The sequence below is a fragment of the Numida meleagris genome, chromosome 2 (assembly GCF_002078875.1).
Source record: "Numida meleagris isolate 19003 breed g44 Domestic line chromosome 2, NumMel1.0, whole genome shotgun sequence".
Lineage (NCBI taxonomy): Eukaryota > Metazoa > Chordata > Aves > Galliformes > Numididae > Numida > Numida meleagris.
In genome coordinates this window covers 140852439-140924527 of record NC_034410.1, presented here as the reverse complement: position 1 = coordinate 140924527, position 72089 = coordinate 140852439, and positions in this window count along the sequence as shown.

Sequence of the window (72089 nt, the reverse complement as noted above, 5' to 3'; positions counted from 1 at the left end):
GCCACTTTCAGACAGATAATGTGCAATTCTAATTCAAAAAGTGTTTGAACATAATGTTTCTGTCTTGCTGCCTGATCCTTCAAATTATGTTTCTTTGCAGAGTTAAATCTTATATTATAGACCATTGGCTCTTACAAAAAAAAAAAAAAAGTATTTCTTTGGCTGTTTAAGAACTTTTTTACTCATAACTTAGTTTTTTTTTCTGCATTGCTGTATCATTGAATAGTCCAACAGAGAGAAAATTAATACAATTCTTCTTCACAGATGAGGATGGTGTTCAGAATTTGTCAAGTCTAGAATATGATATGAAGGCAGAAAAATATTAGTGTGACACTGGAAAAAAAATATTACTGTGACAGTGGAAAAAAATCCATGAATATTTGGACACATTCTGGATGCCCGTTGGAATGAAACAAAGATCTCTGTCTGAGGAAGACTGGAGTGCAAGTTCTCCTGTTCTTCAGTGTACTTCCTCCAGTTCCATAAAAGGAGAACACAGTTATATTAAAATAATGAAAGTTCTTCTAGGTTAAAACCATACTGAGGATTCCAGTGTATCAGAACACTGGGAAATATTTATGGAAAGAAGGATCTTCTCAGAGCATGGCATCCACCGGAGGAACAGGTCCTCTGGGATAAGGGCTGACAGGACTGAGCTTAGAGGATAAAATCAATTTAAATGAAGAAGCTTTGAAGTAAGAAATCAATGAAAGAGTTTGTGAAGTTCATGCAATCTTCATACTTCATAGCGAGGCAAAACGCACATGACTGGTATGTGACTCTCTTATGTCTGTGAACAAGATCCACTGTGCCGGCATATTTATTACTTATTGCTTATGCTCAGAAGACCATTAAAATATCACCAAATTTATACATCCCTTACTTTCTCCATGGGTGATGCTTATCATTTTGATATGATTGGGGTGGACAGTTTCAGTCATCTGACATAGAATGGGCAACAGGTTTAAATATTTCCATGCAGTCCAGCAAGAACCTACCTAACCAAACTGCTGGGCATTCAACTTCATTCTATGAAACCAGTGAAACTGTCTAAGTTGATTTGGAATTGTTATGGAGAATTGTTTTTTAAATATCTACACTGATGCTGAGTTGCAGAGTTTTCTGCAATATTACTGAAGAGAAAAGTCCCCACATCAGCTGGGGGACCTTCTCCTTCTCAGTTATAGATTGGTGAAGAGACTTTACTAATAACACTACTATGAACATACGTCTTTGTAAGATATCCAGCATTAATTCTTCACTGCTTAATTGCAGAACCAGAAGTTATTTCAGATATATAGTAAGGACCTTCCAGAAAAGCTGGTAGCAGGAAAAACTGTCATGAGCTGAGCAATCATTTCCTGAGGCTGCTGTACAATAAGAATATGTGACTTCAGGTGAAATACTTCTATTAGAGTGAGGGTACTAGTAATACATTGTCCAAGCCACTGATGAAACCTTATCTGAAATGCTGTGCAACATTCAGATCAAAAAGGGTGAACTCAAACAGGAAGAAATGCAGAGAGCACTGCATTTCATCAAGGAAATGGGAAAACCAGCCAAAACCAGGAGAGTAATGAACCTGAGTGTTTTTAGAAATGAAGGCTGAGAGGAGATCTGATTGTTGCCCATAAATGGATCAGGAGGTAAGCACCAGGGAAGGAGATGAGTTATTTAAGCTAGAAGTCAATGCTGCTACTATAACAACTACTACCAAATGGGCCATGAACACTTGGAGACAGAAAAAATAATTCTAACAGTCACAGTGAATTTCTGGGACAAATTTCCTAAAGATTTAAAAGGGCAAAAACATTCTGCATTTTTGAGATATTGTTTATCCATTTTGTGCAAAAATGTTAGTTAATTGGGTCTTCCCTCACTAGGGGTGAGAAAGAGGGAGCAAGGAAATACATACACTGGAATCCAATTGCCAGTACTTTGACAATGCTCAGTCCAGAAGCAAAATGGAATTGTCATTCTTACAGCAGAAAAGATTGCAGTAGGAGAAATTTGTGTTGAACAGGTAACCCACTGACCTCAGTTGCCCATCAGAGCTGGGTAAAAAGCTTGAGAGACACTCTGTGAGACAGAGAATCTTAACAGCCCGATTAATAGTCCAGGTCAATTGTATTTGGTACCCAAATTTAGATGCCTTCATTGCCCCTGGCTCACAAAGGCAAATGCTATGCTGTTTTAGAAATCTCTCTCTCCTTCTCTTTAATGCATTTAATTTCCATCCTTGAAGTCATTAGTCATCCTGAAAATCATAGCTAGGACGCTGTGTTAGGGAATTTGAAGATAACTCTTTCTAAGAGAGAACTTCACTCTCATTCTGAATGACACTGAGAAGAGTACTGAGACACTTATTCTTGCCTGCACAACTTACTATTCCAGAAATACCCCACAAAAAAGACGTAATTCCTACTTTGGGACTCTTTTTTTACACAGGAGTCCTGTGCAGCCTACTGTGGGGGAACTGCTTTAGCAAGTGGTTGGACTTGGTGATCTCCAGAGTTCCTTCCAGCTCCTACAATTCTGTGATTCTGCATAAAGAAAGGCAGGAAGGTAGAGCAGATGAAAAAGAAGCAGAAAACAAGGAATAGAAGTGCAGGAATTAAGCAACCTCCAAAATGTGGATCTTCTAATAAGTGTGGTAATTTAGCTAGAGATACTGAAGTTGGTCCAGCGTATGGCAGAATAGAAAATGCAACAAAGTCATTGGTACGAGGTGACAGGATGAGAAATTCCAAGAATACAGGAAAGACTCATGTCTTTAGTGCCAGTTTCTTCTGGAAAACGTAAGGAGATGGCTGTTTGTTTAATCTTGGGATACAGAAAAGAGAAAGCTCGTACATTTCAAGATCAAGGAGAAAAAAAGATTGAATATTAAAATAACACTATAACAAGTGTTTCCTAGCTCATTTTAATTGGAATTTCTAGACAAGCATTTTTTTGTTTTTCAATTTCTTATCTGAACAGAGAAAAGCAGTTGCTGAAGGTTAATAAATAAAATCAGACACTGTGTTTTCAGGCTTCAGCCCCGCCTTTCTGCTAATTACAGGCACATTTCAAGCTTTTCATCCCAGCTTATTTGTTTTTCAGCATATATCATCTCCACAATTCATTTCCATGAATCTGATTATTTCCATTTTCTGCTTCACACAATGAATCACATCTTTGTTTCAAGAGCTCCTTATCTCCTGATGCCCTTTGGGATCAAAAGCATGAAATTTGATACATTAGCTGTTCTATCCCATTACATTAATTAGGAATGAAGATCATGTTTTCAGAAATTACTTGAACCTTATTAAGCATTTATTGAAATCACTGCATTTTAAATATACACATTTGTAGAACTCCTTTAACAAAAAATAAACAGGAGAAAGAGAAATAATCTAGAAATCAAACTATCATGTCTGCAATAGACATAATTACTTTAAAACTATTGTTTCCAATCATCTCTGTCTCAAAGGCAAAAATGCCCAAGGTAAATAGCAGTGTACTCCCCTCTTTAAGTTGAAGATAGAATTTCCTACAGTTAGAAGGCAGGGTATGTTATTGGTCTGATTAAGAGTTATGTCAAATCCAGTGCAAGTGCTGACAACCGCTATGCTGAGGAGACAGTTTTGATTTTTTTTTCTTGCAGATATTTTTATCAGAATTTGATTACTGTGATAACTCTGTGGATGGACAATGGGGCAGTTCTCCTTTACATGTTTACATGTTTTGGTTACCAGTTCTTTCAATTTCAAAATATCACACCTCTAATAAATGTAGGAATTTGAAAGAGGCTTCTGGCACAAAATTAATATCCTCTCTCTCTGCCTCTTCTGCCTGTGCTGATGCAAAGGTACCCAGATGCTCACACAGATGTCATTTTATTGTGCTGGAGTGCAGCTGGATGTCCAGGGGACTAATCTAGATCCATATGTGCAGCAGAGAGAAAGCACTACTGTACAGAAGTTTGGCAGAGAACAGGATGGAGAGGAGTGGAGAAGAACTGGGTGAGGAAATTGCCATCCACCATTTCTCCCTCTTCTCTTGGATAGTGGATCCAGCAGCTTCAGGGCAGTACCAGAGCAGAGAAAGCTCTGGGATATTCCCATTTTTTTCCTGCTCCATCTATATAGCCCAGATGTTGGAGTCTGGATCTCATGACAAGCCTATGATCCAGTGAAGTACTTTTAGCAGGTGGTCCACAACTATGCAGCCATCTAAACATATATTTGAATAGAGTTGAAATTAATGAGTTTTGCTAAGGAGAAATAGCTTACGGATGAGTTTTAGTTCAAACGCAGGAATGCAGGCTTTGCTATATCTGAGTCTTAGAATATTCTTTGTTTGGGATTGTGGAATAACATATATAGCAATGAAGGATCACACATATACCTTCAGTTTTGCCTGCTTTGAAAATGATTCTGTGCTCCTGGCATTATTTCTAAAGAGGGAAAATAATACCCCCTTTTGCCAAGGGATTTCTGAAAGCGTATAACAATTACTCACCCTCCCTACAGACTCAGAACAGAAATTCATCCAAAAGTCCTCCCTAAGCTGCTTTGTTCTATGGCTTCTGGAGAGGCTTGCTCTTTCTTTAAATACCTCAGAGAGTCAAAACCTAGGAGCCAAAACAGCCGCAATGAAGTTAAAAAATGTAGTGAGTGCAAACACAGGCCAACCCACTCAGTCAGCTTGGACAAGTTTTGGCAGAGCAGCTGAACTCTTGAGTGCTCAACAGCACAGAATGCCAAAAACTGTGCTCCCTACCTCTGACTTCAAATCGTTTTCTTTACAGCTTCATCTATATTGTCCTTTTGTTTTCATTCTGTCCTTTGATATTTTTTTCTTCCTAGATAGCAATGATAGGCATATTTATGCAGATTGCTTAATAGGCAAATGTATTCCTGCATGTGCTCTAATGTGCTTCCTGTCATGTTGCTCATTATTCTTTCAGGCTTTAATAATGTTCTCAGCTTGATATAGTTAAGAATAATGAAGCATTTATTTCTATTCAAGAAGCTAATTAAAAGACTCAGCTTTATTTCTCTTAGGTGGGTTGATAGCTTAATTATGGTTGTAGAACTCTTAAAAAAAAAGCATTTCTATGTTTGGTGGCCCTGTATAACTACACTGTGTCTCAGTTTCCATTTTCTCCATGACATTGGGTGTTACAGTTCCATGAAAAAGAACAATGCAATGCAGTTTGAAATAGCTACGCTTCTGCTAGTGAGTGGCAAAATTATGATGAGCAATCACTATGTGAGGCTAAAGTGAATGCTATTTGGAACTGGAACAGACATTGTATGTCTGAAAGAAGAATGAGACCTGGCTATTGTCTCCACTTGCCACCTCTGTGATAGGTGGTGCATGAGTGATACATGGCTTTGTGATCATTTCAGGCTTAATCCTTCAAAGTGGTGAAGTCTATGGAAAATCCAAGATATTCAGTGCTTCATGGGGTTTTGTCTTTGTTGTTTTGTACACTAGGAGTGATTTGAAGTCATATTGTGATGCTTTCCCATGAGTTTGCTGGAATTATGTTTGGCATGCATTGTCTTCTTGTTATAAATGTATGTATATATTTGTGAAAGAGCATAAATGTGAAATAAATAATGAAGATATAAAAAAACTCTCTCAGTCAGACCATCTCAAGCCTCGTGGAAACAGAAATTCCTGTGAGTCCTCCACTCCATAAATCCCTGGTTCTGCAGACTTTCAGAGTCCACAAGGAAAGAAGAATTGCCCCTACAGCCTAACTCAGCAAGCAGAGGCAAAACTGCCTGGGGTACTCCAGCTGGGAGATAGGGGCAGTGGAACAAGTTTAAAACCTTGGGTTCTCTGAGTTCTGTGGGTGCTGTGGGAATGACCATCCTGAGAAGCTCCGGAAGGAATGTTCTGCCCATGGAGCTGCTCTGGATGGATCTGTCTTGACCTCTGCCCTGACTTCTGCCACAGATTCACCCCAGCCAAGTGGTTTATCTAAGAAAGAATGGGGAGAGAAGAGGTGGATATCCTGCTGTGTTCAGCAGTTTTAGGTCACATAGGTTCGAGTCTTCAGAGGCTCATATAAGGAACATCACATGTGCATCCGTCTAATGGAAGGAGACTTAAAACAATAAGGAAGGAAAAATCATATCTTTCCTATGCTCAACATCGACATTTTCTGATTTTTTTAGAGGAAAGTTAATCTTGTTTGTGATTTGATTGTAGTGCCAGACTTGTCAATCATGGGTAGCAGGAAATTATCCTGTGATAGCAACCTTTCTAGCCAGGTTCTCCCTTACCTACTTCCTTCACTCACAAACTGTAGAAAACACAATCATTTTTCCCTTCTGCCAAGCAGAGTAAATGCTTCTTCTGACCATATCGACTACCCACTGCTTATTAAGTCTGGTAATAAGGGCTAGTTCCTTTTGTCCATTTTAGATTATAGGCTTCATTTCAGATGTAGTTTTCTTTTCTTCTATTTTTTTTTCTTTTTACTTCTTTTCCAGTAATTAGACAGCAACTTTGAAAGCTTGTAACAAAAAGGCTAAGAAAAGATTTAAAGGCATAACTACAGTAACACTATGACAATAACAGGTTGGCTTTTTTCCTCAAAAGTTGGTTTATCAGATGTAGGAGCCTGTGATAATTTTCAGACAAACAGGAAATCACAGAAGAGAGAAGGCTGAAAATTTGTATAAGAAGCAAATATTTCACTAATGGAGATGGAAGAGTTTTTCACACCCTTGAGATGAAATGAGGCTCTGTAATAGAAGTCTGATGAGGGAAAGAAATTCAGTGCACAATGAACACAGGTCTCAGAAAAAGAGTGGACTGGGAGGAGTGGTATTACAGACAGAGTATTTGTTATTTTTTGAACGATGTGTATGTTCCTATGCTTGCTTTATTTAGCAAATGACAATGATATTGTGAGAACACCAGTGACTGGCATGGAAACAAAGAACTCAGGCTTTCAGGTCCCAGCACAGTGATCTAAATTATCTAAAGACAGAGAGCTCAAGTAGACATACCACCTAATTAAATAAACCTAAACTGGCAGATATCAGTCATTATTTGTACTACAGATGAACCGTTTGTCTCCATTTGGATGAAATCTCAAGTTACTTCATGGAAGAAAATATTAAGTAAACAGAGGTACATTCATTCACTCTAGCAAAATCCACAGCTCAATTCCACTGGCATTTCCATAGCAACCTACTTCTAATATAGAAACTCTGCGAGTATGGGTGTCCAGCATTACATAGATTAAATATTTTTCTCCATTTCTGCCAGCCATCAAATACAAAACAACACTGCTAAAACTGAAAAATTTGCACAGGCTAGGGTTGGATGACCAAAATCTGAACAACAGTCAAAAGGCTATTTAGAAGAACTAGTAGAACTTCCTGCAAGATGCATGAGGACTGAACTTGTGAGAGATCCCAAGGTTTAGACTGTGATGTTTAATTAATGGAGCAGTATCTTTTAATTTCATATAGGTCACTCTGAAACTAATACCGCTGTTTCCATGGTAACTACAACACATACAAGGAGCACAATAACACTATTTGATAGAGCAAATTCTCAGCTACAGAAAAACTATTTTTCAACAAAGTCACCACCATTAGATATGAATTTTCTCCAGAAATGAACAAGAGCATGCATGCTGCGCTTCAAAAAATCTGCAGGGTGACCTACAGTTGATGTTGCTGTCACCGCTGCTGAAATGCACCACCTACCACCTCACTGTGCTCACATTCACTGTTCTCCTTCAATGTTCAGAAAGTGTCAGTGAATATCAAAGGGTGCAAACTTCTTCGCATGGAGGAGTTCAGTTCCACACCTTTCTTTCATATGCACTTTCATGTCAAGCACCATTTTGTCGGACTGTCTCTCTGCTGCCACCTGTAACACAGAAACAAAATGTAACAAAATATTGGCAGAATGGTTCGACCTCTGCTTCATACCATCAATGCCCTTCTCTGTCACTGTGGGCAAGCATAATGAAGATCATAATAAAATGGGAGGCATTCGTTTCAGTGCAGCCCTCTTATCTTTGGAATCAATGTAATTAAGAATTGTGAAAATGTATGCAGGAACTGAAGACATGGAGAGTCTTTGAAGAAAGCTGAAAATCCCAACTAAAACTTCTGTCAGAACAGCTATTTGTAACAGATGTGAGGTAAATCAATACTTCCTGTAAGCACTCAACTCAGGAGGAACAAAAATGCAGTTCCATGATTGTATTCTCTCATCTTTCAGACTTCAAAGAAGTACAAACACTTCAGGGAACACTTTCTAGGATTCACATTCTTGTACATACCAAGATCTTTCTGTTGTAAAGACACTGTTGTTTTGCTATGATAGTGACCCATTCCCTGAAAAGCCTCCTTGGGAAACACAGAACCATTTTCTCCTGCTTAATGTAGTGTTAAAGTGATGGGGTTTGCATTGTCAGTGAAAGAAGGTTTACACTGAGGAAAATGGGAAGACTGCATAGGTGAAGCTGCTGAATGGTGTTAATAACACTGCATGCTGGGATGGGCATGCTCTAAGGACATGGAGATCTCCAACTGACATTGTGCTTGCACAGTGCTTGCCTAGCAATAGGCAATTCTCAGGATGCCAGGGTCTTTCTCTGATAGCCCATGTCTTTTGCCGGTGGAAACTTCTCCCCCCTGCCTTCTATATCCTTGAGAAACTTCTCCCCTCTCCCACATCTTGAGGATGTTGTTGTATATCTGCACATAGCACTTTGGTCACAGAGAGATGCCTGATTGTCAGCATTACCCAGTGCCACATGATGGATTTGTTATCAAAGGAGAAAACTAAACAAGATTCTGCCTATTGATGACACATCAGAGGACTTCAAAGAGATTTGGTGAGTGGGAGGTAAAATTTGAAGCTCTTCCTGAAGCCCAGTGACTGTCCAGTCCAGAAAGGAATATCACCCACAGGAGTCCTCCTAAATTTAGCACTGTGTTTTGGTATATGTTATTCAACTTCCATGTCAATTTTAATTATCTTGCGCAGTGGTTGTTTGAACTCCACAGTGAGTGCTCTGAGAACTAAGGTATTTTAATCGCTAAACTATTATTTATTAAAGTAAGTAACTTAGAAGAAATTTACCACCGTGTCTTCCAAATGGGAGAAGTCATTCAGGCAGTAATTGATATCTTAATTGGAGCAAAAGGAAATATTAAAGAAAAGGGGGGTAGAAGTGAGAGGACGTGATTTAATTACTTTCAGGATGATATGATTCCACAGTGCCCAGTTACTGCAGACACAGCAAGGTACAGAATTAAGGAGAAAATAAACAGAAGTCTGGGATTGCGCTGTGGGCCGGAATAGACAAAGTACTTAGAGAAGAGGAAGGAACAGATGTTCTTCATGACAGAGATGGACTCAAAGACAAAAGTGACCATGAGCTCTGCAGGTCATGCCATCCTTGGGAAGGAAGAGAAACTAAGGAGGACTCCACATGATAGCTGAAGTTAAGAATTGTGTTTTCCTTTCACTTTTAGGTCTATTTCACATAAAGTGAATACATACTTAAAAGAAATACATAAGCTGTCTTTTCCAGTGTTACCCACCTTTGGTAGTCAGAACTTCTTGTATGTTTAGACCACAAGGCACAGACCCTCTCATCTTCATGCTAGCCAGGCTGTAGATCTTTTGGAGCAGGAGGGTCATGTCAATCCTGATACTGAATGGAGATAGCCCATCTTTAGTGGCACATTGAGGCAGGTCCTCCAACCACGTTCACCACTTTGGCTTACCTATCTCACACAACATGTGTTATCACAGCAGTACTCTACAAAAAGACCATGTTTAACACTACCACTCAGCCCCTGCTTTGCACATACTGAACGCAGTTTCATTGTGATGCTAATATGGGTAGAGACTGAGCTATGGAAATTGCATCAAAAATGTGTGTGTGGGAAGAACAGTAAACATAAGAGTATACACCACCAAGAAAGCACGAGGGATTTTACTGGAGAGAGAGGAGGCTTTTCAAGCTGCTAGACACTTCTTCAAAAGAATAATTCTTTAGGAATTATAAGCGCTTGAACCTGTAGCTCTCACTTCCTCCAGGAGTTTCTTTTAGTCACTAAGTATTCTTTACAAATGGAGAATGTATATTCTCTACATAAAATTGTAACAGTTGACATAATTCAAGTGTATATTATTTCACTGTGGAAGTATAGGCAGTATTTTGTGTTTTGTTTGCCTTTAGTTTAGGTGCTAGTTTTTCAGTGGAGGCAGTTCACAACCCAGAAGAGATTAAGAGAAAACTTATTTTTAAAACACAGGAGTTTATATATCCTCCTAGGCCATAACTTTCTTCTTTTATGGGAAGATATGATTCAAAACTGCTAAGATCTTCTGGTGCCTGCAATGAGCATCCCCATGAGTCCCCACTGTATGTTCTCAGCATTGGAAACATTCTTTGTTCCTGCATGTCACCATTTCCATGTGTCAGCAAGGTGACTTTATAAGCAGGTAACAGTACAGGCAGATAGGTAATGAATAAATCCATTCTATGAAAATGCGTTAAATTGGTGCTTGTCCTTCTTGTCTTTAACCTTTTTGTTTTGGTAAACTCCTCTTTGGGGCGAACATGAGCTTTGGCCATCTGCTTCTGCATATTCAGAATAACTCTGAACCGGAGCGGAACTAATATAATCCAAACTATGTTTTCTGGGTTTTTTTTGTTTGTTTAATTTCATATTTCTAGTGTCCTTTGCTAAACCTTCAAAAAGCTGGCAGTACCTTGATTCAAATACTGTTGAAATCCTTATTTTTCCTATCCTTTTTTTCTGGCTCTACATCCTCCTAAAATTTCAGGCAACCACAATTCCTCTTAATCCTCAAACTCCTTATCTCCTCTTACACAATACGGAGCATGAAACTATCCTCACCCAAGACCTCACACTGATTTCCAGATACTGGACTGAAATGTCCCTATTTTGCTTTAATACTTAACCTGATGGTTTCACTGTACACCTTTGCATATCCACGGCTATCATACACAACAACCTCCCTACTCTGGCTTTTTCTATTTTTTATTTTATTTTACTTTTAATCCACAAGAGTAGTTGTTGGGCAGATCATTTCCTCTACGGAAAATTTTAGTAATTTAATTTTGTTTCCTCCCTTAATTATGTTCCCAGAAATCAGAATTAAAGGAAAATGTAAGACAGGGAAAAAGAAAGAAAGAAGCAGTGAAATAATAACTTAATCAATATTTTTTACTGCTAGGGAGATCTAAAGCAAATGGATATTATAACTCACTGGTTTTCTTAAATTTTGAAAAATAGGTTTTCATCATTGTGAAAAAACTAAAATGGTTACAGAGATAAATACAGCACAACGGCACTGCATGCTGATCTCCTCATAACAAATCTATAGACTTCATAAACTTCCCAAAGGACTGTCTCTTGAATCAGCTGTAAGATCATTATCTCTCTTTTTTTTTTGCAAATTGATCCATAGTTAAAAATGCTTTTTAAAAAATTATTACATCTGATTATCTTGCTTCTATTTACTAATTACCAATTGTCAAAATAAATGAGCATCAGAAATGAGGCAGCTTTGTTGTTTTTTTTTATATATTTTCATTTGTATACTCATTGATTTGAGAAAGTAAGTAAAGGACAATAATTTGAAAAATCACTGACAGTTTAGTGCTCTTAATTTGCTTACGTTATTCTGGTCCTCTGAGTGCTAGCAAAAAGTCTGCACCATGGCAGTTCTTTTTTAGGTACCTCACTGGGGTCAGAGATCATTTCCATTGCATTGAAGCAATTTGAGACTTAGTAAATCTTCAGCTAAATACTCCTATTTTCATAAATTTTTAGAATGCAATCCCATTACGTGACTCCTTAATTTGCATGACATTGGTTCTAACAGGATCTTGTCCTGGTTGACACTAAAAATTGCAGTTCATATTTAATTCTTATTCTTTGAATTCTTTGACTTATCTACATTTCATAGTTGCTGTCCAGAGCATAACAAAGGGCCATACTTTGAAGCTCTGATTACACACAGAAGTTGCAGACAAGTCTGAAGAAATAATTTGATAATTCTTCTCGATTTGTTCCTCCAGTAATTCATAGGACAGATGCTTTAGAGCTCCAGGAAAGCTCCATCTGAACTGGAATGAGCAGCTATAACTTATATGCAACATTAATGCCAATTAAGATGACAATAAGACAGTAGTTATTTTCTAAATATAATTGACAATAACAATCATAACAATATATACATAACAACATACTTGCAACAAACATTGCAAGTAGTACATAAACAGAGTTAAAAGAGTGTAAGTAGAACTCATCATTTAGTTGAGTGAAATAAGAACTATTTTGAAGCTGATCACAAAAAACTAAAAGTGTGACTGATACACCCAACCTCTGCCTCACTGACAGTCTGCAGTATCAGCTACATGTTAGTTTAAGACGAAAATGCTACTTAGTGGTACCTCTGGGAAAAGAGAACTAAACATCTCTCAGTCTAAATTTCTAAAAAATATGTTTGTTTTTTTTTTTTTGTCAATTTCTTTTGTCACAAGAAGATCCAAATTCTCAAAAAGCTAGATGCTTTGATGTTCAGTGCCTCTGCCTCACCTGGGCATTGCACACGGGCCACATGATGGAAAGTGAGCAGCATGGTTTTATCAAAGTCAGTGTGTTAAACTGGACTGTTGAGCAGCAATCACACTGCTGGAGGAAAGCTTTGGGGGCCAAAGGAAAGTGTGAAGGATAAGAAGCCAAAAACAAGGCCAGGAAAATCAACAACTTTGCAAAGCCTTTGAGATTGCCCTTGGATTCATGATATACCAATTCAGGATGAGTTTCTAGAAGCACTGCCATATGGATGAGGCATAAAATAAAACTAAAAAAACCAAACAATATAAAATAAAGGATCAACATTTCTGGCTAATGTGCTGAGGGACTTCTCTGAAATTCTAGCCCACACTCACATAGTGTGACATTGTTCCTGTATAGTGATCCAAACTATGTACAGATGTGGATCTGCGATCTCTTGCTGTTATCTTGCAAAGATAACAGTTTTCTTGTTCATGTCTGTGTCAAAACTCCCTGTTGCTGTCCTTCAGAGACAGGTATGTTAAGTCATACCTGGAAGAGTTTGTTTCAAGTGCCATCTCTGAGCATCCTATTGCAGCCCCACAGAAACTATCACTCGACTCCTGCAGACCAGTCCATGAGGAGAATTAGTGGCTGTTCTCTTTTCAGAAGATGAAGATAATTTGGGCTATGCTGCTTGTTAGATGCTTTGATTCTAGACAATCACTTTGTAGCTTTCTGGTTCCTATATCAGAAGCAATGTTGGACACCTAGAGGTCCCATAATGAGGCTAAACCACTAGTCCCTCTGAGAGACAGCAGCATCTCACTCATTGGAAGTCCACCATTACCTCTTTTTGTCTGATGGTTCTCCACTGTGTTTCCTGGGTCAGCTGTAATTGTCCTTATTTCTCTTTCACAGAAACACCCTCATCTTCTGTCAGGCAAGTCAATGGACCACTTGAGGAGCTACCCAATGGAACCAGCACAGTCCCATTATAAAGGGCCCCATGATGGCTTCAACCATCGTAACCAACCCTCAAGTGAAAATAGGTTACCTGCAACAGATTAACTGGAAAGTATGGTAAATGGGCAACACAAAGCAAAAGAATGACCCAAAATATGACTCCAAATGGAATAGAATTATTAACTGAGCAGCAGGCAGAAAACACTGTTGGGATGTGAGATGCTCCTTATCTAGCATGATGACTCAGTCTGGATTATGAGTTGTGCTGTTTGTTGAATCCAAAGAGGAACTGCACAACAGATTGTGCTGCTGATGCCATTGTTTAAGGGATTTTTAAAATATGTTTTGCTTTTGGGGAATAAAAATGAAGTGGCAAACAACATTTATTGTTGGTAGTTACCAGAGTTATTCCTGGAAGCAGAAAGTGTTATGAAGTTATAAGTTGGGTAACAAAAATGGGTACATTTTTAATGCAAAGTTATTTCATTTTATGTAGTGCTAGATTTGCAAATGGGAATAGGGGAGCATTGTAATCAGAAGCTTTAGAACACATTTAATTGGGAAATGTGGAAATTATGTATTGTTTTAGTAAACTTTCTCAAGAATAAAAAATATTATTATTGCCAACTTTTTCCAAATGCAGAAAAAATTCAAAGAATAAATAAAAGTAATGGTAACACCATAAAGATCAAGATATCTGCTTTGGAATGCAACTTTCTTGCTTTTTTAATATACTTACATGGACATACTTGGTAAAGACACGAACAAAACTGTTTGTGTGGAATTATAAGCAAAAAACACAATCTGTAAAATAGATACAAGTTTTCTGTAGTTAAGGGGTTCATTCCATTCCTTCTGAGGGCTAAGCACTAAGTCTACTGTTGACTTTGCTAGAAGTAGTATCAGTCACTGTGAAAGAAAAAGAATTACAGGCCAAAAATTGTTGTTTTTGTATTAAATAATTAAGGGCTGGTGACCCAGTGAAGAAGAGTAAACTAGCAAACTGGAGCAGGCAAAAGATAGAAAAAAAGTGAGTGGAAACTTCATTGAGGAGCTTGAATTTAAAAGTGTGATGAAAAATTCAAAATTCTTCCTACCTCCCTTCCTTTTTGCCTTCCTTCTTTTTTGCCTTCCTTTCTCTATCCTCGTTGGGCTCTGTTCTTCCATTGTTTTGGAGCCTGAATAGAAGTCTGTCGTCAGTTCAGGAGTTTCTCTTCTCCACCCAGGTATTGTTCTTGCATGCTAAGCAAACCTGAAACTTTCTAATAGTTAAGTACTTTTTAAATTCAAAATATGTGCAGTTCTGAGCTGAATCACTGCTTCTTTCTGATGAAAGTCATTGGTCTGTTACATGTGGGACACTGATCAATCAGTGCTATCTGTCTTTGCTGTTTTTTATCTTAGCAAAAACTTACATCTGTAGGGCTTGTCTCAACAGAGATTATCAGAGAATTTTTAACTAAGATATACCTCAGTGGTCTTGCCCACATTTCTTTTCTATTTTTTTGTAGAGGTCCTTGATGAGTCTTCCGCATTGCCCCAGTGCCGAGCTTTGGCTTTGCATTTCCTTAGCCTTTAGAACTTGCTCTATCAAGATCTTATCTCTACTGAGGGCTATGTTGACATCCAGGGGGCTCCTGACATACAGGAGAAATGGGCTGGCAGAAACATCATGAAGTTTTGAAGCCCTAGATCTGGTTGCCCAGAGAAGTGGTGGATGCCCCGTCCCTGGTGACACTCAAGGTTAGGTTGGCTGGAGCTCTGAGCAAGCAGATCTAGCTGTATGTGTCCTTGTTCATTGCAGAGGAGTTGGACCAGATGACCTTTGAAGGTTCCTTCCAACTCAAACTATTCTATGATTCTATGAAGCTCAAAAAGAAGTGCGAAATCCCACACCTGAGAGACTGTTGCACTGCTGTGGTAGACAGTCAACTGCGATGTAATAGCCACAGTGGTACAGGTAATTTTGCAGGTGCAAATCTACAGTACTGCTCTTTCCAACAGACGTAATCTTAATCAGTCTGAGCTCTGACTCAACTGCTTCTCCAGAAAATGCAAATGTAAATTTAAATTTGTACTGGAGTTTGTACTTCAGAGTCCAGCTCTAGATTACCTAGGTGAGCAGTGATAAAAAGAAGACTGCTGCAGGCTGGAATTAAGTACAGGATGTCTCTGATATTGTTCTGAAAATAATACAACAATTGAGCAACCAACTCAATGCTGAACCAAGTACACAAGTAGAATATTGTAGTCTAAATTATAATCTCAATAACACCAGTGGACTAATCCCTGGGAAGCAGCAATGTAAATGTGGACCACATGTCGTTGTATGTGGGGGGAGATCTCATGAACTTTTTACAGCCACAGACGTTATCTTATCAGCACGAGAGAAGGCTTAAAAATATAACATGAGCATTTTCTGACTCTCTAGATAACCTGAATGTTGGTGATAATCACAAAGAAATCCAAGCCTGGAGTTTGATCCCGTCTGCAGAAAATACTGCAGTGTTTTACAAAATTGAAATAAATGAACAGAACAGAATCAATACCTGGAGGCACAAGAGCTACTTCAGATTTAGTAGCATTGATTACAGCATGGCTGTTTAATATCACACACAGGGGGATCATAACTGTTTTCAGGAAGAATAAAATGTTCTATGCAATATCCGAGAAACAAGACAGAAAGCAAAAACATTTGTTTTAATGATAGGACTTTTTCTTTTATTAGTCAGATTTTTTTACAGCGAAAGCATGTAAAAGTACTGAGGATTAGAATGAGGGTCTAATACATAAAGCTTATTTCTCAGTATGGCATACAAGTTGCAGTAGTAACCACTGTCATTAGGCTGGCGGTCTTAAGTTTAAAATAAAGACAGAGTTATAAACTCTGACATCTGCTCATGAGTTTTGCTAACTTACATATTTGCATTCATTCCAAATACATATGGAATTAAAAACAAAACTGTACTACGTAGGTTGCTCCAAAAGTAATGCATCCTATTTATTTCCCTGGAAACTAAAACAGATATGAATAGAATTATAGCACTATTTGAGAAAGCAAATTCTCTGTGATGAAACACTATTTTTCAACATAGTCATCACCATTAGCTATGCATTTTCTCCAGCAAGGAACAAGAGCTTGCATTCCAAGCTCTTAAAAATCTGCATCATCAGAGGTGTACCACTATCACCGCTGCTGAAACACACCACCTACCACCTCACTGTGCTGATATCCAGTGTTTGGTCTCTATAAACATTCAGCAAGCATCAGTGAATGTCAGTGGCTGCCATTTTTTTCACATGGAGGAATTTAATGACACACCTTAGCTTCATAAGCACTTCCATGTCAGACGCTATTTTGTCAGACTGCACCTCTGCTGCTATCTGCCTCATGACAACAAAATGTAATGGAATATTGGAGGGAAGGTTCAATCTTAACTATCATATCACCAACATCCATTTCTGACACTGTGGGCCAACATAATAAAAAGGGAGGCATTACTTTTGGAGCAGCCTTGTAGATTCCCTGTATAGTCAGCTGAGAAAGAGAGACCAGAGTGTAGAGTGCATATTGGTTCCCACTCCTTCTAGAGACCTTTTTTTCCAGTGGCACCTTCATTTAGCACAGTTACTTGTACTTAGGGTTGGAGTGTACTGGGGGAATTGAAGAGGATTTATGTCACCGCTGTCTCTTGTGCTCTTCTGAATCAGGCATGCAGGCTTACAGCTGGCAACAGCTTTATGACCAGTTACGAAGATTCTGAATTGCATGTTTTATAGCTTAGTGTAGGAAAATAAACCAACTCTGTTCTGTTTAATATGCTGAGCTACAGACTGCAGCAATTCTTCAGTCAATTCAGGAGTTGTTCAGCTCTCTCCCCAAAGGAGCAGTAGCATCTGTCATGGGAATTATGGACAGAGAGCAGATTTATCTTTCCTAGATAGATTATGGGAGTCTCACATCTTTTGGACCACCTGTCATGTGAATCCATGGAGTAAGATTCACTTAACCTTCCCTTAAAGATGGAGTAAGGCCTTGTCTATGGATCTCTGCATATCACTGAGTTTCTCTGATTTCTGGAACCTTACTGAGCTGCTCTGACACTGCACATCAAAAAGAAAGAAAAAATAAAAAGAGAAAACAACAAACAAGAAGTAATTGCACTTTAAAAATGATCTGCTGAAAATGCCTCACCAAACCTCATTTGCTTCCAATATGTTTTTATCTCATCAAATGTATCAATCAATCTCAGATAATGCTGTAATAATATTTCTCCTAAGTGCCAAGTGTAGTACTGCAAAATCAGATGGACATATCTGGTGTTCGTGTTTAAGAGCCCAGTTATGAAGCTGTCAGATTCTTCTGAAGTATTTTTACAAGAGAAAATGCCAATACTTAGCATTCTATTTGCTTCTATAGTGCTTCCAGGTTATTAACTAATCAATCCTCACTGTGTATCTGTGCAGCAGACAGGTTTCTATCCCCATTAGACAAAAACTCTTCCCTATGAGAAAATACGCACCTTTGAAGTATCTAGTCAACTGAGCTACTCACAGAAAGTTTCAATAAATATCCAAGGTGAAATTTCTTGCTTAAACCAATGGATATTTTGAGACTGACGTCAGTAGTGTCAAGCTTTCACACTCATATTCCTTATTAGTCATGTGAAAAAAGCACATGAAGTTCTTATAGGTTCCTATTACTATAAACAATATGGATTTGTATGCCAAGAATCACCATGCCAGAGATTATGTTGACAAGGAGGCAGTTTTGATGAGGAAGTAATATTGACAGTGTCAAAACTCAGTGTGTGGCACAGTTTTATCTAGTGGGATGAACGCTGTCAAAGATTCAGACTCCTTCCACTGTGTTTAAAAACAGAGATGGACAAAATGCAGCCCCAAGTTGAACATCCCTCAACTTTGCTTTCAAAAGTAGGTGTTCAGAGCTCCTTACTACATTTAAGTTTTTTCTCCCCTAACTTCTGTTGATGCTTCAGATATTTGTATGTCTGAACCTACATGTCTGATTTACTAATTTTTGAATGCAAAATAAAATATAGATTCAGGGAGAAGTAATATGTGTGGGCATTTTTTCTATTTTTTCTATTTCTATTTTTTCTATTTCTATTTATCATACTTCTGAAAAAAGACTTAGGCTGAATTGACAACTGATGGAAATATAGAATTAGAGGTGTTCTTAAGGGAATTTAAGGTAAGGAGATATCCAAAGTACAGGAAAATGCCATTTTTAGCATTACTGACCTTGAATATCTCCAGAGATGGGGCTTCCACCACCTCTCTGCGCAACTTGTTCCAATACCTCACCCCCTCTATTGTAAGACTCAAGAAGAAGACTCAAACAGTTTTATAAAAGACTGTAAGACAGAAACAACTGGCCCCTACTGTCATTTTCCTAGCTCCATGAACTGGTGACCCTGCCAGAGACTTGCTGGGGAAAAATTGTAGATATTTTCCTATCATAGAATCTCAGAATTGTTTATGCTGGAACAAATCTCCAGAGGTCATCTAGTCCATTCCTGCATAGGGAGCCCAGAACCATGTCCAGTTGGCTTTTGAACATCCTCAGGGAAGACACTTCACAACCTCTCTGGCTATATCATGGCTGTAACCATGAAGTACATGTGTAAGACAAGGTTTACGTGCAGGTGAAATCTGTCTTATTAGACCAAGTGGTATTGTTAGAAAACAACAAACACACTTTTTGATAAACAAGTTCTCCCTTAGGACTGCAACAGATCTTCATGCAAATACAAAGTTGGCTTGCTGTTATTTACCCTAAGATAGTGCTGCAGTTCTTATTCCCCATGGATTGCCATGGTGCCTGACTGAATAAAAGCAAACATTCAAAGGCTGTCTCATATGTACAAATCTGACCACAATCTTCTTTGAGCAGAAGCACTTAATAGTGTTGCTGATGTAGAACAGAAAAAGCAGGATAGAAGAATGCCAGGTGTTTGACCTTTCTTTTCCAAATCCAGGATGAACTGGAAACTGTTTCTCCTAATAGAAGAAACTTGATGCTTTTCCTTGTCCAGAGACTATGAGATGAATTAACAGCCTTCAAATAACCCTTTATTTGTAAGCATCAGGTTTGTGTACCTCTACTTAAGAAAAACATCTTTGATCTGCAACTGAAAGGTGTTAAATTAGTGTTATTAACAGTAATCTGTAAAATTATTCCTACTCTTGTCGTAGGATGACAAAGGTTGGATTCCAGATTTCTTGGCTGGATTAGCATCGATTCAGAACAATACTGCTGATTGCAATCAGGTTATGCCATATTAGACCAGCATCACTGAAAGAATAATCTTCCCTGGAGACTAAAAGATTATTTGATCATTAAAGCCATAATTTGATTAAAATAATCTTTTGGGATGAGAAAGTCAAGATAATTCAGACAAATATGAGAAATGGAATTATGTTTGTTTTAATAAAGGAATTAACTTTCTAGATTGGTCTTAAAGTGTATGTTTAAAAAAGAATCCTTATCCTAATTTGTGTAAAATATCTTGCTTTATTTTTTGTTTTCTTTATCAACTCAACAAATTCTTTTTTTTCTCCTGAATATCATGTATTTGGTTGGCTTCAGTGAGAGTCCAACTATGAGAGGAACTGTTTTTGAAAAATCTATTACTTGTTCTGTGCTACTGAGTAGATATTGTTGAAGGATCTAGGGTTATTTTTGTGGTTTTGTTGATTGGTTGCTTGCTGTTTCAGAGAGATGATAGATTTTTTCATATTTCAGGAGAAATCCCTTTACAGAATGTCAGGTTTTCCTCTGAACTACATTGAGTTGGTGTAGTACTATAAAGAATGTAAATTATCCCAGTAGTTAACTGCTGAATTTACAGGATGTATAAGAATCCGAATAAATTTTGAAGAAATCAGTGAACGCTTGCACAGGGTTTTGGTTTCAGTTTCACATGATGAATAATTCCACAGGAGGCTATGCTGTTTGTTAAACTTTCTCATTAACAGAGAAATATTAAATTTCATATTTTAATGATACATGATGCTGCCAAAGATCAAGGTTAAAAAAAAAAAGGAAAAACAAAAATCAAACCCACAAACAATCCAATTGGTTTAAATGAGGAAAAAAGACTTATTTTAAGGCCTTACAGCTGTAATTTCTCTCTGTCTTTCTGTTTAATTTTCTAGCATATTTCTGGAGAGTATTATGTATTATGCAGAAAATTCTGCACATATATTGTTCCTTATTATTTTCAGACTTTGCACAATTGTCTAATAGACTTTATTTAGAAGCCCATAAAACTATTATCTCCTGATGAAAAATGTATATATGTGTCTTAGTTTATAATTCCTTTGTAATTAAAGTTTTCTTCAATGATCTAATCAACTCTATTCATACAAGGCTATTTTCCTCTAAAATGGGTAAAAGGCATTAAATCAATATTTATTCATCTATTTGTCATGTGTCCAGTAAGAATTAAAGTGCTTTTTGAAAACTCTTTTTCTTAACCCAAACAAATGCCAACACCAAAAATACTTATGCTGAAGAGAGACAGGAATAGCTACCATGGTTTACAACAGCTTGTAAAAGTGGAAGGCCAACTATCTGTGTAAAAGAGGATAGGACTAAAAATACAGAGTACAGATAAACGGAGGAGTCTAATACGAAGATGAAGGACATGGAGACCTTCCAAAAATATATTTTAAGGACATGTACGGGGACTCTGTTTTTTCTGTAGTGTAGCCTGGGTTGCAAGGTTTGATGGCACTGAATTTCCAGAATTTCCTTCATGTCAGATCTAGAAAAGGATATTCAGTCATTTCAATCACTGATTTGATTTCTGATACTTCATGGAACATTTGGGGATTCATTCAGATGAAGTCTGAGAAATATGCTTAAATAATACTCATACCCATGCATAGGCAACTGTGTCCTGAATTTAGCCAGAAGAGCTTACACTAATCTGTAAACACCTCTTCCAGTTATTAAGGCAAAAGACAGGATTAATTTATCCTAATATTACCCATTGGTGTCTACGCTAGAGAGAGAGTCTACTCTCTAGAGGGAAAGAATTCCACAGAATATATCATTTATCTTTAATTAGACACCTAAGTCCTGTCTCTGGGGGACAGGAAGAAGTCACTCTTGGCAAGTGCCTATCCTACTGACAATCTTAATAGCATGCTCAATTTTAACTACCTCAGGCTACCATGCCCTTTTAAACAAAACATTCAATCTCTTAACATAGCATGTATAATGTGCAGGACCTCAAATAGTCAGTGTTAGAGTGTCTTTGCGATGGTTAAACCATTCTTTCAAGCATACTAGATTAGACTGGAACAGCATCATCTTCTCCTGTGATTTGCTACTTCACAAATATTGTTCTCTCTTGCAAACTTTGCAGCTAAAATTAATCAGTTGATCCTTCCCATCACTGTTCTCTTTCTCTCTCTGCTCCTCTAAAACAATATTGGGCTGTCAAGCAATGACTGACATACACAGAGAATATTACCCTGAACATTTTATTTTTAAAATCTGGATCTTAAACTTTCTGTAATCAGTGCTTAATATTTCCTCTTTTTCTATTCTTATTTTAAACAAAATACTAACTGGTATCATTTCAAATTGTTTGGGGAAAAATAGTCATATCAGCTGCCTTTATAGAGTCATAGAATGGCCCGGGTTGAAAAGGACCTCAAAGATCATCAAGTTTCGACCCCCCTTGCTGTGGGCAGGGTTGCCAACCACTAGACCAGGCTGCCCAGAGCCATGTCCAGCCTGGCCTTGAATGCCTCCAGGGATGGGGCACCCACAACCTCCTTGGGCAACCTGTTCCAGTGTGTCACCACCCTCTGAGTGAAAAACTTCCTTCTAATATCCAACTTAAATCTTCCGTCTTAGTTTAAAACCATTCCCCTTTGATCTATCACTATCAACCCATGTAAGAAGTCATTATGAATCCCATCAATGTATTTGTTTAAAAAAAAAAATAGGTTTGTTTGATCAAGGCTCTTTTGCTAGAATTGATGCCTATTTTGGAAGAATTGATGATAAATGGGATTAATTATATTAATAAAATAGAAAAGGATAAGATAGCATTGCTGATTAATTTTGTCATTACTTCAGTAGGGATTTACATCTGAGCATCTGATCTCTGGCTCTGTCAAATACTGAGATTCCCTATACTATGGGAATCTCCCTATCTGCCAAAATATGTTCAGACAAACCCAGTGATTAAAAGTAATTAACTAATTCCTTGAATATATCATGGATAGATGCAAGTTACCCAAGTCTAATTTTTTTGAAAATGTTTAATTTGAAAAGCCTATGTCCTGTATTTTTTTTATAACTGAGAAAAAGCATTCTATACCATCTTATTTTATCTTGTGAGTACTGTTTCAGTATTTATATTTTCATCTGTAATTCATTTTTAATTCTAATTTCTATCAGTTTATTTTTCTTCTCTTAGAGTGAGCTTTTAATAATACCTTGTTCTCTTCTTTAACCATAATATCATTGACTCATTTGCCTCTCCTATCATTCACTGACAGATTTTAATCTTAAGTTCACATTCAGTGCCCTTCATGTTCCTTTTTAACTCCGTCTATATTTTTAAGCAATTTGACTATATTACAACTCTCAGTGAACTTTGCCTGTGAGAACTTGCTTTGTTCACTTGTGGCAAGTACTACTTTGGGACACTGATTAGCATGCCTGGGAGTAATTTCCATTAAGGTCTTACACTTAAATACTCTTAGTGAGTTGTGTCAATAATTACATCTATCTTTTGGATACTGTTAGATTTCAATATCTGTTTTTATGAATATGGGTTAAGCATCAGAGCGTTTGCACAAGTCGTGCAACTGGCTTTGATGTCTGCTGCTAGTTGTTGTATTGGCTATTACCTTCCATCTGTCCTGAGATCTCACCTGTATAGAGCAGATGCCTGATATTCAACTAAACACCTACTTTTACCATTACATTTTGTCCTAGCCAGCTTCTGAACAGATTTCCTCTTTTCATTACAATCTGAATACATAAAAAGATTTATAAAAAAATAATTTTGATATTTCTCTTCTATTGCTTGCTATAGCAGACGATTGCCAAAGGCGTGTCTTTCTGATTACCACTCCACTATTTTAGAATCATAGAATCACAGGATATTCCAAGATGGAAGGGGTCCATAAGGGTCACTGAGTCCAACTCCTGCTTATAATTGTTCAAAGGGTGGACCACTGTTTTGGCACGTACCCACATTAACTACAAAATGATCTTTGATGACTAAAATGATGTGTCAGTGTATATGATATTTGGATCGGCTGCCCAGAGTAGCAGTGGGTGCCCCATCCCTGGAGGTGCTCGAGGCCAGACTGGATGGCATCCTGGGCAGCCTGATCTGGTGGGTGGCAAACCTGCCTATGGCAGGGAAGTTGGAACTAGATGATCTTTGATTCCAGGATTTAGGTTGGATTCCATGCCAACCTAAGCCATTCCATGATTTGAGGATATTTGGTACTGGCCTGTCCATGCTGCTGCTCATCAGACCAAACATCTTATTTCTGAGCATAAGCATATCTGCATTCCTATTGAATATTCTTTGGAGAGCCCAAGCAGAAGAGCATGTGTGATGGAGAGTGGATGTGAAGAACAGGTTCTTGATGCCTGCTGTTGTGATACCAAAGGAAGTCTAATCTCTCTACACCTTAATACCAGGTAACAGAGTTTAGGATGATGGGAAGAACTGGCTTTATTCAATGCTAGATACTATTCTGTAATTTTTTTTTATGAGATTTGAGAGTCGGTTTTTTAAGTCAGAACATTGTCTTGAAAGTGACAGGAAAAACATGAAATCCAGAAGGACACAGGAAACTGTGTATAAGTAAAGATGACTTTGTGGTTTGATTTGCAGAAGGTATGGAGCTGTGAAATGGAATTTGACAAAAAGCCAACTTGCTTTTTACTTGAATTAGTTTTCTTTTGAATTAGAATAGCAGATAAGCCTGAGCAATTAAAGGCATGTTGGTGTAGTTTAATATAGCCATTTACTTTCAGATCAACAAAGATTTTTAATTAGCTAGATGGCTTTGGTGAATCAGAAATTTCTACGGCGCTACAAAGAAAAATGTCAGATATGATCAGGTATTGTGATGTTCTCAGAAGGCCCTGCTGGCTGCATCTTTCTGTTCCTGCTGCAGCTAAGGCAAGATCAGCACAGGCCAGGAGAGGTGGAATGCTCCTGACTCTGAAGGTGTTCCTGGCATCAGGTTCAGTCCTGAACTGAGGCATGGGCCTCCTGAGTGGTCTTAGATGGCATTTATGCAGTTAATGTCACTAGGTGAATGTGAAGGTGAAACTGATAAAGATCATGTGGATAGAATCATAGAATCATAGAATCATTTGTATTGCAAGGGATCGTTAAACGTCCTCTAGTCTAACTCACCTGCAATAAACAGGGACATTTACAGATGGAGGATTTCACTGGGAAGTTCAGAATGGAACTGTGAAGAAATAGTTTGCACCTGTATAATTATTACACTCTCTTGACCTCAAAATCCAGATGTTTACATCTGATCTACCTGCCAGGAAACAGGCTGCCCTGGCTGACTATAACTCCGTCCTATGCCTGGGAATGGCTTGGGAAACAGTGAGTGAGCCTGAATCACAACCAGAGATCCTTTGTTTAATAATTTATCATTGCAATTTACACCATTTAAAAGATACCTGAGGTTCAGGGCCTGGAAGTGTTTCCTGGTGCTGTTAATCAGTGCAGATGGAGTCTGTGAAGCATCATAGAAGGCATTATTCACTCAGAGAGCCCTGCACAGAAAGGAGGAAAAGCCTTGAGACACTGCATTTTGCCTTCATAACAAAAATATATTTTGATTCAGTTGAACAAATGAATTCATATCAGAGGAAACTGGAACTAAATATATAATGAAGTTGGAACTAACTTGAGTTGATGGCCCTTAAAAATACATAATTTAATAGAAGTGATTTTTTTAATACAAAAAAAAAAAAAAAAAAACAATTTCCCATGAAAATATTTTATCGAGTAACAATGATTTTGCCAGAGAAGCTGTGGCTGTACCATCCCTGGAAGTGTTCAAGATCAGATTGGTTGGGGCCCTGGGGAACTTTGTTTGTCTAGTGTTTGATTTAGTGGCTGGCAATGCAGCCTGCAGCAGGGGGGTTAGAACTGGGTGATCTTTGAGATCTCTTCCAACCCGAGACATTCTGTGAGTCTATGAATGCTTCAGTATTTACTGAACTTTTTGAAGGGCTGTTCACTGCGTGACACATATATATGAGGACTTTTCAAACTGGATGTGGTATGAGGGGCTTCTTTTGCAAATTCACCACTACAGGCCAGCATTATGTACAGCTGTCAACAGTGCAGTACTGGTTAAGGACAGTAAACAGACTTCTTATTTTTTAGAAGTTATAATAATTAACCTTTTCAGAATCTGAAGTTTCTCAGAATGTTGTCTCTGTGCTGTAAATACCACTGCCTGCTAAATGAACTTCTTTGCCATACATGGAAATAAGGATTTTTAAGAGAAGGTTTTTAAGAGAAGGTCCAAAATTGAACATCAAGGCTGACAGCAGGAGGTGCTTTGGTAAGCTTCCATCTGGATGGCAGTGCATGCATATGGAGGAGAGATCATAGCCTGAAGATTAACATGACAAAGCACTGCTGCAAATTTTCAACTGGAAAGACAGAATTGCTTTCATCTCAGACAATAAATTAGATATGATTCACATGCAGGGTTAATGGTAATATCTGTGGTGTCAGAAGCATGCAGTAATTACATCTATGAAGATGAGCTCTGATGCTGTGGCTGGTGCAATTATTCAGTGCTTCTGGAAATTCCTTCAAAAACACCAAAGCTAAAGCCCCAAATCGGGAACTCTGCAGCCACCTAATGCCTCTCAGCTTAATACTTGTTAACTTCTTTAACCTCTATGCCAATAGGCTCCTTATTTTCTAAAGTATACAATGAAGTAAAAACAACAACAAAGAAAATTACCTAAAAACAGAGTGCTGGAATCAGTGGCTGTGTTGCTTTCCCTACAATTAAAACCAGTTCTGTGCTTGGGAATAATCATATGTCATTGGGAAAACCACTAGTCCAGAAGACAGCAAATGATAAAATAGCCAAGTGTAACCAGAAAGTGTTTTCTGGATGGTGGGGCTGCTGAAATATTCCCTTTATAGACTGTCATAATATAATCCTTTATAATCCTTTTTTTAAAAAAAAAAAACAAACTTGATAACTCTTTTGCCTTCTTTTACTTACTTCCATTTCAGTTTGGAGAGCTACTGCACAGAGACACAGGCAACAAATGACAGAAACAAATACCCAAACAAAAACCCTAGCAAGAGGCAAGCAGCAGTGCAGGAAAACCAGTGGGAATCAAGTTGTGGTTGGAAGAAATCAATCAGTTGCAAGGTGCAGAACATAGAAACTAATATGCTCAGAGGAACAGATTTTGTCATGGACGTGACCCCAACCTCCCGTGCCCCTCTGCTTCACTAAATTGATTGGGACAAGCTGTGTGTAACCTGTGATGAAAATAAGGAAAGTTGAGATTGAGAATGGGCAAAATAAGATTTTAGCTCAAGGTGAGTTTTGGGAAATTTAGGTTATTTACTGAAGTTTTTTTTATATTTCTCTTTTTTTTTTTCCTCAGTACATGAACTAGTGATCAGAAACTGGGGCAAATAATTATATCAGTTCCTGAGTCAAGATTGTTCCATCTGCTCCAAAGGCACTATTTGATTATTTTCATAATTTTCTTAGAATGTCTTCTGAGAAGCTTTGGATCATTGCCCAGAAGGTCCTAGTATGCCATGGGGAACACAAGGACATCTACTGTCTTATTTAGATCACTCAGTATAGTGTAGGTATGTAGCTATTCTCACTAGTGTTTTATCAGCCTGCTTTATCAAGGGAGCAGCATGGTCACAGGAACCAGTAAACTGACATTGTTAACAGGAGGTGGAACAGAATAAGGAAATCCACTGAAGAAAAGTCAGTCTCAATTTGCTTGTTGAACTAAGACTGTATTTTGCAAATACAAATTCAATAATTACTAGCTGCAGAATCATTTGCCTCCAGAGCACTGAACTCTCCAAAAAATAAAGGTGGCAAATGTTGAAATAAATGTGCATTTACATTTATACTCTAGCATATCCATATATTATCCTGTCACTTACTGGAAGAGTATGAAGAATCTCAGGTCAGCAGGAATACTCATGAGAACATTTCTGTGATCCTCTCTTCAAATGCATCCTGTGTATCATCTACTGGTTTACAGTCAATTGAGATACAGTCTCCCAGTGCTTCCCCTCTTGTGTGGGGCAATGGGGTGTTGGTGACTCCTACTGACTTCCCATGGTGTCTTCACAGCCTGAAACTTGTCATGAGCTCCATAAACTTTGATGTGTCTGTATTACTATTAGCAACCTTTTGGATTGCAGTTCAGTCAGACCACTGAAGAACGCCCTGTACCCTTTCTTGCAGGTCCAGTATTTACCTACAGGTCTGACAGTAATCTGAAGGCAGCCTCTGAGGACAAACTCATTTGTATCCTCTGCAGATTTTCCCATACAAAATAGAGACAGTACTTCTGATTGCATTCTCACTGTTAATTTATGTTTCTCTTCCTGGGCTTACTGTCCAAGGCATTATCTTTTCCTGTTTATACTGTTTCGCTGCCTCTGAGCACTTGCAGTGTATAAACAATAACACCATAAGGAGCTGAATATAGATAGGAAGGGGCTTCAGATTATTTGAATGAAGGAAAATTCATGTATGGATTACAAAACAGACACTATACACAGCGTTAAATCTCTCTCAGAAGATACAAAAACAGTCTATTTTTTTAAACAAGATTTCCAGCACTCTGATTTCACACCTTCAGGAAGTCAGGATGCCCAGCCACTTCCTCCAGGTGCTCCCTCCCAGTAATAGAGAAAGCATCCAAGTCCCTCTTGTGCGCACAAGAGACAGAGGTAAGCATGTTTGGAGCATGTATGAATACACAGTAGCGCTCCAAGCTGTGCTGTTCAGGCTCAGAGCCTCTTAACAGGGAACTGTGAACACGTGACTTGGCTCACTTCATATTTGCTCTTCCACCTGGAAAGTCATCCCCTCTCCAACTCTCATTCACCCACTTAAATAAACAACTCATTTCTGTTTGCCATTTCCAAATCAACCCTAGTTTTGCTGATTTTATGCCCTTATTTGGTATTTATACTATTATTTCCCTGGTTATTTCTAATTTTGACAGCAATTTTATCAAGCAACTGCCCTTTTTGCTGTCTATGGTGCACTACCATTTCTCACTTGGCTGTCTTGTTAGTGGCACCACAGGTCAGTGTGAGCTATCTGCATATACATTACTTTGTGATCTGTAGCATCCTGCAGTTCCTCATGTTGTTATCTTGTCAGAGACACTGCAAGACAGAATGAACCATCTGTACATATACCTTAACTCATACCTGCCTGTACCATCTGTCACTACAGCAATAGGTGGAGGTAAGTAAAAACCTTTAACTGACTGAAAAAAAAAAAAGAAATTTTATAAACCAAATTATTAAAAAACAAAACAAAACAATACAAAAAAAAAACAGCAATACAAAACATGACTACTTTTGAAACTTATCAAACGTTAGTGAAAAACAGGTTTGGAACACACTGCCCAGGGAAGCAGTGAAGTCACCGTCCCTGGAGGTGTTCAAGACACGTGAAGATGCAGCACTGAGGGACATGGTTTATTGGGCACATGGGAATGGGTTGACGGTTGGAGTAGATAGTCGTAGAGGTCTTTTCCAACCTTAATGATTCTATGATTCTAAAATTACTAGCTGCAGTTGTAGTCTGTTGGGTCTTGATTTACCTTGGGGACATGTTTTATTACACCTTGGATTTATGTTCTGCGAAGGTGAAGGCACACTGTACTTCATGTTTCTGACTCAGTTTCACTCCTGAGGCCCCATATACACTGGAAGCACAGTCCCAAAACCACACTGGAAAACACAAAGTGCTGAAAGAAACTTTTTAAACCACATTGGTATGTTTGACTTTAAGGAAGCGTGGAGATACCATAAATTGCCTTTCCTATGCAAAGGAGACAGAGTAGAAATCCCTTCTTGAAAGGTGACTATCACCATACAGAGGTGCTGCACTGGTCCATTACAGTCAGCAGCTTCATGAAATAGGACTTGCACCATGTCCAGTCTTTACTTTCCCTGCTAATTCTAAATGCCTGACTATGCTGGTTTTATTTAACATGCACAACTAGAACAACAGTGATCTGATTGTTTTTCCTCAGAATGTCTTAGTTACAGCTAAAATCCCGGAGACAAATGTAATTTCAGATCAATTCTCACTCAACGCTGCGTAGACTTCAAAACCCTTTTCCCCTCACTGGGGCTGCACAGTGAAGCACATTGAAATTAGGACTAAATACAAAGTCCCTGCCTTTTCTTATTTAGAAAGAGTGAAATAAAGGATTATTTTGTTTTCTCCAATGAAATAACAGCAACACAGCAAATTGTCAAGACTTGCTTAATGGTAACACTAACACTTTCACAGCCATAACTTTCAGATAGAAGGGTTGTATTGTTTTAAAGACGAGCCAGCAGCCAAAGAGTTGGGCAGGAGTAAACTGCAGATATAGATGTGGAACACTTGATTCATCTCCACAGAAAAAGTCACTATTCATCTTTTACCTTAGTTTTTAACCTGCTAAAGTGTTCTGGGGGAGTTTCTCTTTCAATGTGTATTTATATCACCTAAAGCCACAGATCTTCAGTTTGTAGAATCATATAATAGAATCATAGAATGGTTTGGGTTGGAAGGAGCTTTAAAGCCCATCTAGTTCCAACCTCCTGGCATGGGCTGGTTGCCACCCACCAGATCAGGCTGCCTAGCCCATCATCCAACCTGGCCTTGAATCCCTTCAGGGATGGGGCATCTGCAGCTTCTCTGGGCATCCTGTTAAAGCTCTGTAAGTTGTGGGACAGCACAATAATTCACTGTCCCTTACACTGGGCTCTTGCCAAAGGTGTCAAGAACCTTAAAGCCCAAGGTGTGTTTTTCAGCAGCTCTGTAGCCCTGTGTCCTAACACTGTCGTCCTTTATACACAAGGTTTTTCTTCATGGCCTTGGTCAAGTTGGCTGAGAAAAGCTGCCAAACTGTACTCTGCAAGCAAAAGCTCTGTCAACTGCAAACAACTTCGCCTAGGGAAATGCCATAAACTTTTAGCACTAAATATTTCACTTGTGTGGAGATTGTATGTCAGAGCTAATGGATTTAATTTGAGGATGGCCTTTTGCAGAATGTTTAATATTACACACTATGCTCCAATGATGGGCCTTCTGCCTTTTGCACTTGCAAACAGCACCCCCAAGCTATGCTGCCAGCTGAACTGCAGAGAATTGTCCAAGGTTTCTTTTCCTGACAATGTCATGCTTTACTCTCTGTTACCTGGATGAGACTGAAAACAAGCAGCAAGCACTCCAGAATGTTCTGGGATGCTTCTGACAAAAGTGTGCTTAGTGTCAAAGCCTTGTGTGCTTAATAGAGATTATATGAATGTTGCCTTGCTCAGAATAAATTTTTTACTCCACTTATTGGGAATAAATGATCTGGAGAATTTCTGTTTCTGTTAGTGGTCTGTTCAGATAAAGAGAAATAGCATTTATGGAAGTTCTTGTGATGTCTTTGCCAGGAAAATAAAAGCATCTAGGGTTCTTATCAAATTATTCAACCAGTATTGTAAGTCTTAAACTGGTGCTTGGGTAACTGCCTTTCCCAGAACATCTCACTCACGTCTTATTGCAGCCTTTTAAATCTAAATGTTCACGGATGCTGTTGCTGTGTTTCGTTAACTTCATGTAATGTTTGCAGAAGTTCAGATCATTGCAGAGTAGACTAATTGCCTACAGAACATTGTACCAGTATTTTTCCACAATTAGTCACTGTTTGATAGCCTCTTTCCCTTTAACCCTTGCATTCTCATCACCACAGGTTGCACTAAAGTCTAGGATGATCCCTCATGCCTGACACAGCTAGAGATAGTTTTCCTTTCCATCCACTGTCAGATGTCAGTGATTATATTTTATCCACTTAAACTTCAGAACTTCATGGCATTTCAAAAAAAAAGTCTCACATCACTGTGTTATATATATGCAGAAGAGGTTTGGAACATTCTGTCAATTCTACTTGTCTGCCAGCAACTAGGGACAGAAGATCCTCTCTCTGGAAAGATTTTTCATTGACTGGGAGGCTTCACATTCTGCCTTTGCTCCATGATACGTATCACCAGGGGTTCCCCACTGAAGATATGAAGGCTTACAACAACAGCAATGGCCTGTTCCTGTTCTCATTACAGAACAAAAGAGGTTATTTTTTACCAGCACTGACAACAAAAAGCAGGGTAGTGAATTCTTCAGGGACACATAAGAGCAGTCATAGGACTCAAATAACACTTCATCGCTAATGCATTTCTCTTCCCACTCGGTCATGCAGTCATGCAGAGCAATTCCTCTATGATGATGTTAATATATAATAGGTATCATTTGTGCCAGGTGGCCATGACAATTCGCCCTCTTTATGGGCAGGAATACATAGGTTGGGGGTTTGACTGTGAAACAGGGTGTTCAGCAACTGGCTGGTGCCAGAACTGACTCTCGATGCATTTTGAATTCTCCAGTCTTTCTTTGATTCAGGGAATTTGAAATGACAAAGGCAGTATTAACGCTTTTTGACAATAATAAAGGTCGCACTTTGATTTAAGTGAGAAAGGAGGAAGGCTTGTGAATACTCCTCTATATCCTTCATCTAATCTTCTCTACAATGGACACATGGAATAGAGATTTTCAAATGATGCCAGTTTATTCTGGGTTTTGAGAATAGTTGTGGCTGCACAGATCTGTGTGGGGTTCTAACACTGGGATTACCCTTGGCTCTTCCCCATCATCAAACTGTGGTAAGAACACTCCAGTAGTAAATTTGACATCATAAGTCCTCCAAACCAGTTAAATCAAGCACAGCTAAAAGGTTTTTTAAAATTCTTTCCTTCAAGATATTTTTTTCCTTTCTTTTCTATTAAAAAAACCACAACCTCAGACTTTGCCTTGTTAACAGCTTTTATTTTTCCTTCCTCAAAACTCATTTCCTTTACTGCAAAATAAGTTCATTAATTCCTCGATTTGAAGTGACAGCTCTTGTATTGATTGGCCACTCAATTATGCTGCTGCACAGTATTTTCAGCTTACAGCCTTTCCTCAATTGCTTCAAGAATGTGTAAAGCATTGGAGCCTGGAGCAACAGAATTTGAAAACTGATCTGAATGGAAGACAAGAAAAAGGGAGCACTGCACAATACTGTGAATTATACATCACAGAAACGTACGTAAAACAGAATTGTTGTAGAGGGTGGAGGAAAGAGGAGAGAGAACAATGCTTCAAGCATGAAAACAGGAGGTACGTTGTCTCTTCCTTAGTTGAGATTCAAATTCTACACTGTCATTGCTATGTAATTGAAGCATGGGAACCATATCAACTGCTTAGCTTTGAGACTGAGCAAGAATTAAAAATAGATTGGCTAGTCTTCACGCCTAACATATTGTGGGACAAACTGTGGATCTTTTCTGCCAACGTGTGAAATTTCCTCTTAGCATATGAAAATACTTTTTTATTGAGAAGGTGGTCAAACTCTGGCACAGTATGCCCAGAGAGGTTTTGGATTCTCCCTCTTTGAGATACTCAAATGCCATCTGAACACTGTCCTGGGCAATCTGTTTTAGGTGGTTCTCCTTGAGCTGGGAGAGGAGGTAGTTAGGACTAGATGATGTGAAGAGGTCCCTTCCAACCTAAACTATTCTGAATGTTTTCCAAATAATTTCAAACAAAGTTCTTCATTCCTACTGTCTTATCAGTATAAATCAGAATCTTGCTTGGAGAGCTCTCTTGATGATCTGTTCAATTACATCTTTGGTTGGACTTGATTTTGGTTGATCTTGATGATCTTGAAGATCTTTTCCAATCTGAGCAATTCTATGATTCTGTATAGTTCTTTGTGATCTGAGGTTTCAAAATATGAAACAAAACGAACCAAACACAATTAGACTGATGTCATATAATCACAAAGTTAAAAAGAAATTATACAAGAGAAGAAAATGTCAAAGCAAAAGGAATAATGATGTCCTCAAATAAGGCAGCAAAGAGCATTTGTGTGCATTGTAAGAGGATCCATGACTTACCATGCTGATAGCTGCAAGCATTCGAAAGTGTTGTCATTTTTAACGGGAAGAAATTTGTTTGGAATCAGAGCAGTGCTAGGAGACTTTTTTCTCTGCTTCTGACAAGATTTTACTCTGGAACAATGTGTATACCACTCAGAATCAGAGAAAACAGGGCTGGGAAGGACTATGAGAAGCTCTTGTCCATGCTCCTTCAGGGGGAAGCTATACCAAAACTACTGACTGCAAGTGGTAGAATATACTAGACTTTCCATCCCTCAAGCAGCCTATGCCAGTGCTTAGCTTTCATAATCATTAGAGATGTTTTCCTAATGTTTAGTGGATTCATTTTGCGCAGTTAAATCTAATCTTTCTGCAGCTTAATGGACATGGAAAATGTATCTGTAGATATTAATATAAACCTCATTAAATGTAAATGTTTAAGAGAAAAATTTTCAGTTCAAACTTTCAATTCTTTTTATTTTTTTATTTTTTTATTTTCCAGTTCACTTACAGGTGTTTCTTATCACTCTTGAGAAACACTGGCATCCTGTCTCACAAAGCAACTGGTGAAATTGTTGGGAGTTCCATCCTCCCAGGAGGAATTAGCCTTTCTGTGATGCATGAGTCATTCTCCAGCGATGGAGGAGCTGTGGTTTTTCCTCTTGCTTCAACAATGGGTACCAGAAGGGGGATTCAGTTGTCTATATCTGTATGAGGGCGGGGTTAATCTGAGCTTTGTTCTTTGGGATGAGATGTATTTAGTTTCATGAGGTCACAGGTAAAACTAGGGAAATCCTGCAATCAAGATTCCTATGACAGTATCATAAAGATTTCCAAATTAGTTATCTTACTTATGGCCATAACAGTCACATTTGTGTCTGCAGATAGAGCTGTCACTGCTATGATAGAGGATCTCTACTAGACATGTAGCTTTCTGTGTTGTTTATGTTTCCCTAGCCTGGGAATAAACACCTTTTCTACCCAACTTAATGGCATCTATCCAAGAGGCTCTGCTGTTAATCAGCTGCATAATTTTCCAAGCACGATATTAAGGCATTGAGACACATAACATTGGAGGTTAAAAATGCTTTGAGTGAGTTGAGAGAAGACTAGAAATCCTTCATGCTTTTGCATTAATATGGGTGAAGTCTATTGACTTTAAGGGCTGTTTCATCTGCTTTAACTCTGATGTAGTTAATGTGAGATCGTGTGCAATTAAGTGTTTATTTAAACAGAATATTCCATTGTACTGATATATTATCTGTGGTAGTCACCTATTTGAATTCTGGCTGTATTAATAGCAAAGTCTCTAAGTAAAAACAAAATGAAAGTAAAGTAACAAGATAGAAATCGATCTTTTTTTTGTATGCCTGCAAATTCTCTACATTAAGTCCCCAAGAAGCTTCTCAAAGCACTTCACAAACATTTCTTAAGCTTCACAGACAAGATTCAAGAGAGATAAGAATTCATATAGATGAAGATCCAATATCTTTGCAAAAGTAATCTTGTAGTTTACACATAAGTTGTGGCCCAGTGCAGAAAATATTGAGTTAAACTCTATACCTGTGTCAGTTATGAACAAGATGATCACAATTGTCTTTTTTGGCCCAAATTTTGTGATTCATCATCTCCCTGTGTATATAAGGGAGAACAAACATATTGGTTTTAAAATGGTGAGACCTGTGGGCATTTTTTGACTTCTGAGCAGTTGTTTTAGCATGGCCTGTTCTGAAAAGGAAACATTCAGTGCTTTTCTTTTCCTTGGAAAGGACGCTGATTAGTTGCATGCCTTTACGCATTTAATGTAGGTGTTTGGTTAAGAGCTATTCTCCCAGCAGGAGTATATCAAACAGATAAACTCTTGGCCTAGGTAGTTTGAACTGGTTTCTTGACCCTGCAGAGCCTAATGGTCATGCCTGTGTTTTTCTTCCTGACTTTTGTATGTTTACACTGCCTTTCATTCTTATCTAAAAAATGCATTTGTCCTTTCTGTTGTGGAACAAAGTGTAATTAGATTATACTTAATATGATGTTTCCTGTTACTTAACTTGTTCTCACATAAACTGATGCTTCTTTGCACTCATCATAATGATATGATTGTGACTCATGGAGAATATTTTTGGTACAGAAAAATCTGGAAACAAGTTATTCTACAGTAATTAGGAACATTTTTCAGCCTGATGTTTATCATTGTTTTTCATTCTATACTTGGTTTTTGTTTCCTTTTTGGTTTGTCTGTAGGGATAACTCCACCCGTGGCATGAATAGCATTTCTGTGGCATCATAAATAAAAAATTTCCCTTGATGTGATGTCCTGTTTCCAGCTCTAGCTACATTTCCTTTGGACAGAGCACAAATTGGAGCTATATAATAAACAACAATGATTAAATTTCCAACGTTGGTGTCATAGAAGTAGGATGTTGCAGAGTCTACTAACAGTCTGTAGAAACAATCTTGCTAGCGTCTTACACAAATCTGTGAAAAACAGATAGAGAAGAAACTATTTTGTCCAAAAGGCTGTTGATGTACGAATGACTGGGTAACTATTAGCCTTGCATTGGAAAACAGAAGAAACTTTCTAATGATTCAGTGGAATAATGTAATCTTGACTTTAGTGAGAAAGCTACTAAAAGAGACCTTGAATAGTTTTACAGGAGGCTTACAGTTCTCTACAGCAGTTTTGGGTTGGATTTGGGGTCCTTGAAAGTTTCTTCCAGGCCTGAGTGCCCAGTACACATGTGTTCCTGCAGCAGAGACCCAACGTGTGGCACTTGAGCGCAGCCAGACAGTGCGCCATGTCACCAGTCTCAGCGTCACATAACAAAGCAGCTATAGCCCATAGCGCAAAAGCACAGTCTGGTAGAGCTCAGCAAGAGTAAAACAATCTGGGTGTTTTGTTTTTTTTTGGCTCAGGCAGGACTGAGGACTGCAGGACTCTTTTTCAGCCCTCAGTATCAACTTCTGTTTCTCCACTGAAAGAAATACTCTTTTCCAAGAGCGGATGCCCCATTTAAGACATAACTACAGATTCACTTCTCACTTAGTTTGACTTCCAAAGGGCAACAAAATGCACAGCCCAGTTTAAAGATGCAGATTCATATGATTTAGAAGCAACAGAGCTGTTTAAATCTCCACTAACCTTCATGTATTGCCTTCATGATTCCCCAGTGCTGCATAGGTTTTACTGATCCCCTATAGTAGCTGAGGAAATGGAGATATGCACAGAAACTGAGGATTCAAACCAATAGCCATGGCTTGAAAGTAAAGCCTATTAGCTTCAGTAGAAACTTTCATACATGTCTCTAAATGTCTGACTTTTTCTAGGATCTGTATGTCCCAACAAAGTTCTATGCAATTCTAACAATGACTTCCATGGGGCAAATAAAAGAACCCAGAGATCCTAAGTGAAGAACAGTTGCTGTTGTTACACTTAATTGTTTCTTATCAGTACTGACCTAAGCTTGGGAAGCTCCATCTTACAAATCAAACATCTCAGTATTGGTATCCAGTAAGTTTATCCAAATTAATATTCCCTTCTCCCATTTCCACCCATTCCATTTTCCAAAGATATTAAAATGCTGGTACCCTATGAAAAAATGAAGAGTGGTTTTATCATTAGAATGCTATTTACAGGGGCCTGAAAAGCAGACAGATTTTATTCACTCTTGTCTAATGGATAATAATGTCTTGAGAATTTCAATCTGTGTCCAGAATTGTGTTTGGTTACTATGACAATCCAAGCTAGGATCTGCCAAGCAACAGAGAAGTCACTGGAAAATGAGAGTTGCCTGGAAAAAGGGAAATGATGTCTGGAAAATGGGAAAAGGGAAGGGGAGAATGAGAAGCTGTGGTTTATAGTGGGGGAATGGATGATAAATTGAGTTCTTGAGTGAGTTACTCATGGGAAAAGGATGACAGAGACATGACAGAGTTCCCAGTACTTTTGAGGTCTAGAATCTGCCTGGTGCCTGACTCTTTTCAACTTTAGGTTTGCAAGCAGTCTTCCATCCTAGTACCAACTACACCTGGAGATTTCATCCAGGAGCAATTGTGGAAAGCCTGAAATAGCCATGGTTAAACAGATGTGAAGAAAATGTAGAGGATTTTGGCCACCTCTGAAGCAGTGTGTCTTTGCTTAGATCTCCATCCTTCTGAATACAACAAGAATAATTGACCATTTTCCACTGCTCCAATGCAAAATCATTCAGTTACCAACCATGACAGAGTTCTACAAAGTCAGTATCCATTTTCTCTCCTCATTTGATACTCATCACAACTGTTTTTCTGTGAATCCATTCAGGTACTTTCACTAAGAAGGAAATGATGCTAACAAATTGTGATCTTTCCTCTTCCTTTCCAACCTTCTCTTCTTCTCAGCCTGAATGATATCCCAAGCAAAGCACTACTCCTTCCAGCCTGCTGAATGGCAGCATAACATGGATTCTGAGTAAAAAATAGAGGGTCACAGAATCATAGAATCAGAGAGTCACAGAACTGTAAGGGTTGAAAGGAGCCTCTCGTGGTCATTGAGTCCAACCCCCTCTGCTACTGCAGGTTCCCTAGGGTAGACTGCACAGGAAAGTGTCCAGGTGGGTTTTGAATATCTCTAGAGAAGAAAACTCCACAACATCTCTGGTCAGCCTGCTCCAGTGCTCTGTCACCCTCAAAGTAAATAAGTTCTTTCCCATGTTCAGATGGAACTTCCTGTGTTCCAGTTTGTGCCCATTGTCCCTTGTTCTGTCACTGGGCACTGCTGAAAAGAGCCTGGCTCCATTCTCTTGACACCCATTCTTTAGAAATTTACAAGCACTGGTAAGATTCCCCTCTGTCTTCTCCAGGCTGAACAGTCTCAGGTCTCTCAGCCTTTCCTCATAAAACAAATGCTCCAGGCCCCTAACCAGGCCCTCTGCTGGTCTGTCTCTAGAAGTTCCCTGTCTTGAGCTGAGGAGACCAGAACTGGACACAGTACTCCAGATATGACCCTACCAGGCAGAGTAGAGGGGATGGATCATCTCAGTTGACCTGCTGGCCACGTTGTTGGTTTTTTTTTATAGGAAAATGTTGCCATGATATTCCTGGTCTGGACAACTCCAGATGGTTCCTACACCACAGAAATATAGGAAGACTCTGATTGCTCGCTGTACATCTAGAGATAAAGGGTTTGCAATAGCAACAGCCACATAACATATCAAATAGTCAGCCTAAGGGTATGAGTATTGCCCTCTGTATTCCTGAGAAGACATTCAGTCCAGAGCACAAGCTGTCCCTTAAATAAATATAAAGTTGCAGCAGTGAGTTTATTTAACCCACCAGGGACCTAAGATATGGCTAGTATAATATTAACTTTTCCAAATTAAAAATTAAAATGTTACTGTCTGGGAATTGCTTTCCATCTCTTATTCCTGCCTCCATCAACTATTTCTTCCAGTATGAAGTTTCAAAGCCTGGTCATAGCACTGACAAGACTGTCCTTTATCTGATAGCAGAAGATATTTCACATTCTTCAGCCTTACTAATATAGTCATCATTTCTCCAAAGTTAATGAATAAAGTTCCTGTTATTATATATATTTCCCTCCTAGTGGTGTTATCTACTTCATGCACATTCCTCAGTAGCATATTATTTGAACACCCTCAAGCAGAATTTTATCTTTAATAATAATACTCAAAAAGAAGGAGAGAGACATAACATTTCTCCTCCATTGTTGCCTGCAGAACATAGTTAAAAATTCCAGGGGTTTTACTGTTTGCTTGAGAGGGAACGGTTTGCATTAGATTTCAAGCACGTCACAGTTTATGCAGTATGTTTTCATCCTGAATTGCTGTAGCCATAAGGATAGGAACATCTGTAATGTTCTTTTCTAGAGCACCTTTTGTCCATTGCTCTCCAGACGCTTGAAATGCAAATTAATTTTCTTTACATCCCTATAAAGTAGTAGTCAGGGACTTATGGGGGAGAAAGGAGACAGAAGAGGAGGTTTTTTAGCTCCTTCTCCCGCTGACATCTCCTGTTTTGTAGGGACTCAGACAGCACTGACTGGGGTGGCTCACTGGGGATGAGGGTGGTCCAGTGCTATGCATCGCAGTGGCTATACAGGGAGGCTGCAGTCTTTCCATGACTGGAGATGAATCACCAGAGCTGGAGTCCAAACCCAAACTTTATATCCCTCAGGAATTGACTCTGACTTTGAACAGGACCCCACACAAACACCAGACCTTTTCACAGTTATTTCTTGTGTGAGATGGGAAAGCTTTGCAGTGGGTGCAAAATGAGTGTAGAGAAAAACCATCATACAGCAAATGAAAGGAAGTACCCAGACAAAAGAAGATCTCACAATCAAAACAAAAAGCTTTCTTTTCTGGCACTTCTTGAAGTCATAATATTCTAGGAATTCCAGTTTCCTTTCTGAGTGAAGTGCAATGAAAAGAAGGAAAAAAAGTTTTGCAAATGTTTTGTAGTTTTTGTTCTTTTTTAGCTCCCTGGCATATAATTCTCATCTCTGTTTTCCTTTTCATTGTACTTATGCATATATGCCTATACACATAAGTATATGTATATGTATGCATACGTATTAATGTGACTACATGCATATATATGACTCTATTATTGCTGTTCATATTACATATGCATTCACCTCTTTCTACTCAGATGACTTCTGGCTAACAAAAGAGAAGAAAAGAAAAGAGAAGAGAAGAAAAGAAAAGAGAAGAGAAGAAAAGAGTTCTGGATCAAGAAACACTATCCTTGCCTCGTATTATGATACAACTCCCAACTTTCAGCTATTTCAAAAGCAAGACCCCAGTGGTCATGATGAAAATCCAGCCTCTTATGAATATCCTACTGCAGCCTGCATGTGTACTGCAATGGAAGCTTATATGAGCAAGGACATCAAGTTTTACTTCTAAGAGTGAAGATAAGACAGCAGACTAATTCTGTAGAAGAAGTTATTTGTCATCATGAATGTAATCACCTTTGAAAGTAGTTGATCTAAAATAAGGAGAACCTATTACAGTAGACAAAGAAAATTTCAATACATGCTTTTATTCCAGGTGATGTCAATTCTGGCACATTTCATTGGATGGCTTTCCACCTTTTTTTGTTTAACAGCAGCATTCAGATGAGAGCGTGGCAGCACTTCTGGCTCTCGTACAGGCACACAGCTAGAAATATCAAAGGAAGAACCACTAATCTCTTAGCAGAATAGAAAAGATTGATAATTATAGAATCATAGACTTATAGGATTGTTTGAATTGGAAGGGATTTTTAAGGCCATCTAATCCAACTCCCCTGCAATTAGCAGACAAGAAAGCTGAAGTTTTTCCAAAAGTCCCATGGTAGCTCATTGGCAGAGCTGAGATTGGCTTTCAAGTGATCATTGCAAGAGGGCAAAGTTTTGCCTGCTGTATCATCCCTGCAGACACACCTATGCACACCTTTATCTAATTTGGGATTGCAAAGAACCAGGTATTTAACAGCACAGAGTAAGATTTGCTGGAATATTAGTCCTACAGTACAGAAGAATATTTATTTGGGGGGAGGATTAATCCTATCACATTTGTTCAAATATTTTCCTCTGTTTCAGCAACTTTATATTTTGTACCTCATTTCAAGAAAGAAACCGGGATTTTTTTTTTTCCAAACCATTTAACTTGATCAAAACTGTTTTCTGTAATATGTTAATCTATCAGTTTCTCTGAAACATCTGTTGTAGAAAATATTTGTCTCATCTGTCAGCTCACTCTGTCTCTGGCTTTCATGGAAGGATTTGAATTTCTTAAAACTTGCCAGGGCCTTGTTAGCCTGACAAGATGCCTTGTATTTGAACATAATGAGTCTGGTGAGTGGTATCAAGGCCATAGAGGGTTAAAATGTTTAGCCTGGTAATTTAATGGGAAGCATTCAAGCATCTCTGCTTACCAGAGACCATGTGAAAAATATCTCAATACATCTGACCGGCACAGGTTTCATAGGGATAGGCCTGACAAAGCAGATGAGATATAGGCTTAGGAATATGGTAAATCAGAGGATCACGCAGTAAATTCTGAAAAGGCTGGCATAAGTTGCCAGGATTTCATGCGTGGTGTTGGGTAGGTCATCACATTGGTGACAGAAATGTGTGATGAGCATCATCAGGTACACCTGTGCATATTTATGTGAATAGCAGCATCTACCATTGGTTCAGTAAAAATTCTTGTTCTTTATGTACACTTTTAATCCTGCCCACTCTGTGCAGTCAGTCAGTATGATCACTTGACTAACGGTGCCATTAAGAGGCTATCCTGGTTAATCTCCACTTTATGTTTGGACACATAGTCAAACTTTGTTGTGGAAGATCTGTCAGTGCTCTGAATGCTGAAAAGCTCCTTAAGAGCAGCATCTGTATGTATGTGAATGAAGAAGAACAGGAGCATGTATTTTCTCCATCTATCTCCAAGCTGGACTTTTAAGTCTATTAATCATGCTCAGAGTCCCAAACGTTTTCTGACTTGTTCATTGCCTGACCCAGAGGAGTAATGGTTTGGTGCTTGGCACTGAAAAAAACAGGGCTTCTGCCTTTAATTCCTAATTCTGCAAACAATTCATAGCACAAGCTTGTGCAAGTCTCTTAGGATTAGGTCCAAAGGGTTGAAATCTAAAAAACTGAATCAGAGAGATTTACATTCCCAGAATTTGGCTACTAGACTACAACCTAGAGCTTGGAGGTGGGCACCAGGTTCCTCCACAGAGCACTGTGAGGGGCAGGCACCCCTGAGCAGCTGTTACATGGACTGAGGAGTTCTTTAAAAAGAGCAAAATACTGGATAAAAGAGCAGAAATCAAATCTTTCCTCACCTTAAGAGAAAAAACATTCACTCTCTGCTAAAGGTCTTTAGTCTATTTTCATCAAATTGAGAGTTCTTCTGCTGTTTTTAGTAGAGAGTGGATTAGCTGGAACACCTTCATGATGCATTTCACTGCTGAGCACTATGTGGGACATCTGGGATTAGTCTTATTGTCATCTAGAGTGATTATAGAGTGATGGTTTCAAGCTAAAAGAAGGGAGATTTAGACTTTATATAAAGAAAAAGTTTTTTACAATAAGGGTGGTGAGGCGCTGGAAGGGGTTGTCCAACGAGGTGGCGGATGAGTAACCTGCTCTAGCTGTAGGTGTCCCAGTTCATTGCAGGGGAGTTGGACTAGATGATCTTTAAAGGTCCATTCCAACTCAAATGATTCTATGATTCTATGTTTCAAAGCCTTCTCCAAGGACAAACTCTGCCTATTTGGGTGTGGGGAAGAGAGAGGTTTCTATCATTCCTCCTGATGAAGTAGGAAAAGGAAAAAAAAAGTTTGAGCTCTGTCCAGGAAAATTGGACTAGATTGTGTCCTGAGCAACCTGAGCTAACTGAATTTGGCCCTGCTTTGAGCAGTGGATTGAACTTGGTGACATCGTGAGGTCTTTTCCAGTCTAAACTGTGACATGATTTTATGTTTCTAAAATACTATGGAAACCACTCTACAGTGAAGATTATGTGAGCTTCCTTTCAGCCTTATTCTTAGGATTCTCACTTTCCTGTGAGGACTTTTTTGTCCTCATCCCAAACACTGTTCCTGTATTTTATCCAATGTCCATAATAAATGTCCATACTTTACCTCTTTTTCTTCCCAAGTGAGAGCACCAATTGCTAGGTAGCAGATGCATACATCTGTTTGAGACAAGGGGTGCTATAGCTGAACTCCTGTGAAGCCCAAAGACAGGCATTCAGGGAATATCTTCTGAGATCTTTCAGGCAGGTAGAGAAGGTGATACATAGACTGTGGGTCTGGACAGTCCTGCACTGACTAAAACACATAAGTACCATTGAGGTACCTAAATGATGAAAGCAAATAGTGAAGCAGTCTTGAATGGGAGAGATTTAGATTTATGCACATAAATTGTATCTATTTTACAATGTACAGGCTAAAAGTTTCCTTAAAGATAGCCTCAAAAGCAAAATCTTTACTTCTCTTGCTAAAAAAATGGCCTGATTTACAGCTGGACTTAATAGACACATTTCATTTATCTCAGTAGTAACAGGATCATGGCTGAAATGAATCATACACAGATGAGCGTCTCAATTAGCTTCTGTTACAAATCCTGCTGTTTTGGTTCATATTTAACAGGAGGCATATGTAAGGCTCATTTGATATCAAAACAATGAACAAACTCCTAATCTGTCACTTCCATAGACATCTGCAAAGAGCCACCTGCAGCACTCTTCAGTGCAGAGAGCAGCAAAGCCACGATGACAAACACAGGGACATTGATTGCACAGTGTGTTTTCCTTGTCAAAGAGGAGTGAACTCAGAGAATCCGATTTCTCTCCACCACACAGACACACAGTGGGATGTCACAGTGCATTTGATGTCCATAGCAGTAAGTAGTCTCTGTTATGGAATAAATATGCTTTCTGTGCTGGGCAGCAGGGTAACTTATCTGTCAGGGTGCTCATGCAGATGCCCTTTCAGATAATATCTGCCTCAGATACCTTCCAGGACAGAGGAGCTTAGATGACATCCCAGCCATTCAAGTGGGCACACCAAGGGCTCACCTCCCAGACAAGCACCTCCACTTCTGCCACATCCTGTGCATAGTAACCAGCAGTGCCAGGGAACGTGCACAGATACCTGAGTGCAAACATCCACATGTTCTTGGAACGGATTCTAGCACAATATTGGCCCAGATGAGCCCAGGGACAAGCATGAGCCAAGAATCATTTTCAGTAGGTGGTCCATGTGCTTTTCCAGCAAGTCAGTCAGCTCCTGGGGAACAAGAGTATCAGATGTGCATCTTTGCACAAGTCTGCCTCAGCTTCAGAGATGTGTCCTGGTCACAGAGAATCATAGAATCATGGAATGGCTTGGATTGGAATGGACCTCAAAGACTGTCGAGCTCCAGTTCCCTACCATGGGCAGGGTTGCCATCCACCAGATCAGGCTGCCCAGGGCCCCATCCAACCTGGCCTTGAACACCTCCAGGGATGGGGCATCCACAGCTTCTCTGGGCAACCTGAATCACATCTAATTTCCAGCAGTAAATGAAGCCAAAGAGTTTTACTGGCTTATTGGTGGGAAGGTATCATAGCTGTTTTCATTCTGGAGGGGAAGGCAGTGGACAATTTTTGAGGGATACCTACAGAACAACACTCCTAGTATATATCATAGTACTTTGAGCTCAAGGAGTTCAAACAAGTCACAGAAAAGTTTCCATTGGCTTCTCTTAGTGTCAGGTGAACCATTTTGTGCTTAAGTGACTGCCCTCAGAACCAGTTCATCTACTTTCCATCTTGCTGGAATGGGACAAAGGGACTGCGGTATTGGCTTTGAGCCCTGGTCATTTACTCTGGTTGCTTATTACTGAAATGAGCCAGAATGACATCTTTAGGAAGAAGATAGAATAAATAGCAGGGTATTTAGGCAGAATAATTTCCATATCTGGATGCCTTATTATGAATTCAAAGGCAGCTGCAAATCCTAAAAAACATGGATTTTCAGTCCTAGGATTCCCAAAAAACTGGGCAAGGTGAGCAGAGGAAATCACTCCACTCTCCCCAGAAATTTGCATTATGGAACTGTTACAGTGATCAAGAATACCTCTATTACAATCCTTATACTACTTTAATCATCCTCTTCTTTCAAAGTTGAATAAATCACAGAGGGATACTGTTTCTAAAGTATTAAAACAATAAATATTTAAAACATTTCCACAAATGAGTATGTATTGCATGAAAACATTATCAGGCTCGTAATCACAGGCGAGAATTTTTGAATTTTCCAATTTATTTCCTTGTTATTTCCCAGAATTTACCAGTTCCCCCTGAAAGCCAAGAGAACACATATCCAGCTTAACAGACTCTGCACCCTACATTAGTACACAAAATATTTCTTCCAAACAGACAAATACTGCTCTGATATTTCAACCTCAAAAATAACAGCTGTGAAACTGGAATACTGCTACCTTCCTCACCATAGGACCATTTGTCAGAGCTGCCTGTCTCCTGCAACAGCCTCTAGAAAGCTGGATTTTCCACTCATCTGCTGGGCAAATCACCTTACCTCTTCACGGAATCATAGCATCGTAGAATCATTAAGGTTGGGAAAGACCACTAAGATCATCTAGCCCAACCAACAACCCATCACCACCCTGCTCACTGAACCATGTCCCTCAGTGCCACACCTATCCTTTTCTTGAACACCTCCAGGGACAATGACTTCACCACCTCAATGGGCAGCCTATTTCAATATATATAGTTGTAGAATCATTAAGGTTGAAAAAGAAAGTTCAGTTCTCTAGTACGCTTCCTGTTATTTTCTGTTTAGTTGCATTCTCCTGAGGCTAGCCTGCATCTACTTTGATGTGCTTACAATAGTCTTACTTCAGAGACGATATGTAGAAATTGCTGTAGTGTGATAGATACATTATTATCACGCTTGTGGACTCTAGTGAGAAAATATGCTTAACAGCTATTGCAGTGTTTAGTCATATAATTATAAAGCAGTAATCTTCATTTAGTAGAGTAACTTTGAGTCCAAATGACATTTATTGCTCTGTGTAAACTATATTTGGTTGTATCTGTATTTTATTTTTACTTAATTGTTTTGGTCAGTCAAGTGCCAGAAGTTCAATGGTCCATCTCAGTTCCTTAGGGATATTTCTGCAGACGAAAGTGCCAATATTTCCAGGCAGCTCTACAAGTATAGTACAGAAGAAAGCATACAAAAGTAGTACAAAGAAACCTTCTTAATAACTTTTCTAATTTGAAGAAAGTTGATTTTATTTGAAATTACATCTGTATCAAAGCAAATAGCTCTGATATAAATAACTTTGCTATGTTAGATATGATACCAAATGTTATTTTCCCCTCTCTTTCTTGGACTGTTAAGCACAATCAAATAGCCTGTGATTTATCTTCTGCCTTCTTAATTTTGATATGGAGTCTATGTTCCTCCATAGATATCTGGGATAAAAAATTGTATAGATTTAGGGTGCATAAGTGTTATTCAGTCTGGATTTCATATAAGTAATTTGCAACAGGTAAAAAAGAAAAGACAACAAAAACCACAATGCTGACAAGCTATTGATTGTAGCAGTGGGTTGCTTTCGCAACTGATAGAAGAGCAACTCTGAAACTGGAGTGGTACTGGTACTAGGAATATGACCCCAGGGGACTAAATAGAATCATAGAACTATAGAATCCATAGAGTTGAAAGGGACATTTAAAGGTCATCTAGTTCAGCTTCTCTGCAATTAACAGTGACACCACAGCTAGATCGGGTTGCCCAGGGCCTGATCCAGCCTTGCCTTGAAAGCCTCCAGGGATGGGCATCAACCACATCTCTGGGCAAGCTGTTCCAGTCAACTCACACGTTCTCAGAAACCTTTGCAGCAGTCAAAACATTTAGGAATAAAAGATTAAAGGCCATATGGGCCCTTAGGTAAAAAAGAAGGATGCTTGCCTCGCTGTGGTGAGTGTTATAGGAAACAGTACCCTTGCATGATGAGCATCCATGGACAGTATGCTGTCAAAATGCAATACAGAAACTTTACTAAACCCTCAGAGGCAGAGTTGTGTCCATAATGGGGAAAAAAATTTTCATTGCACACTGGGAAATTTTTTGCCTACATGAATCCCAAAGACTTTCACGTATTTAAATTTTTTATTTTTCACTGTTCAGTTATAAATATAACACATTAAATATATATATATACAGCAACTATTATTTGTGTGACTCTAGCAGCAGCTTACCTCTAATAAGGAGTGAAGTTCTTTCCAAGAAATTCAAGCCTAGGAAGCCACTGTGGAAATACAACCGGTTTTCAGGAAGAGAACAAAGTGAATCATATAGTTAATCCAACAAAGCAATGTCAAAGTACAAAGGAAGGAATCATCTTTGTAAAACAAGAGTTCACCATTCATGCTACATGGAGTGTTTCTATTCTGGAGAACATCATGAGCCTAATTCTGGTCTAATTTTCTTCAAAGTCAGTAGTACCCGTACTGAAGTCAAAGCTATGATCATGTAAGCTTTGGTATATAAGATTAGAAGTAATCCCACATGGTGAAATGGATCCGGGACACTTTACCTTGTTAAAAGGAACTATTTTCATCTCAAGTTTTCTTTGAGTTCCAATGCTATATATCCAAAAATAACGAAACTGAAGTCAAAGTAATTCTCTGGCACTTTACAATAGTAGGTGGCTGAAGGGCATTACCTACTTTTTACATCTTCATTGATTTGATTTTTTTCCATATATCGTAGGCTTGGGACGGAAGGGACCCCAAAGATCATCAGGTTCCAACCCCCATGCAACAGGCAGGGTTGACAACTGCTAGTATTCTATATATATATATATCTAGTATAGATATATTCTATCTATATCTATATATATGTATATACATATATTCTAGTATATATATTCTATATCTATATATCTATATAGATAGATATATATTATATATATATATATATATAATAATATATATAGATATATATCTATATATCTATATATCTATATATCTAGTATAGTTCCTATACTAGATCAGATTGTCCAGGGCACCATCTATCCTGGCCTTAAACATCTCCAGGGACGGAGTATCCACAAACTCTCTGGGCAGCCTGTTCCAGCACATCACCTCAGTCTCTCAGTAAAAAACTTCCCCCTTACATCTAATCTAAATCACCCCTCCTTTAGTTTGAAACCACTCCCATTCTCCTATCGATATCTACTTGGATAAAATATATGATTCCCTGTGCTGACCTTCCCTTATTGAAGCTATGCTGGCTGTCTCAGATCACCCACTCATCCCTCATGTGCCTTAAGATGTCTTCCAGGAGGATCTGTTCCATGATCTTCCCAGGCATGGAGGTGAGGCTCACCAGCCTGTAGTTCCCTGGGGCTTCTTTCCTCCCTTTTTTGTAAATGGGAGTGATGTTTCCCTTTTTCCAGTCTCCAGGGACGTCACCTGACAGCCACGGCTTTTCAAATATGATGGAGAGTATCTCAACAACCACATCAGCCAGCTCCCTTAGGATCCTGGGATGCATGTCATCCAGCCCCATGGACTTGTACGCATTCAGTCTCATGAGCTGATCTTGGACTTGCTCTGCTCTTACAGTGGGGAGGAGTTTGCTCCTCCAGTTTCCACCTAGAGGTTCAGGTTCAGGGATGTGCAAATCCTGTGTTAATATATATTAGCATATAGATTATGGGGTTTTTTCCAACCTTAATATTCTATGATTCTATATATATACCTAGATAATAGTACTGCATTTAAAACGTGGGCAGCCATTTAAAATGCTTGCAGCCAGGGCCTAGAACATGCCTGTGCTCTGTTCAGAATGTGTGGCTATAAACATCAGGAGACTTTATCTCCTTCTGCTAATTATGGAGAGTACAGCGTTGTTAGGAGCTTCAAAGAGATGGATTTTAACCTCACTTGCAAAAGTTGTAAGATTTCTGTGAGACTAAATTTCAAACTTTTTAAAACTTCATGTGGGCTTTTGAATGTAAAATCCTTTAAGCCTCCTTTGGGCTTCTGTCCCACATGGAGATTTCAGAGATTTGTTTTGCTTATACTCAGAAATAAGCAGCTCCTCTTTCTCATAATTTTTACACTTGGTCTGCCTTTTTCTATAAGTCTTCCTCTGTGCTGGGTTTTCTGCTTTCTGAAATTAAAGATCCTGAGACCGTCACTCTCTCAGCTGATTATATAAGGCATCACCTGTCAGAAGAGGCGATGAGGCTCAACTTCCCTTCCCCAGAAAATGCTTATTTGGGGACCCATCCCTTCATCCAAGCAGCCCAATGAGAGCTGGAATCAACCCTCAACCTGCTGGCCACACTCATTTTAACGCATGGCAGGATACAACTGGCCTTGTTGGCCACAGAGGCACACCACTGACTCAAGGCCAACCTGTTATCCACCAGAACACCCAGGTCCTTCTCTGCAGAGCTCCTTCCCAGCAGGTCATCCTCTAACCTGTACTGATGCATATGGTTATTCCTCCCCAAGTTATATGTCATTCCAATTTGAGCTGTGCTTCAGATGCCTTTGCTTCACCTTCTGCACCCATCCAGCCTGTGCAACAAATTCAATCAGAAAAAGAATGTCTGACTCCCCCTTTATTTCAATCTGTTTCATTCAGCAGAAGTATTTCTGAGTTGTACTACAAAAAAAAAGTTGTTCTGGATAGGTAGCAGTGCTTTGCTAATCCAGATATTCACTGAACTGCTCCTTTGAACTTCTCCCACCTGCTGCTTATATTTTCTTCAGAACTGGGTCTGAGAGAATGAGTCCATGTCAGTGGTTTACGGGCTTTCGGCCTGGTTCTGTGATGAATGGGATGGGGGACCCAAAGACCCACGCCTCATGAAAGGGAAAAGGGGAAAAAAAAGGGTAAGGAGATGGGCCTGAGAGCAAAAACAGTGGCAACAATCTGAGGAGAAACAAACTAATTTACTAAATAAGATATCGGAATGCAAAACAACACACTGTAATACAATGTAATTACAATTTAAGCTAATAAATCCAAAGCAATGAGAGAGAGTGTCCAAAATTAAAGTAGGCCTTACTCGAATACCGACGATAAGACGTCTGGGGAGAGAGATGCTGCAGGGACGAGAGACAGGCGGAAAGAGAGCAGGTCTTGTGATATGAGAGTTTTTATCTTTCCCTCTAACCGGAAAATGGTAACAGGGGAGCAAAGTCCCCTGGGGAATGTAGCAGTCCTTCTCTTCTGAGAACTAAGTACATACACTACATGATGTTATGATGTGGAATACCAATAACCAAAAATCATAAAACCATGACAGTCCATAGGGATGTTTAAAAATCCATCTTTACAGTTTTGCAATCCCATTGATTTTGCAAATACAGCTGACAGCACTGTGAAATTTCTGTTGCTACAGTCTTTCATGTAGTTTCTAGTGACAGGATGAACTAAGGCAAGGTTCATCCCTATGTGCATTCAGATGCTTAAACATTTCCTTCCATGTCCTCTGGTTATGTTTTATTTCCTCTGATGAGTGACTGTTTCATCAAAGTAAGTGCACCCAGCTCTTGACAAAATTGATAGCTCAATGCTTTTGCCCACATAAGCTGGTATTTTATTGAAATGTTCACACAAGCTGCAATACACAAAAGAGATACAAAGACAAAAGAGTAACAATAACAATGTAATGAGGATAGCTCATCTGAGAGCTCCATTGAGAGCCAGACACTTACAATAACCCAAATGAAAAACACAATGCATCCACAGCAAACACAAGGTTCATCGGCAATGTTGTTTCCTCCATCCTTAATATATGTGTAAACCTAGCCCAAGGGAAGACGAAATCATAAAAGAATACAACTCCTTTAAGGAGGCTTCAGAGAAAGATGAGTCTCAGGATACTCCATAAAGTGTCAGTTAAACAAGCAGCCTTTGGAGCCAGGCCGAGTCCATCTCACACACTCAACGACTGACCCACAGTTCTGCTGTCTCCTCTCTCCACAGCTGCCCAGGCTGCTGTGTCTGTAGGTATGTCTCTATAGAGAGACAGCAATTTCCCTCACCAGGATTCATTTTGACTACTTAGTGCTGGAGTCTTCTTGTCCAAATGAATAAACCATTGCCTCATCAGCTATTGGGTCTGCAGGTGCATTTCTTCTCCTCTGCCTGTCAGAGAACACAATGCTATCATCCAATACTGTGGGCACAACAGATATTTCAGCACATTCCACCCAGGGTTTCCTGTCAGTCTCCCCCATAACAGACTGTTGGCTTATGCACTGAAGATTTTGCATTCCTAGAGCATGCAGTATCCTCCAGACAGCAATGACCTTGATCATTGTCAGACAGGACGAGAGCTAATGTCTTTAAGTTGTGCCAGGGGGGGTTCAGGTAGGATATCAGGAAAAAATTTGTTCTCAGGAAGAGTGGTAATGCATTGGAACAGGCTGCCCAGGAGGGTGATGAAGTCACCAGCCCTGGAGGTGTTCAAGAAATGGGTAGATATGGCACTGAGGGACGTGGTTCAGTGGAATAGTTAGCTCTGTTGGTGGCTTTTTCCTGTTAAGAAATAATTGAAATCTGGGCTAAAAACATAGACAACATAGCTCTGATATTCTTCTGGAAGAAGATAAGTTCTATCTCCAAGTTACAGAACAGCAACCCACATAAAAGAACTATCTTTACCATATAAAATAATCCCAATAAAAAAAGTCATTAAGAGTAACTGATATACATGGAAAATAATGCATTAAACTATGGACATTTAATGGTTAAGTTCAGGAATAACTGCTCTCCCAAGAGGACCACCTAGGAAAGTACAAAACAAGGAGGTGGAATTTGTGTATGAGATTTTGCAAAGGATTAGATCCCACATCTGTCACTAAAGCAGAGATGGTGGTTCCCCATCATTGTTCCCTAGGAAAATCAAGCTTTGTTACACAATTACCCAACACTCAGTTTCATTTCAGTCCCTGTTCATGGTATGACCTTCATGATTCATCTGTAGATCCAAAACATTCATTTTTCTTCCTCTCAGAAGGTCTACAATGGATCGCCATCTACAGGCAGCAATGCACAGGTATGATTGACTGTCCTCTGTCCTCCACAGTTTAGCAAACTGGCCTGGCCTCCAGTGAGAGCATGTGCTGATGTACAGCCCTGCTATATCACACTGAATTGTGGTTACTTTTTTTTTTTGCCTACCAACTGCTTGCTGTTTCTTGCCATTACAGAGCTGTTATGAACTTTGCAGCAAACTCTCACTTTTATTAGGAAGAGAGGGAGTTAAGTTTCCTCTTCCTCAAGATGCGTTTGGCATACATATGCCAATTCTGTTTTCAATTGTGCCATTTCTCTCCCAGTGCATGCACAGTCACAGCTGTGAATGAGTTGCAGGCTTAAATTTTTAATGCTGGAGGCTATTCCTAGCTACCTCTTTGACATTACCACCTCTACTGCATCCTATAATGTATCCAGGGAGACATTCTGGGTTCCATTTAATTGGGACACCATTTACATTCATCTTTCTGGTTTGTTTGTATCACTGAGGTCTTAAATGGAGTCTTGATGAGGAATGGTAAAAGTTTAACACTCCTTGCTTATTCATTTTGGGAAAAAAATAAACCACATTCTTTGCAAACTTTTGCAACAGAAAGAGGAAGAAGAGTTCTTAACTCAGAGTGAAAGACATCTGGTAATATGGAGGAACAATGGGAAACTAATGCTGTTCATTAAGAGCTGGAAGAAAAATGGTCATTGTGATTTATTTAACGGGATGAGCTGAGCCCAGGGTATTGCTTTCCAGGGTACTGTAGAAATACTAAACAAGAAAAAACCTCTGCACTGAAGAGCTAAATAGAGAGGAGACTAAAAAAAAAAATAGATTCAGGGAAATCATTCACATTTGATAGGTCTGAGACATGGTGAAGGTCTCACTGTAAGTCTTGAAAAATTCACAGTTGATAGTGTCTTTTTTTAGTTTAAGTCTTGTGCTTTAAATTACACAGCATCACTTTTTCATTTGTAAAACTTCCACAAATCAGTACCTTGCATAATTTGGAAACAGGAACAAATCTTTGGGAGCTTTAGGTAAAGGAAATATCTTCAGGAAAGAGAAGTAACACAGTTCTCTCTGTAAGCACCTATAAGTCAGAAAGATCTTTTAATTTTGTTTTTGATGCATACCTTAGCTGATGGGAAACTTCTATTTGAAGAGTATGGCTATATTATGGACAGCTGAATGTAGATCCATATTAGAATTATAGAAACATAGAATCACTAAGGTTGGAAAGACCACTAAGATCATTTAGTCCAACCATCAGCCCATCACCACTGTTCCTGCTAAACCATGACCCCCCAGTGCTACTCCTACACTTTTCTTGAACACCTGCAGGAACAGTGACTCCACCACTTCTCTGGGCAGCCTGTTCCAATGCCTCACCACTATCTCAGTAGAAGGATGACTGCAAAACCAGGATGGACGAGGTGACAAGTGCTTTGTATATATCTGACAGTTCTGGAATGAGTACATGCTCTGGATATTCTCCAGATCAGCTCTGTTTCTCTTGGCTCAGTGATGCTGAGTCACGTTCAGCCCTGGCCTCTCTGTCTTGTTGCTCTTTGTAAACCAGATAGACTCTGCAGCCAGCAGCGTCCAAATGCCACTCTCCCTTATTCCTGTGAGGAACAGAAAACACACTACTGGTTCTTGTCCTGTCCTAGAAATATATTCTCCTGTTATCAACTACTCTTACTATCTGAGTCACCTCTTGAGTCTTGCATGTGTCCAAAGTTGCTAGAGCCTTTATGGACAGAGTAAGGTGGATTTAGCTGCACTCTCATAACAAACCATGAGAAAGCTGCTATCTAGGCAGTTAATCATCAAACAGAAAATTCTTGAATTTGGGTTTTGGAGCTTTTTTTACAATCTCAGATGAGATTGCTGTCCCCTTTGCTGACCTTGACATTGCCATCAACTCTCAAGTGTTCAGACATTCCTGATGCAACTTAGAGGATATTTTATTGTCAAGTCCTCAAGATCAAAACCTTGCACTGAGTTTGAGAAGAGCTCAGTAGCAATTGAAAGCACTGGAGAATATTGTTCTGTTTCTTGACTTTTCTTTCTCAGCCATTACGTCGGAGTAGTGAAACAAGGCTCTGATTCACCTCTCATTAATTTCAATGTGATTTATCTCACAGTTTGGCACTATCTTATGTTTCAGATAAATCTTTTCATTGAAAGATTCCTGATAACGATTAATTGCTGATTCACTGTCCACTCACACCATCTTAAAGAAGAAAAAACAGAGAAATGTTTTAGAGATTCAAGTTAATGAGAGGATCCAGCTGGCAAAAGTAATTCAGTTTTAGGAGCAAGTCTGACAAAGAAGGGAGTGACTAGGAGAGAGCATCCAGGATGGTTATGGAGGGCAGTAACACATGACTTACACCAGAGATATAGCTTGGAGAAAATGCTAAGGAGGGATACAGTATCCTGTCTAATGGATGACTATATAGAAGATGTAGACAAAACTTCTTAGAGAAGCACAGAAAAAGGACAACTGGGTAATTCATACAAGTTGTAGGACAGCAAATACAAATAATGGAACAGAGATCCAGAGAAGCTGAAGGATCTCTGTCCATGAGGTTACTAAAAACTCATGTGGACAAGGCCCTGAGAAACCTCCTATAAACTGGAAGATGCTTTGAGCAGGGGAAGGTGGATGATCTACAGAAATCCCTTCTGACCTGACTTTTTATTCTGTAATGATATGCTCAGCGTGAGAGTGGGATCAAAATTTTATTGTCTTTCCACAGCTACTCTTCCAACTTTCACTGGCACTACTAGTAATTTGTTATTTTCAAGGGAGGTGTTCTTCCATATATCTATAGTTCACCTGACATATCTATAAATCACCATGTTATTCACATGTATGTATTTCATGTACTGCCAAGTCATAATAAAAACTTGTTGAAGTTGTTTGCTTCTCTCAAGTTTTTGTGGTTGGACTTGGAGAGACAAAGACATTTTAAATGGAAATTAAAGAGAATGCTGATGTCCAAATCTTTGTGTATTTTGGCCTTAAACTACAGAGTAACAAAGTTTTTTGCTGAAATACTTTGTGACTTCATCTCATTTTTCTCTGGGTATATCAACGTGCAATCATGTTATCTCATTCAGCACCTACTATCCTGCCAGACTTCCTTAGATTCTGTTAAACTTCCATCTCAATTTGTCCTTCAAGGGAGAACACATAAAAACTGTTCCCAAAGACATGGGTGACAGTACTTCCCAGTAGAGCATCATCCTTAATGGCTGTTGTCTCAAAAATAACACTAGAAACACTCTGGAACTTGGAAGAAGGAAGCTGTAACATCTTTAGCTTGCTTTCTCTTGGTTTAAAAATAACAATATAAACAAAAATGAGCGTTTCAGCTACATTTTAGGAAACTAATGTTATGTTCTCACACTTGAAACTATCTTCTTGTACTCCTGTTCATGTAGAATGCATCTCAGTGAGCTCTGCTGAATAGGAGGTGACTGGTTGTCATTCTACCTCTTACAGGATCAACTGGAACCATTGTCAGTGAATGACAAATGACCATCATTTAATGAGGACAAAATTAGCATAAATTCCAGATAAAGTAGGAAATGTCTGGAGAAAAAATAATAATAATAAAAAAGTAGAGTGGAGAAGAACAAGGTTAGTAGAGACCCAAATGACATACAACATTGCCTGACCTGGGCGTTTTGTTAAAGCTCAAAGTTCAAAATGCATTCAGAAACGCTAACTCAGGATAGGGGTAATTTACAATAAGGGTGGTGAGGCACTGGAAGGGGTTGCTCAGAGAGGTGGTGGATGCCCCATCCCTGGGGACATCCACTGTCAGGCTGGATGAAGCTCTGAGCACTCTGATCTAGCTGTAGGTGTCCCTGTTCATTGCAGGGGAGCTGGACTAGATGGCCTCCAGTGGTCCCTTCTGACTCAATTTTATGATTCTAAAATTCTATTAGTTATTTGAGGAAACCTTGCCTGTGTCTTACATCATAGCCAAGCAACAACCCAATCCATAATTGCACATGATTAGATGTGTAAGGAGGTGAGGCTTGGAAAGTGACAGAGCTTCACATGGGAAAACTCGGGGGTTTTTTCAACGTAAAACATACTGCTAAGGTGCAAATCTGATCAAACTTAAGAGGATAAGGAAAACTGTTTTTTTTTTTAGATCAGATTCAGTCTAATTGGATTTCAACAGCCACGTCACTGAAACACACATATGCAAAAGCATTTTCTTAGTTTACACCAATCGCAGATACACTGAGTAGCTAGAGCTGTAGAAACAGTTTCAACACGAGAATTGTTTTCTCTGCCTTTTCAGAAGCAAAATATGTATATCAGGAGTTTTCTTAAGTTACGATCTATTGCTTTACTGCTGAGCTGCTATCACCTGCAGGTTTTCCTCTTTTCTTCCTGATACAGAGCTGAATCAGAAAGTTGCATTTAAATGTCATTGATAAATTGTATTTGTAAATGCACACAACTGTGATTTGATTTCTGCTTGTTTTTGTCTCTGAGCTCAAGAATTGCATATGATATGCAAATTACTGGATCTGAGAAGACATGGATTAAAATCCTGGCCATATTGTCACGTTGTTTATAATCTCAGTTATTCAGTTCGTGATAATCCAGCCTCCTCACCTGAGGCATTTTCTTCAATGTAGTTCTGGAGAATAACCACAGACAAAGTTTGTAAAGGCAAATGATTACTGTGCCTCTTCACTGAGATAAATGGCAACTGACAGAAGTTGATTCAATGTATATATTTTTAATTACTGTTCTTTTCTCATCTCATTGCTTTGCAGCAAAGTACTTTAATGTTGATTTCATGCATGCTGTAAAACAGTTTATAGAATAATAATGCCTTATTCAAGTGGTAAAATGGGGTCACGAATGATTAGGGTAAAATGGCGTGTGTGAATGATTAGGACCTGAAACAGAAATCTGAAAAATTGATACACACAGCTAGTTTACTCTGCAGTTTTCCTTCAGTAAAGGGTTGGTTTCACTGCTTGGAATCAGTGCAGTCTTACATGGGGTGAGGAAGGATTTTGGCTGTTTAACTACACTGAAGCCCAGATTATGACCAGCTCCACAGCTACTTTCAGACTGTCCCAATTTAAGCATTTCAGCACAAAGGGATTTGTAGAATCAGAACATCCTGAGTGGGAAGGAACCCACAGGATCAAGTTCATACAGCAGTAGCCTCATTAAAATTAGCAGCCAGTCACATGATGAAGTCTTTCTTTATACTGAAAGTTTGGTTGTTGTAACTGATGTTGTACATGGTATCAAACATGCTGAAAGATCTTATAGGTTTTTTTTTTCAGACACTGGATTTCTGCAGTAATTATGTAGTGGAAAAAAAGGTAGAGTTTAACATATCTTAATCATTGCACTATGACAAATTTAAGAGATTGGAACATCAGTGAAGACATGTTTATTTCTGTTGCCCTCACTGTATACTTTGACTATTTATGAACCCTGCAGCTGAGGTCACCTTCATAAAAATAAGTAATTAAAATGGACTTAACCAAATAGAGATCTTTGACCAATGAACAACAACAGAAAAGTTGATTACCGAGCATTAATTAACTCTGATGCCAAATAGATTATAACTTTTAAGGATGAGTTAAATGTTTCAAAGAAGCAATTTACATTTCTTTATTATCTCAACCTATTTAAGTTATTAAAAGAAAGCATAATCAGGAAGGTTTCATAGGATCCTCTACAAGGTCAAGATTGGTTGCAAACTATTTAGTGCTTAAAAGCAGCCTGCTGAAGACATTCAACTTTACTGAGAGCCATAATACTTTTCAATTTCTCCTGAAATGCTCAGCTCAGATATATCCTACTCACTGCAATCTTTATAGCTATTTATATATTACATATATTGTTTTATTATTTTACCTTTAAGAAGGTAGTTTAATGCTTGAGTGCTTTTCAATTTTGCCATTCAGACTTCAGATTAAGTTTATAATGGCTAGCTTAATTTTTACAGTCTGTAGCATGTATTTTGTCTGAAAAATACCCCCGGCAATAGGCTTTCAACAACTTTGGTGTTTCAATAAAAGTTAGATGCAGTCTGATGCCTTCTTAAAGTCATATTGTGGCTGATTATATAACTGCATGTTCTTTCTGGCCATTGCAGAATGTAATTTACAGCATATTTTTTTTCATGGGGTTTAGAAAGGCAGAGATCCCTAATTACAGGGTTAGGAACAATTTTGCCCTCCATTTCTTGTTCCACAAACAGATTGCAATGAGTGAGGAGTCTGCACTGAGATTTTAAAATTCTTTAGTTTAATGAACTATTGCAGAGCAACAACACCAAGGGCAAGAGGCTGTAGCCCACACATAGGTGAACTTTAGGCATTACAGAGTATCCTCTTTGGCATCTGTGTGCAAAGCATGTGGTTCTCCCATAGGACTATATCTCATCAGCTAACTCCACATAGATGTCGTTGATGCTGTGGGGTATCACAAATGACAGTAGGCAAATGCCTGAGCAACCTAGTGCTTTTTTGCATACATACAGATAAATACCTATGTTTGGTGTCTTAGTTTCAAATTGGACCTGCCTGAGTGTCCTCAGACCAGGTGTCTCCACCCAAACACTGGCTCCTACCGTAGTTAATGGAGAGAAGTGCAACAGAGTCAAGGAATTTTAGGGCAGGACTCTTTGAACAAATGTGGGAGCTTACTGAGATTGACGTGAAGTATTCAGTTCAAGGAGTCTCAAAGGGCACTGGAGTATTAAGGAAACCAAGCCAAGATTCAACCATTTCATGTATTCCAATGATTTCATTGACCAGCTCACTACTGATACAGAGAGAACCCAGAGTGGCTTGTTCAGAGACACTGCAGAAATCCTCATTCACTCAGCTGAATTTCGTTTTGGATCTCCTATAGTGTGTATGGAGAGTCAATGGACAAAATCACAAAAACCATGATCACAAAAACCATGATTCTGTTCTTCCAATGCAGTGTCAAGGGCAAGGAAGAAAGCATTCAGTTTTCTAGGATAGCTGAGCCCAGGCAAGCTAGATGTTGTGCTTCAGAGGTGATATTCCCATAGAGTGTATTAACTGAAATGCTAGGAGCAATTGGGCACTCTGGAAGTTTGTAGTAGCTGAGGAATGGAAGCAAGGTTATTCTCCTAACTTATAAGTAAGATAAGGAGTAGACATTAATGTCTGGTAAGGGGTAGCAAAAAACCTCAGGGATATGAACATCTTAAAATGAAACACTTTGGTGAATGTGAGAGCCAGAAAAACTGGAGCAAGAAGGCTTGTCATCACTGTACTTCCTATGCTATATGTATCCCATGAAGAGGAGAAAATACTTAAGAAGTGGACTTAAACCCTCCAACAATTAATTCACAGACTTTCATATACACTGCTTGTTGCTAGCTTAGTATCCACAATTCTTTTAAAGACCAAATTCTGGAGAGTTTTTACTGAGCCAGACGTGTCCTCAGTCCATCCTGGAAGAGAAATAAAACCTCAGTTTATAGGTTACGTTTCATGTAGGTTCCATCTCTGCATAAGTAATTAAATAAATACATACATAAAATAAAAGCAAAAACAAACAAAACCAATCCTGACAGTAAATGATGAGTTTAGCTGAAGTGACCCTGTAGTCAGGGTTTAAGTATTTACAGCATGTCTGCAAGGTGAGCCTGGTTTTAAGAGTGCTCCCAACTGTACAAAGTTGACAGTAGAAACAAAACTCATTTTTGGTTTGAAGCTTGAAGGAGTGACACTCTTATTAGCAGCAGTGGTACCGTGTGAGATGGGAGGAATAGGGTACATTCATCTGTGAGAGAGTCCTGGCTCAGAAAGAAATTTAACCTGAAGGAGTTAATTCCCTCCCCCCAAGACAAAAGTGTTTCCGAGCTTAGAAAGAAAGGGACAAAGTCTGCAGAGAGAAGAACTGCAAAAACCTCTGTATGTTTTTGTTAATGGGATTAAAATCTTCATATAAAAAAATAAGTTTTTGACATCATATCTAGCATGGAAGAGAGAAAAGTTCTGAGAAAGTTTAATATAAGGATGAGAAACAAGACAATGCCTTTTTTTCTTGTATTAAAAAAGATGGATAATTTCCCATTCAATATGAGCTTCTCAAACATTCACCTTTTAGTAGAAATCATGGAAAATTAGATAACTTTTTCCCTCCAGTGAATTAGTTTTCACTAGCTGACATCTGTTTTTAGTGATAGGTGTAATAAAACTACCCGTGCCAAAAAAGTCAGAACCTTATGCTTACTGTAATAAAGTAGAAGGATTTACAACTTGGTGCAAAAAGGTTTTATGGTTCACTATAATTCTTAAATTCGAAGTGTTTCTTAATTTTGAGACAGAAGTGATAGAAGTGAAGAGGCAACCCATTAGTAGTTTTCCTCTGTAGATTTTAAGGAACATTCTGAAGATGGTATCAATTTTAGAGAAGGTCAAGAATTACCTCTTGGAATAATTTTTCAATGGAAAAAGTTCTTTCACAGAATCATTGTTTATCCATGTAAAATTGTCCACAAGGGAAACAAAAATGAAAAATCCCCAGGCATTCACATTAGAAAGCATCTGCAATTTCAGCATTCAGAACATGGAATTATGAGACTTCCAAACAGTTATCTGAAAGCTTAAAGAGCCTTAGCTCAAATGCTCTTAGTTTTTTAAAACAAAAAGGAAATTCTGATATCACAGAGGGATTAGATCTGCATAGTAGTGTTTGTTTGTACCAATATCTTGTTTTATTTATTCATTCATTCATTTATGTATCTATGTCTATCTATCTATCTATCTGTCTGTCATCTATTTTGTTCCAAGTCAATATTCATCACTTAGTTCATTTCTGTAGAAATCTCTTTTGCAGGAGGACCTTTATTTTTGCATGCTTAGATACAAGATCACACAAACAGAATCACAAGGGTTGGAAGGCACCTCTAGAGATCACTGAGTCCAATCCTCCTGCTAAAGCAGGTTCCCTACATCAGGTCACACTGGTAGGCATCCAGACGGGTCTTGAATATCTCCATAGAAGGAGACTCCACAAGTTCTCTGGGCAACCTGTTCCAGTGCTCTGTCACCCTTACTGTAAAGAAGTTCTTCCGTATATTTGCATGGAACTTCCTATGTTTTAGGCCATTGGTCCTTGAATGTATCACCATGATATGCTCTTTATAACAACCTACCCTGAAAGAAAACATGATATACTGTTTAGGGAGACGTTTTCTTAAGTTTTTAAAGATCTATCCTATTTAAAGAAATTCCAAAAGGAGATGGGTGCACAAACATTGCCAAAAGAAATCCACTGATGAACCTTTTTATAAAAAGCCAGCAGATCAGAGTAGTCAAATCTCACAAGAAAAAACTGAAGAAAAGGTCTGAAGCTGTATGCTGATTCCTGGGGGGATGAAAATGTTTCACCATGATGTGCTGTTGTCTGGACAACAGCAGAATCACTGCTTTCTCAGGTATTACTGCTCCCGACCCCATGAATTGAATGATTCCAAATATCATTCTACGACATGAAAGTACACTGTCAAAGGGAAAAAATGAGTGCAGGTTCAGTTCATGATCGTGGAAAATGTTACAGTTGACTTTAAGGAGGATTTGCCAGCTCACTTTATTATTTATTGTCAGCTACAATATTGGACAAGTGCTTAGCCTGAGTATGATCTCCAAACTAAAGGCAGACAGAAAATGGACTGAGCTCCAGTTGCACTTATTTACCTTAGTAAATAAGATAAGTACATCTTTTCCTGGTGCTTCAGTCATCTCTTTTATAGCATTGGCAACAGCACTGGTATCTGATAAAGAGTTTTCTCTAAAAGCAACATGGCTACAGCTGGTCTATACCTTTCCTGAGCACGTCTGCAATCAGCACCTCTAAAGGGGCCAAGATGATAATCCTGTTTATCTTTTTCTTCTAAATGTGAGAATTATCAGGACATTTTCCATCAACCTTTCTTTGTCATTTACAAAATATGTCATGTCACATCATGCCCCTGGATGGCCACAGGACTGCTGGGGTGGCAAAAGGATGTGGGTATGGGAAAAAAAAAGCTCTGGCATGTGCTTTATTCAGGTGGTCATAGTGCCACTTCTAGCTGGGTATGGCTATATTGCCATGAGCTACACTGGGAGACAGTGGGGTGGTTCACCCTTCCTGAGGTAGAACTTGATTTTTGTCAGGCAGATGGAGAGACCAAAATAATTACACAGAATCTAGATGACATGGGACCTAAACACACAAAAAGTGGAGTAACAAGGGAATGAAAGAGTCATTTTGGAGTGAGAAGATAAACTACTAAAGGAGGAAAGCTTAACCTGATTAGCTTGCCAAATAAAACCCTCTGTGCTTTAAGACTCCAAGGGTTCTTGGATCCTCATACGAACATGTGGGCCAGCCCACATGTGTTTGTCAGGTTCTTTTGGGGAAGTAATGTTGCAGTCACCCTGAAAACTGTGTCGTATCAGCAGAAAATCAGGGCTTTGTACTGCATTCACAACTAATGCACTCTCTGCTGCAATCAATTTACACTTAATGATGCATTTAGTGGTAATAAAAGTGGGAAGCTCTAAATATTCTTACCATTGGTATAATTTGCCACCTTTGAGGTGTCAAGGACATACAGGGAAATAATGTTTACTATTTTGGTGAAAAGAGGTCCCAAATAGTTGAGGTAGAAAGCCATGAGAAATAAAAAGGATAAAAAAAAGATTACCGGGAATTATAAGTACTGTGTCTCTGTGTCAGTCATGAGAGTGCTGAGTTAGGAAAACAGCATTTAGAAACTTCTTTTGTTAATTAGAAATGCCCTCCTTGCATCTGCACAGCAGTATTCCCTCCGAGATTTCTGTGCCACCAGGCAAGACTTTCTGGAAGTCATTAAGACATACAAATAGAGCATGCTAAATTAAATTGATTAATTCATCATAGGAATATTTTCAGCTGCTTAGTTTTGGCTGCCAGTAAATTCTAATGAACTTCTAATCAGCAGCGAAGGATCCAACATCTGAGAAGTGTGGAACTCTGAGGAAGGTATGACACAAAACTTACCTAGAAGTGAAAGATGTCTGACACACCATTTTCCATGGGACAAGGATTTGGTTCAGTGTTGTCCTCCCTGAAGCATAAGGCTAAACCAGTCCTGAAACAACCTATGAATGTTTCTTCTGGAGGTTTCAGACAGTAAAGTTCAGATGCAAGGATTCATTTTTCTTTTGAGTATTACTCCCTACAGTTCAAGACTGCTAGGAATTTGATTCAGTGGTCCTTGGCGGGGCTGAAAAACATTTCTGTCATCCTGTATTTTCTTTATGGAGAAAAACAACACAGCTGAGGGCAGCTAAAAATTAAACATGGTCACCAAGCAATTTGGACAAGCAGAATCAACTCACTCTTCATTTTCTGCCCTGGAATGCCAAAAGACATGAGCTCACTTTTTGGCAGAAGGAAGAGTGAAGTGGAGGGTTGGGACTGTCTGAAAACACTGAGCAGGTGCAGAGAGTGTAGGTGGAAATCTAATTTAGCTATTGAATATTGATTCACACAGTTTGGACTTCTTTTTGTACCTTCCATGAAAGCTTGAAGTTTAGAGGGGCACAGTACCTTCAGAGGCCATCAAATTTCAGTCAGTAAGAAACAGATCAAGCTAATGTGAATAAAAGCACGAGCTTGTTTCATTTCTCTTCCAGAAATTCAACACCTCTGAACTAAAATGCTGAGGTTCAAAAATTTTAGCTTATGAGTTTTCTTTTACTATTTGCCCTTTTAGATGTCTTTCAGACTTCAGACTTTCATTACTGTAACGAAGTTTCCACCATTTGGAACAATAAAAGTGTTTGAAATCTCATAGGAAGACAGCAAGAGCTGTCTGTCTTAATCCTGTGCTCCCAACTAGAAGGTGAGAATCCAGACAGGAAAACACTGTTTTTATACAACAGAAATGATACTGAGTTGTGTTTACAAATGGTTCTATTGTAAAGCAGCCAGAAGAGAGAGAATTTCATCTCGGGAAAGCAACAATGAGACAGGGAGAGTTTTAATTTTACATCTGTTCAATGTAAGAGAGAGAAAGCAGTGGTGAGTGAGTTGAAAACACTGAAGCTCAGGAGTGTCTCCTGAGCTTCAGTGGGACATGCTAGGGGAAGCTGAGATCCTCTTGTGCAAGGAAATTCTCTCTGCCTTTGGCAATTAGGCAGAAGATTTCTTTTTAAGCTGGCAAGAAGCTTTACTGGGAGGTGGGATCGCTTTATTCAATCCCAGAGGTGAGCCACTCATGTTCACATGCTTCTGGATGGCTTGAAGTACATACTTGGTACATTCACACCTGCCTGCAAAAAAGCTATTTGTAGACCTTGTCCTTGCTCCTAACACCCACCTTCTGCTTCTTTGTCACTAAGAAGGAGAACATTGTGCCTTCAAATAAGAAGTGATACCTGTCATAGCAATGCTTGCCTAGATGTTACAACATGCAGACAGGTTTCTTCCCCCTGCCTCCACCATCCACAATCCAATATTACATACTAGGCATCTCAGCAATGAAGAGTGATGACATATTTATAAAGTGACTTCTTCTGAGAGAAGTTGCCAGGATCAAGAAAGACAGATTTCCGGTCAAGTTACAGGATTCCACTTAAAATTAATGAACACGTGCTTGAGATGTTCCCCAAAAACCTAAGTAAATGAGGCAATTTCCCCTGCTTACATCAAAAGACAATATTTGCCCTGGTGATTATAGAATCATAGAATGGCTTAGGTTGGAGGGGGCCTTAAAAATACTTAAAAGATCATCTAGTTCCAATCCTGTGCTATGTCTCCCCTCTGAAGTCTCAGAGTAGAAGAGCACTAAGGTAGGATGGACTCCATCCAGAGAGGAAAGGAACTCTCTGTGCATCCATCCTGCCATCTCTTGTCACATTGTCCTTGTGATGTTGTCATGTTTTAGACAGTGCCCCCTCTGCACTCCATTCCTTCTCTGTCACATTCAAGTGCAGTGCAAGGTCATGATGTCCAGGCTGTTGCCTCTTCCACAGTAGTTGAAGTTTCTCTGGTAGGGAATAAAAATCCCATTTCACCTCTTTATTGCCTCTCCAAATCCAGGACAGCTTTTGTTCTCCTGTCTTCTTTGCTGATTAGATATTCATTAGAATTTACTGGCAGCCAAAACTAAGCAGCTGAAAATATTACCATGATGATGATGAATTAATTGAATTATAGAAAGAATAGGCTGAAAACCAAACTTTTATTCTTTCTTTATCTTATGCCAGAATTTACATTTTATATAAACCAGTGATACAAGAGCCAGAACTTTTCTCCTTAAAAGTGTTTTTGAGATAATGAAAGTTTGTGTTCCTTTTATTCACATCCTTGAATGAGCTGTAAATAAAACTTCAAAAACATCCATCTTGTCATAAATATTATCTGTGAAAATTAACTATGCCCCTTACTCCAGTTTATCAGTAGATGGTGGAAAAGAGTTCTTGTTCATCTGAGTTTCAGACCCCAGGGGCTACACAAATATGACAATAACAACAACTGATGGATAAGATTTTACCATCTGCTGCACTCCTTAGCTTCAGCTGCTTGACTTATGTGTAAATGAACCTATTGTAACTTCTAGATTCATACATGAAAAGATTTGTGAGTTCACAGAATCACTGCAGCCTTTCCTTTTTCCAGGTAGTCCTTAGTGTCCAGAATTTACTTGTCTGGCTGAATCCAGGGAATGCATCTATCTGCAATTAAATGCTTCTTTCCACTAACTTGCCTTCGTTATTATTTACTCTATAGCTCTATTATTTGACTATGAGGCATATGAGATAGGACATGTATGAACTATGTGGCAACATGCAACTGTATTACAGTCTGCATTTCTCTTTAATTAGTAAATAAAATGAAAACTGTTTGTACAAGAAACAAATACACAAAACATGCAAAGTTTCTTATATGGAAGATCTTATCAGAGAAATAATTATCCCCTGAAATTACAAGCACTGTGCTTGAATTCTCAAGAGCATCTTACAGCACAGACTGGTGTTCCATTATTCCAGTTTTATGGTACTCTAAGATCACTAATTCTAAACCTTTATTTGGAATTAGAATATAGATTGTAATTCTTCGTGGACAGAAATGTATTTTGTATCAGCTATCCATTAAAAATCCGACCAAATTAGCATTTTGATCTTTACTTGCTGAATGAAGATCACAGCATGTGTCTGTAGTCTATGTCTTAGCAACACAGCTTGGGAGATATATAGAATTGTGGATGCCATTAGTATTAGAAAAAATATTGGGGGAAAAATGGTGAAAACCTTGGGGTAAACAGTAGTATTGCTCCTCATTAAAACTGCATCCTTGTTCTGTATAAAGATTTGGAAGCTGACTTCTGTGACAAGGAGAGATAGCAAGTGCCATTTTAAATTTCCAATATGACATTATTAATCTTTGTCTTTTTTATTCTCTGTTTCTTTTTCTCTCTTTTTTTCTTTTTCTTTTCCTCCCATCACCACTTAATAGCCATTCAAATGTCCTTTCCATTGCAGTGAAAAAGAAAAACTTCCTCATCCAAAACCAGACTTGAAAATGAAAATTATTTTCCCCCAAAGAGAAATACGGTGAGTGTATATTGAAATACCTATTCACATAAATAGCTTTTAAATGTTATTTTTAAAAATATTTAAATTCACTTTAAATACTTAGTAGGAAGTGAGGAATGTCACTGTAGACTTCTGATAGTTGCAGAATGCTTGACTGCTGAGAGGAAAGCAAAGATGGCGTTCAGCTGTACGGGAAGCAGTGTAGGAAGTAATGCAGAAGATACAATAAAAGAAAATTCAAGGAGCGAGATGCAATCAAACATATGCCATGGTGAAAAAATCTCATTGCAGATATTCTGGAAACAGGGATCTGAAAGGCTCAGACTGTTTATGGAGAAGGGAGGCAGGCAGTTTTGTGAGGGCTTTTATAAAACAAAGAATGATAAAAAGGTCAATCGTGCAACAAGGGACTTTCAATACAGCCAAAAGGCTTTACTGAAGGCTTATTCAAAGCTTAGAAAAGGAAATCTGAATAATGCATAATTAACCTGAAACATACTGTCACAACATTTCACCAGCAGCAAGAAAAATGAGAAATGTAAAAAGAAAGTAAAAAGAAACACAAGTGTTAGTTAGGAAGTACAAATGTTAATCACATGCCAGACATGACGTACATAATATTTGTAGTCTTAGTCACAGCCTAATTTTTGCCCAGGACCCCTGTCTTAAGCTGAGAGAAAGTGGATACATGCACGGACAGATCTGTGATTGTATGCTCTGTTCAAAATCTACCTCCTGTTTAATGCCAGAGAGGTTGGCTTTGCTACCACACTGGTCTTCTTGTTTAAAATTGGTGGAGCGCAGTGACCTTCGTATTAAAGATTTCAAAGCCAAAGTCCTGGGTGTAGTATACTGGGGGAGCATGAGGTCACTGGTACTAACACTGTGACACCAGTGTGGATTAAATGGTGTATCTTGTTCTGAATTTGCCCATAACTGCCTATTTGCTTCCATTTTCTGCAGAAAAGGACTTGAGGCCTGGACAGGAAGCAAGTTGAACATGAGGGAGCAATGTGCCCTTGCAACAATGAAGATAAAACAAGTCCTGGGCCACATCTGCAAGCCTGTAGCCAGCTGATCAAGGGATGTGATCGTTCTACTCCAGTCAGCATGTATTAGGACACATCTTGAACCATGGCTCCAGATTTGGTCTTTTCAGTTAAAGAGAAACCTTGAAGAACTGGAGATGGCCCACTGGAGTGCCACTGATAAGATCAGATAGCTGGAGAATGTACCACATGAGGAAAGGCTAAAGTAAATCATTCTGCTAGCCTTAGATTAGGAAAAGTTAAAGGGGATATAATCACAGACTTCCAACAGTGGTAAAGGAGTTGTGAAGAAATTAAGTGTCATCTGATACAATTCCCCTGCAGTTAAGAGGGACATCTACAGCTAGATCAGGTTGCTCAGAGCTCCGTCCAGCCTTCCCTTGAATGTCTCAAGGGATGGGGCTTCCACCATTTCTCGGGGTAACCTGTTCCAGGGCCTTATCACCCTTATTATAAAAAATTTTTGTCCTTATATCCAGTGTAAATCTTCCCTCTTGTATTTTGAATCCATTTCCCCTTATGCTATCACAACAGATCCTGCTAGAGAGTCTGTCCCCTTTTCCTCATAATCCCCTTTTAGATATTGAAAGGCCACAACAGAGTCTTCTCCAGTCTAAATTTAAAAAGAGAGGTCCCTTCCAATGGAGACGTTTCTATGATTCAGTGTTTCTCTCTGTCTGCACTAGGGTAGAGAATGAATATCTTCATGGTCATTGGCATGAAGAACCATCTGGTTTGAAGATGCTTCTGGAAAGAGTTAGAAGAGGAAAAATAGGGCAAGGTCATTGACAGCCTGCAGCCTCTGACCTGGTACAAAGGACAAGCATGACTTGAGGGATTTTTCCTGTCTTTGCTACCTAAATATTCTGAATAATTTTTCCTATTTCCTGCTATGACCTTCACTATGACAGTGGCTGTCAAGTGATTGCCCTAATGAGCATAGCCATCTCTTCAAATGGAAGGAAGTGTTGAACCATATCTTCCAGCAGCAGCATATTACATTGTCTCTTAACATAATGGGTTTGTTAGTATTGCCTCGGATAGAAAAGTGTAGCAGTCACTGCTAAGGTGAATTATGAGAGGTTAACAATGAAAAGTAAGCTTTGTGTACTAAGCCAGTGACTCATACAGATCCCTTCAAGAGATGCACTTATTAAAAACAGCTGGAAAATATCAGACAACATAAAAAATAAACCATTGCTTTTCTAACCTCAGATGTTGTAAATATTCTTGGGAATTTAGTACTGATCATATCTAACTTCAGAGGCATTGGTGGAAAATACTGCATCACAATGGTTACAGTGAGACTTGATTTATCTCACTGACAACCATCAGACACTTCAATGTCTTGATGACAAATAAGCACAGATACGCAAATTGCAGTAGGAGTGATTTATGTGCAGTGAGGAAGAACTCCATATGTGCATACAATCATATTTTCATTTTGGCTGCTATATGCTTATCTGAAACTATTTCTGTGCCTGATTTATAAGGCATCCAGTGGGTGTCTGACTGGTGAGCACCTGCGAGACTGACTTTACTTTAGAAACACATCCATATCCCTGGACCATCCAACAGAGTTCAGAGGAGATTTTGAGATGAACAGAATGTACATTCCTCATGTTCTGCCTCAGTATGTGTCTTCTTTCCGCACATTATACTATGACCTGGAAAATGAGGAGGAAACAATATAACAAGTAGTCCTTTGATTTGGAAGGAATGTCAATATATTTCAGCTTCACATATATCTCTAAAATGAGAGTTCAAGCTTCAGAGTCACTTACCTGGAAAAACAGGTCCCGATTAATCCCTCAATAATGCTCGTTGGTTGGTTACATACAAATTTATATGTTATAAAATAATAATAATTAAAAAATGACCTGTAAGGCCGAAGAATTATTACTGATCAGGATTTTATTATACATAGCTATTCAATTCTGATATGCTATGTCAAATGAAATACTTGAGGCCCAGTTACTAATTCTGCAGCCAAAGACCAACTGCAAAGCAGTGAGGCAAGGACTAATTTCTTCATGTACAGATGAGAACGTCAGCAAATTTTGCGACTCACCCAAAATCATCATCTCTGAAGAGGTAAGATAGCACTGCAAGAATTTCTGGCTCCCAGGCCTACCCTTGGACCCCATGAAGGTTTACTTTGGATGAGCTGTGAGGGCTATAATAGGCAACTGATGTATGCAGTTTGTCATGTAGCACAGCTGCAGAGGCACATCACTGAGTTTTCTTTGCTTACATTTGTCACTGCCATGACATGCATCCCTGCATTAAAGTAACAGAGGGTAATAATGCAGAATGGATACTGCTCAGAATGACTAATATAGGTAGTTGTTACAGCAGATATCACTGGGTAGAGAAGCAGGTCAATAGCATGAGTGAACTGCCAAAAGAGTCTGCAAAAAATAACAACCAAATAAACCACAAAACCTGAAAGTGCCTAAACCTCAAGTAAGAAATGCATATTAAATTATACTGGACAGTCATTTCTTGTGACTCAGTGCACAGATGCACCATTGCAAAGGTTGCTTTCCTTAATTAATTATAGTAGTTCCCCTTTGGGGATCTTTCCCCTGGCATATTGTTCGTCATTATTTCTTGCTGTTAGCAACATTTGAATCTTCACATGCTTTTCCAGCCTATTCCATTTTTCTGTAACTCCCTCCTTACTTTGTTCCAAATTGTTTCCAGTTGACGTAAAGCTTTCCCAAAGCTGAATCTGCTTACATATTTAGAGGAGAATGACAAACAGCACCTATTCCTATCAATAACAAATAAAATTGGATAGGAACAATACCGTGTTCTTAAAATCAAATGGACTACTATGGTTTGTGTCTATAAAGCTACATACTCTTTTCTTTTTCTTGCTTTTGCTAGCTACAAAATTGTATCTAGAATTGTCTCGGGGTGCAGTTCTTGGTGCAGGACAAAACTCTCCCTGATGTTGTTAAGGGGTTTCAGAGCAGATGAGTTAAGGAAGTTTCTGTTATCACATGAGTGTTGTTCAGTTCAGTTGGCTGTTACTGTCTTTGAGAAGGCTGACATTGGAATAGTTTTGGTTCCTTCAAACTTTAGCCATTCTGCTCTATTTCCTCTTCTTCATTTTCTCTGTAATATTACTTTTACCTCTCCTTATACTTGCCCAAGTCCCTTAATATTTGTCTAACTTGACTGCATTTCTACTCCAGTGGTTTTACGTTTTTCCAACTCCCAATCCTGGTGGCTGAGTGAACAAACGGCTGTGTGGTGCTGAGCTGCCTCCTAGGTTAAACAACAACACCCCCACACTATTTTATATATTAAAGAGTATCACTTCTACAAACTAGACTATGAAGTTTTGACTGCAGATTCTACAGAAGAAGAGATTCAAAAGAAAGGAGTAGGATGAGAAGTCATTTTTATTCTTCCTCTCTGGCAGCTATCACTAACACAAGCTTGTTCATCATCCTGTGCTGCTGTCTTTCCTGTCTTTGGTGGGTGAGCACTTCCACTACAGAATAGGGAAAATCACTCAGTGCAGCAAGGCATTTCTATACTATCATATTCCCTAGCTATGAAGAAGGAACCCCTTTTCAATTCTGCAAATAATGGATAAAATTCAACCCTATGAAAAACTCCACTGGAGCCGAGTAATGAGATTCCTGATCTGTTGGTATGCCATGAAGCACGGTCCAGAGCTTCAGTATGATATTTGATTTCCTTTTACTGACAGATATGCCGTCTCAGCTATTTTCCTCTCTCAGTCATCAACATAATGATGATATATGGGTACTGGTTTATCATTTCTCTTAATACACTACCTTAATCACCCATCTTCTCCAAACAAAGTGATGAGTACTTGATCTCACTTTCTACGGGTGTAAATCCATCCAGGTGGCTGGAAGACTGTGTGGAAGAAACTAGACCTGGGGGTGTTGGTTGATGCTCACCCAAACATGAGCCAGCAGTGTGCCCAGGTAGTCAAAAAGGCTAAAGGCATCTTGGCTTGTGTCAGAAATAGTGCAGCCAGCAGGAACAGAGAGGTGATCATCCCTCTGTACACAGCACTGTTAAG